Here is a 72,089-nt window from a genome sequence, read left to right on the forward strand (position 1 = left end):
AATAATGTGTTATCATTTCCTGCACTATTTTATTGTTAGTATATTCAACATTCATATTATATCTTAGGCCAAAAATAGTTAAAGAGAAGGATAAACTTCTAGTATTTTTTTTTTTTTTTGCTGTTGACTTTCCAACTGCATATGCAGGTTGATGCTGTTGTTGTTAGGATAACTCAGTATGACATTGAGAATTATTACTTGCATACTGATTACTCTAGATTCAGACATAGGGTTAACTGATAGTTGTTGGAAACTTGAGCACAATAGGGGATAGTGATAGGTATGGAAAGCTGATCACAATTTTTAACTAAGTCTTAGTCAATATAAAGAGAAAATGTATATATTAATATAATTCTGGGCTTCTTTTCTTAACAAGGAAAAAAAAGACTAACTGGCACTCCTCTGGTGTTGGTCTCTATTTACAGTGATTTCTCTGATAGGGCTCATTTCCCTCTCACTTCATGCTATTCTACTCCACAAGTATATTTAACTCCATATTCCATAAGTTGAATATCATAGTATACTTTGTAGTATAAGTAGTATAACTATATCTTAAAAGCACTTCAATATTTACTGAAGTTCTCATTTTGTTTTGTCTAATAGAATGTTCTGACTTTTCATTGTTGAAATTTTTTCTCTTTACAATGGATTTGATGTTTGGTGTAAGCAAGGAATTAAGAATTAATGGAGTAGGAGGTGGCTACAATCATTATGCTAAAAGGTTCTGTTCTATTTTTTTTAGTTCTTTTGTATTTATGCTCCATATATATTCTAATCTTCAATTGAGGATTAATGTGATTTCTGTTTCCATTATATGGAGTCATAGGATACAATAGGTTTGAAATCAACATAAAATGAAAATATAAACTCCAAAGCCTTTTCTCAGCTGGCCTCCTCTTCTGTGCTTTCTCTTTCTGAGCATGTATTTCAGTTCACAAGCATATCCGAATATGAGTCATGCCTGCTGGCCAAGCGAATCGAAGTTATCTTCCGGTCAATTGTTCACCCAGTCAAGTGCAAAAAATACAATAGAATCACGCAACGCACGTTGCTGGTGTGCCAAAGCACTCAAGGGATTCGTGCTTGAATGTTGAAATTAGGGGACTCTATCCAATCCATGCGGCAAATCTGTTTGTGGTGGAAATCTATTGAGTAGATTTGGGATGTTTAGAAACACATATACATTACTCATGTATAATTATTACTGAACCTTCGATGACAGTTCCAATGGTTGCATGAATATATTGATTGAAATTGGAAAGAAAGAGAACAATTTTGTATCTATCAAGAGTGAAGTAAAGATTGAGCTTTTGCTGCTTCCACAGGACTTATAAAGTATTGTTCACAATGATTTTTTGTCATAAAATGTTGCAAGTTCTTAAAGGTTATATGTACAATTCTTCGTGACCATTGTATTTGAGAAGTTTCAAGAGTTTCATGGAAATAAATATTATTTACAATAACTATAGTACTATTATTTGTGAATAATTTTAAGTAAGAACATGAGGCAATAGGATATATATTAAAAATATTTTTTCAATAAAATGAGTGTCAACTTCTCTTCCAACTGAGAAGATTGCGTTTCAGCACAACTGCTTTTCTTGCCATAAAAAAAAGGAGATTGCTTTCGAGCACATTATCATTATAAATCTACAGACAGTGTGATGCTTTTTCTTAAATTTATTTGTTTTATGTTTTCACACGTAATAACTTATTTTTAGTTTTTTGTTATTATAAAATATAATGTCTTCCATTAAATTTACAAAAGAAGAAGAAGTGAATTTAGTGATATTTCACCGCGTGGAATTAACTAGTTAAATAAATAAATAAAAGTATATTTACATAATTCAACTATATAATTTTGTGGAAATGGAGTTTTAACCGTCACCTAAAAAATAAATTAATGCGGTCAGCGCGTGCGCTGGTCCATTGTGGACTTGACGAAGGCAAAGAGGAAAGACGATGAAAAAGAAGACGAAATATGCTTGAGTAATGAATACGTTAGATTTAAATTAACAAATGGAAACATTAAATTATTAAAGTCCTTCCAATCGTAAAAGAAGTTGAGGGGATCCATGTAATCTGGGCATCCCCATTTCCCAGTCAAAAAAGGAACGACTGGAGAAAAAAAAACAGTCAAAATCAAATTTATTCATCGATTGGGAAGAGGCAATTTGTGACTGTGATCCCAAAAATGATGGGTTGGTTGAAGCAGTTACGCACTGCTTTTGGGGCTTCCTTTCTCTGGCTTGTTTGCCTTATTTACTTCACCCAGGTTCTCTCTTTCTCCACTCCCCCCTCCCCAACTTTTTTCTTTTTATTTATTTATCCTAGTGATGGTTTCCTCCATTATATAGAAATTCTCTTTTCATTTCTAGACAACAGTTAGCAATTTTCAGCATTTGGGGCTCAGAGGGTCTTTTTTATGTTTTAACGGGCGGAGTTTCTGGGTTTTACGATGAAATTTGGCTTGTCTACTTTTAAATTGTTCTATGTCAAAGTTCTATTTTTTTTTTTGAGTTGCGTGTTCTGAGATGAGTTTAAATGGAGAAACATAATCCGTGAGGATTCATCTAGTCGACCTAACTAGCTCAGGGCTCTTGTCTAGGTGTAAGAGCGCACCTTGTGATGTGTGGGTTAGGTGCGCACATCACAAGTTTGTCCATTATACGTCGAGTTTCGAACTGTGTGCCATTGGCCCTTTGAGATTTATCGGTTATTAGGAAAAAATACAGTCAACTGAACTTTTTCGGGACTGAGGCTTATGTTGTTGTCGCATGTATTGGGAATTTCTTATTGCATCAGGCTCCATGCGTGAGTGGTGAAATGAAACGAGCTAAATGGAGCTTAATAGCTATCGAGTTTTATATAGCAGAGTCAACTAGTTTGGGGTTGTTGTGTAGTTGTTAATGTATTAGGTTCCATGCTTATCTTAACATCTAGTCTAGTTCTTTTTGCAGCTTGAAAATGCCCGTTAAAAGAACTTTGGTTAGCAAGGCTTCAAGGTTATTAAGCTACTTTTTCTCTGTATAAGCTCCTTTAACAACTTTTCCTACCTTTGCCATCAAAAGTAATCATCAGGCGCCAATTAAACTTATGTTTACTTTTCACATAAAACGTATCTGCACCGATTTGATCTCTTTCAAACAAAAATACCCTTACTCATTTAGTGTATATATTCTTCCGGATAATTTAGTCGTGGCCTCTTACATGGTGCTAAACTAATTTATTAGAAGACTTGTATATTCTGGTGGTTACAGGCTAAAAAAGAGGCTTGATCTCATCTTGGGTATAACTGTGTTGTATCTTTTCTGTGGTTAAGGTAAATACAGTTGTATAGTGCTCTTGAATCATAAGATCACAATCAAATTGATCCAAGCAGTGCATGCAGAGCCAGAAGGAGGCCTTTGGGCCTAGAGCAACTCGAAAGTACTTTACTCCAGTCCCTTATTGAAAGATCTGACTTAAGAGTAGATTTAGTAAAAGATTTAGAGGATTGAAATGGGGAAATTCCAGTTTAGTTGTAACTGAAAACTAGCAATTATGCTGTCTGTTTAGCAAATGTCAAAGCTTTATGCTTTTTCTTTCCATAGATATGTAGTCAAGTGGTGGAGTGGGAGAGGAGCAGGAACTCCCAAAAGCACATTGACTGCAAGAAATTAAAAGATTGAATTTAACCCGAGGCAATTGAACGCAAAGAGAAACTCCTCATCAGAAGTTTGGTAAAATACGTTACAGGACCAGATGTGGGACAAGCTGTTGCAAGATGCGAAGATCATACCTAGAAAACTATATTAAAATCTTGGACTCAATATGCTGCTACCCACAAGGGATGTAATTTCACCTTGTTGCCTTCTTTTTATTTGCTTGAATGAAGTCTTGCACGCCTTGGGCAAAATTATGCATAATGAACAACAAGATTGTTCTCTTTTCTTGCAATTAAAATTTTTGCTGTAATATAAGTTATCTTGACTGTTTACCGCAATGAAATATCTAAGGGATCGTTTGGTTTATTAGCAAAATAATCTCTACATAAGATCACCCATCAAGTAATACTATGTTTAGTTGGCTTTATAAGAAAAAATTAAATACAGTCAAACCTCTCTATAACAACATCGTTTGTTCTGAAATTTTTCGGCTTTTATAGTGAATGGCTGTTATACACCTATAACAACATTTGGCATTTAAATATATTTTGGCTGTTATAGTAAAAAATTATCCAAAAACTAATTGTTTTTCCTTTTTAATACTATATATAAAATATTTAAATTCAAAATCTCAAAAGATATAAATATTTCACGAATTAAATGCTAAAGAAATCTAATACATTATTAAAAAATTCTTAACTAAACGCACAAATATTTAAACTCTAAGGCACACAATTAAAAAATACGAATATATTATGTTTACATATTATTGGTAATACGAATATATTACGTTTACACATGTGGAGGTCGAGTATTAGAGTTGTAGGTTAGGGGGTAGTTGAGTCTTGACTTATGTCATGACTTTGTGAGACTAGTTTGGTATGGATACTATTTCGCTTTTGCTTTGTATCTTTCTTCTTGATTTCATGTTGTTCCATTTTTCATATTATTTCTGTGGTGTTACTGATATTGTCTCCTTTTGTCTTCTTGAGCCGAGGGTCTTTCGGAAACAACCTCTTTACTCCTTCGGGATAGGGGTAAGGTCTGCATACACACTACCCTCCCCAGACCCCACTAGTGGTTTCACTGGGTCGTTGTTGTTGTTGTATATTATTGGTAATTGTCCAATATAAAATATATCATGTGTACATCTTCAAATAAAAAAAGAATGAGATGCATATAAAGTATAAATAGATCTCTTAAGTATCTTTTGGCATTTTTCTAATGCAAGATATATCATTTGTAGATATAGTTATAAAAATATTTGATGTGCATATGTTCATGGAACATACTGCTATCCTTACGATAATATATATAGCTATTATAAGTTGCACATTAAATTTATAAAATATTTGCTTAAATATTTAGAATTATTATTAGTAATAATCTCAGAAAATCTGCATGGCTGTTATAGAGGAATAATTTTACAAAAAGTTGTTGCTGTTATAGGCAGAATGCTGTTATAGAGAAGTAAAATATATCATAACAAATCGGTTCTGAGAAAAATTAGGCTTTTATAGTGAATAGCTGTTACATAGGGATGCTGTTATAGAGAGGTGAGAGGTCTGACTGTATTTGATAAGTAATGCAGTTTTGGTTGGCCACATAAGTAATGCATTACTTGGTTGGTAGTATTAAGCTTAATACTTTATGCAGGAATTATGTTTTTCTTTATGCGGGATAAAATGTGGAAATAAGATTATGTATATTAGCAATACGTGGATAAAAGTATTTAAAGATAGAAATGCTTTTAAAGTAGGTAATCCCTACATAACATTCTTTGTATTATTATTCACTGCAAGATTATACCTACATTATCGTTCACTGCATAAACACTCCTTGCGTTAAAATTCCTGCATAACTAGTACTTGAACAAACTACCCTTAAGGTTTTCTCTCGCTTGTCTTCTATGATGCCTCTCTTATTGTAGTAGAGTATTTTGGGAGCCTTTTTATGTTAAAAGAGAGAGCATACAGTGTTGCTCTGCTGTTCCTTGAATTAATTGCAGAGGTGCAGGAAACTGAACTTAAAACAACAAAAGAAAAACCAAAAAAGTAAACAGTGAGTGGTCATGTAATCTCTTGGTTCCCTGTACACTTTTGTTGTCCATTTGAGCATATCTTAAGTGCATTTTGTAGGTTTTTATGGGATGCCTATCATGTTTATATTCCTTTTTGAAATCCCTTGGGTATAATTAACACTATTCTCTATTTTTGGGAGCAGGGTTTCAGATCTTTTGTTTGGACAGCAGTTTCATATCAGTTGAAAGACAACTTGAAGTTATCTCCATCAGCCTCCCAATTTATCACTTCGATAGCATTCTTTCCATGGAGCATAAAACCTTTATATGGGTATTTATCTATCATGCACACTCAACCTCTTGTTGTTGATGTTACTGATATTTTGCCTCTTTTCGTCTTCTTGAGCCGAGGGTCTTTCGGAAACAGCCTCTGTACCCCTCGGTATAGGGGTAAGGTCTGCGTACACACTACCCTCCCCAGACCCCACTAGTGGGTTTTCACTGGGTTGTTGTTGTTGTTGTTGCACACTCAACCTCTTGTGAGCTTCTGTAATGCATACTTGTGAATAGAAAATGGTGTCCTAGCTGTATGTTTAATCTTGTTCAGTAGTGTCTAAATAAATATAACAATTCTCAAGCATAAAATGAAACAAATTAAGCTAAACAAACCTTCAGAGCAAATTTGGATGGTTCAATCTGATTTGGTAGATCGTCGTGCTTGAATTGAGTTAATATTAGATGTTTAACGTTAGTTTTTGAGCTTTAGAAACATAGAATTTTACCTATAGGTCCATGAGCCAGGAATTAATATATATATACTAATTCATGATTATCTTCTTTTTTTTTCCTTTTAATATCTTTGCAGTTCCTTATTGCCTTCCCTACCCCATTCCTTTTAGTCCTCTGCTCCCCCTTTCTTCATGTATCTGACCTCAATTTTTACATCATATTCAAATCAAAGAGTTGGATACCTGATTTAGGCAGTAAGTGCTTCTCCCTAGTACATATAGTACCTGTTGGCATAGTTCGAAGACACTTTCTCTCATTCCATCACATTGGCCCTTGGGGTTAAATAGAAGACTTGTGGACTTCTTGGTGCACTCATGAGATTCCTTTAAGCATAGAAGATTCGGTATATTTTTCGTAGAGAGCCATATTTTCTTGTGAGGTTTTTCTATTTTTTCATATACTTCTTGTATATGGGTATTTATGCTTTTTATTAATGAAATCTTATTACCTTTTCAAAAAAAAAAAAAAATCACCTCTGTGCTTTTGTAAGCGGACCAGGGGCACTTAATTAGCCTCTTCTACTGCCTAGCAGGTCCAACTTACTTGTAAATGTTAAGTAGAACTAGGCTTGAGCTGAATATCAGATTCTATTGAATTTAATGATCCTATAGATTTGGTCAATTAATCTAAAACATTCAAGTGCCAGGTGTACAAATCAAAAGAAAAAGTTTGTTAAGATGTTTAGTTTTCTTCTATCTGATTGCAGCTCGAATTTGCAGTACCAGAAACAAAAGGAACTGTAATCAATGTGAAATGAATATTAAGAACAATGTTCTCTTTTAGGTGGCATTTTGATATGTTCTAGAATTAACATATAAAGACAAAAGCTGTGACAAATTTTTTGACAGTTTCTTGGAGTTTTAATAAACATCATCGGATCAATTTCTAACATGTGGTAGCATCTTATTGTGGAAACCTAAAAATATGGCTAAGCCAGATAGATTTTTCTTAAATCATGGAAATTGTCATTAAACAATAGATTTATTATACGATGGTCCATAACTGAGGCGTAGTTGTTGTTGTATGGTCAATAACTGCTGGTGTGCAGTTCATGACTTAGACTCTGCTAAGCTCGTTTTTGTTGTTTTCCCATGAAACCATGTCAGGAAAATTGTTCATTTCTTGCTCTTCTGCACCATCAAGACCTTATTCAATATGCTGTTTGCAGGATATTATCTGATTGTTTCCCAATCAGAGGAAGGAAAAGAGTCCCCTACCTTACACTTGCAACTTTGCTCTCGCTGTTGCCATGGCTAATTTTAGGGTTAAGTGCTTTCCTGAGAAATACGAGGATAGAACTCATGATTCTTTTGACAGTGCAGAACCTGGGCTCTGCAATGGCTGATGTCGTAATTGACGCAATGATCGCTGAGGCGGTAAGATTTGAGCGGTATGTTCTTCTACATGGGACTTTTTCTATCATTCTAATTAGAAGGGCTGTTTGAATTGGAGTAATTTTAAGTAGCTGCAAAAACAGGTAATTTTTAAATATATCTGGACCAAAACTAAGCCTTTGACCATACAACAAAAGTAAATGTCAAATTAGTCGGATCAAATAGCAGGTTGTACCATGGATATGACTTGTCTATTCAGTTCATGGTTAAATATAGCTGCAAAAAGGGCTTTGCTATCATTTTTTACGACAGATGCCTGGGTTTATGTGAAGTTTGATTTGTTAATTGTCACCTAATTGTTAAAGTCCTATTTTACATGCAAATTCAACAGGTTTAGACGCTGTCATGTGCAGCTTGCACCGAAAATATTTAGATTAATTTCGTTGAGAGTGAAAGGCATGATTTTGTTTTAATTTAGCATTACTTGTCAACAGGGCATCATTTGCTGGAGATCTTCAGTCAATATCTTGGCTGGCTATGGCATTCGGAGGAATCTGTGGGAGTTTGCTGGGAGGATATGCATTAGTCAATTTACAGATAGATCGGATATTCCTCCTTTTCTCTGTCTTACCTGCTTTACAGCTCTTTTCATGTGGTTTGGTTGAGGAGGGTTCTGTACAAGGTAAAGCACTCCCTGATGGTTTTGTATCTAATGGTTCTGAAATGACGATTGGAAGTATTGAAGAAGAAGATAAGTTCTCTAGTGAAAAATCGAAAAGTAGTTCTTTGAGGAGAAAGAAGAGCCAGAAAAATTCAAAAAGGGCACCAACTCCAATAAATAAACTTCAGGCTCCTGACAAAAACGGATCATCATTATCTCAATGGTATCAATCTCTGAAAATGGCCACCTACACATTATTTAGGGCTTTCCACCAGCCAGCCATTTTAAGGTAACTTGTGCGAGAGTTTAATATTTCTTTTTCTCTTGATGCTTTATAATGAATAGTCACGAATCAATTTTTTTCCCTTTTGGAGCTTCTGCTAGAACACTACGTGCTTCAGTGTATATATATGATACGATGGGGCCTAGGTCTTGAAAATCTTTCTCTACCTTCTTTTCAATCTTTCTTGGTGATGCCATTTCTTTCTATCTCTATACCATATTGGAAGAGGTAATAGACTTGTGAAGGGATTGCTTTCATTAGCATAAAATGGACTCGCATCGCCTTAAGTTGGAACAATGAAACTGCAATTCCAAAAACACTTTCATCACTTACAGTATTGGCCTTGTATTACAATTTCTTAAGAAAGATCCAAGTGGCAGCATAACTTCCAACAGATTAAGTCACTGGCCAAGGTTTTTTTTTTTTTTTTTTTTTTGGTGCTTCCATTCATTGAATTTCATGCTTCCATGTTTCAATATGTCAGTTGGGACATCATGGGAGGTTGTGAATTCTTCAGTAGCCTCCCATCTTCTTGTCTCTCTCTTTTTTTTATTTGTTTTTATTTTTATATAATACCATTTCTCTTTTGCCTTCTCTTAATTTACTGATGTTGCGGTGGTTATCCTCTTGCTAATTGTTCCTTGGAATCCAGACCAATGGCTTGGTTCTTTTTGGCTCATGTGACAGTTCCAAATCTCTCGACGGTTATGTTCTACTATCAGACGGAGTTCTTAAAATTAGATGCATCTTTCCTTGGAACAGCACGTGTTCTTGGATGGTTGGGCCTCATGATCGGGACCTTGACTTACAATCGCTATTTAAAAAAGATGAGGTTGCGATATATTCTCATGTAAGTAGCTCTTTGACTCGTACATGTTATGTTAAGGAATATTGACTTAAATTATGAAATCACTTTATTTTCCTACTTATAATTTATGCAGGTTTACTCAAGTAGGTGTGGCCCTTTTGACTGTTCTAGATATGGTTCTGGTTTCTCGAGCTAATGTTTTATTAGGTATATCGGACAAGGTTACAGTGCTTTTTGGGTCTGCTCTTTCTGATGGCATCAATCAATTCAAGTATGTCCAACATTTTTCTTATATATGCTCTTGTAAAAAGTAGTTATAGAACATTTGAAGCAGCTAACATCTGTTAGGTATAAAACATGAGTACAGTCAAACCCCTCTATAACGGCCTAGTTTGTTCTGATATTTTTTGGCTGCTATAGTGAAGTGCTGTTATAGAAGACATATATTATAATATAGGGAAAAAGGCCGGATTTATCCCTCTACTTTGGTAAATAGTTTACATTTATCCCCCGTTATACTTTCCGTCCAAATCCACCCTTACCGTTAACAAAGTAACTAAAATTGTCCCTAACCCTAATGGACATCCACTGTGGCACCCAATGCCTCAAAAAAAATTGCCACATAGATATACAAGTCAGTATTTTTTAAATTTAATCCCTAAATCCAATTGACCCGTCCCTGATTCTGTTGACCCAATTACCAGTAACCCTCACAATCATAAGCCCCCCTCCCCCCGGGGTCCCCTCTTTCTTTTCTTCTTCTTCCTAACCCACCACCCCATTTCTTCTCTCTATCTTTTCTCTTCAATGTAGGAGCGCTTTAAGTAATTTCTGTTTTGGTTTCATAACACTAGGCAGGTATTCTCAGAGCAACATCTAAGTCATATCTCATAACATAGCATCCTTGTATGTGTCACCCACCCTAAACTGTACAGATAAGTTTTACACTTGAAATAATCGCTGAAACATGACTAAGTTGATTATACCATGTCAAGCTCTATGCTCGATTCAAGCCAAAACCACAATTATAGAAAATTCAAACAAGTAATTTTTGGACAATTTTCGATTTATTAACTGAAATGAAAGTATTACAACTAAAACTGAAGGAAATAAAATGAAAAACAATACTAATAGTTGAATACCATTGTTGATGAGCTCGAGTCTGCAACAGAAGAAGAATAGATTTAGGTGAGAAGAGAATTTGGATTGAGGGAGAAGAAATCAGAAGAGAGAGGAATTTAGTTACCAGAAGTTCGTTAGTTTTGCTCCCTTATCAGTCGTTATTTTTGATGCCTTTTGGATTGATCTGAGCCATTGATCTATACTAGCTGAACAGATCTAAACCCTCCAAATTTTTCGTGTTTTGCAAAGAGGCCCTTCCGCCTTTTCTAATTGAATTCTGCCCAAATTTAAAATTTAACGCTCCACAGACCATGACATACCCTTCCCCTTGAAATGATCCTTGTCCTCAAGGATCAAAATGAGGGAATTTGGCGTTCAAATCTGCATAATCTTCCCAAGTGGCATCCTCCGGAGCTAAGTTCGACCACTGCACTAAGACTTTAACAGCAACAACATTTCCCTTCTTAACCATTTATCTTTGTAATATGGCAATTGGAGCAACCAAAAACTGCCCATCCTCTTCGGTCTGGGGCAGTATAGTTTGAGTAGTGATCTTGGATCCCACCTTCTTCTTCAATAGAGAAACATGAAATACAGGGTGTACTTTGGAGGTAGGAGGTAGTTCTAGTTTGTAAGCAACTTGCCCCACCTTGGCAATGATTTTGTATGGCCCATAGAATTTGGAGCTGAGTTTGAGGTTTCTTCTAAGAGCTAAGGATGATTGTCTATAAGGCTGGAGCTTTAGAAAGACCATGTCGCCCACCTGGAATTCTCTTTCAGTTCTTCTTTGATCTGCATATAACTTCATTCTCTCTTGAGCTTTAATCAAATTATCTTGCAACAGTTGTTGAACCTGTTGCCTCCTCATAACAGCATCACCAACAGCTTGGACAGTAGTATCTAGCGGTGGCCCAACTGATAACTGTGGTGGAGTAAAGCCATACAAGGCCTCAAAGGGAGTGCACCCTAAGCTGGTGTGAAAATTTTTGTTGTACCACCACTTAGCTAGGGGTAACCATTGCTTCCATTGTACTGGCTTATGAGAAGTCATACACTTAAGATATTTCTCAATGCATTTATTCACCCTCTCACTTTGGCCATCACTCTGGGGGTGGTAGGCAGTAGTGAAATGAAGTTGGGTGCCAACACCCTAAATAGTGCCTGCCAGAAGTTGCTTAAGAATACTTTATCTCTATCAGAGACTATAGAATCAGGTAACCCATGCAAGGTATGCACATGCTTGAAGAACTTGTTAGCCACATTTACTGCAGTGTAAGGGTGAGCAAGAGTCATAAAGTGAGCAAATTTTGACCTCCTATCCACTACCACAAAGATCACTTCCTTGCCTTTAGACCTTGGTAGTCCTTCAATGAAATCCATGGTTATATGTTTCCAAACCTGGTCTGGAATGGGTAGAGGTTGCAGTAGGCCCGGGTAAGGAACATTTTCCCCTTTGTTTCTTTGACATACATCACAAGTAGATACATGGTCAATCACCATCTGTTTCATACCAGGCCAATAAAACAATTGTGAAAGCCTTTTTAGAGTATCAAGTTGGCCTGAATGCCCCCCAATTGGTGAGTCATGAAAGGTTGTCAGTAGTTATTGCCTGAGTGGATCATGATCCCCTATGTAAATCTTGCCCTTCTTTCTCAATACTCCAGCTATGTAATGATATATACGAGGTCCTTGAGTATCCACGATTACCTCAGAGATTAAGGCAACTTCATGTGTATCTCCTTCATAGCTATTACTGACTTCTTGCATCCAAGTAGGAGTTGTTACACTAATGGCCATGAACTCAGCTGCACTAGACAAGGTTTCACCTTCCTGACCCTCAAACTGCTCGGAGAGTGCATCAACAACTCTATTTTCTACCCCTTATTATACTGAACTTCATAATCAAGCCCCAGTAGTTTAGTTAACCCTTTCTGTTGAATGTCAGTGGTTACTCTTTGTTCCAGCAGGAATTTGAGGATGTGATGATCAGTTTTCACTATAAAATGCTTATATTGCAAGTAATGCCTCCATTTCTCTACTGCATTCAAGAGAGCCATGTATTCTTTCTCATAAATAGACCTTCCTCTATGTCTAGGGGCAAGTACTTTACTCAGATAAGCAATGGGTTTTCCCTTTTGTAATAACACAGCACCTATACCATTTTGGCTAGCATCAGTTTCCACTATAAAGTATTAAGAATAATCAGGTAAGGCCAAGACTGGTGTGTTGACCATGGCTTGTTTCAGAGCTTCAAAAGCAACTGTAGCTTCCTCATTCCACTTGAAGGCTTCCTTCTTAAGCAAATCAGTCAGGGGTTTAGCAATAACTCCATAATTGAGTCTGAAAAATCCTCTCAACCCTCTCAAGGTACTATAGCTTTGACCTTCTCAGGGTCAGTAGAGACCCCTTCCCTTGAGATCACATGCCCCAAGTACTCCACCTTTGATTGCCCAAAAGAGCACTTAGATTTCTTTGCATACAAGGTCTGAGTTCTCAAGATTCTGAACACTGCCTCTAAATTTGTCTAGTGTTCAGGTAAAGATTTACTATAGATGAGGATGTCATCAAAGAATACCAACACAAATTTTCTAAGTATAGGCTGAAAAACTTGGTTCTTCAATGCTTGAAATGTAGCTGGAGCATTTGTTAGCCCAAAGAGCATCACCTTGAACTCATAGTGTCCCAAATGAGTCCTAAAAGCAGTTTTGTAAATGTCTTCACTCTTCATCCTGATTTGGTGGTACCCAGACCTAGGTCAATTTTTGAGAAAATAACTAACCCAAATAACTCATCTAGCAAGTCATCCACTATTGGAATTGGATACTTATCTTTGATGGTTATCTCATTAAGCCTTCTGTAATCCACACAAAACCTCCAAGTCTCATCTTTCTTCTTTACTAGTAAAGCTGGTGAAGAAAAAGGTGACTGACTATCTCTAATGATCCCATTAAGCATCATTTCCCTCACTTGCTTCTCTAGCTCTTCTTTTTGAAAGAAATTATACCTGTAGGGCCTCAGGCTGACAGGGCCAGCTCCTGGTTTGAGTGGAATTCCATGATCTAAGGCCCTTGTTGGAGGTAGGGATTTAGGCTCAGCAAACACATCTTGATAGGTGATCAATACTGACCGGATGGAGGAATCAACTGGCTCCTCTTCTTTTGCTGCTACTGCTTGCACCAAGAACAAATGTGCCATGAAAGTTTGTCCTTTCTTTATTAGTTTTCCCATAGTGCTTCCACTAGTCCACCCTAATTGCCCCTGTTGGTTGATGCCTTGCAACACCACCTTATTGCCCTTTTTACCAATGGTTACACAGTTCTTCTCATGGTCAAATTTGGTTGGATTGAACTTCTTCATCCAGTCATTGCCAAGGACTATGTCACAACCTCCTAACTGTAGTATTCTCAGATTTTCTTTAAACAATTTCCCACCCATCTTCCAGCTAAATTTGGGACAAACAAAGTTGGTATACATGTAGTTGCCATCAGCCACTGTCACCCTTAAGGTATTAGAAATTACTGGTGTGTAGCCAGTCTCCTTGACAGTGATCTCATTAATGAAGCTGTGAGTGCTCCCTGAATCCACCAATATAGTTAGCTCCTTCCTTCTAAACACTCCCCTTACTAGTATGGTATTGGCTCCCATGTTAGTACCAGACAAGGCATTAAAGCAAACAACCTCTTGTATTTCTGGTCCAATGTCTACTTCAATCTCTATCTCAGGTGGGGGTTCTTCCTGTATAGTAGCAACTTCCTCCACTTCTCCAGTCAAGCATTGCAGTTGTTTGAATTGGCACCTGTGATCAGGACCAAACTTTTCTCTACATCTGAAACATAGTTGGTTGGCTTTTCTGTACTCATACACCTCTGGAGTTAGCCTCAAGGGACTAGGTTTGAAAAGAGTAGCCGCAGTTGGTCTTTGCACCACTGTTGGAACTGAAGCCTTAGCAGCAGTGGTCACTCTTGCCACTGGTTGGTTCTTCTTCAAAGCAGCCTCAATAGCCCTCTCCTGCATCCTAGCCTGTTCAATGGCACAGCTCAGGGTTTTAGGTTTAAACAACTTCACTGAATACTTGATCTCATCCTTTAAGCCTCCTACAAAACTAGAAAGGAAATGTGCCTCATTTAGTGCAGGGTTCCTCACTATCATCTGAGCCTTAAGGTCATCAAACTTCACTAGATAATCTTCCACATTGCTTGTCTGTTGCAGTCGGTTAAATTCTTCCACTACATCCTCCATTAACACCTCCCCAAACCTATTGCATACCTCCTCCTTCAACTCATCCCATGTAATCACTCCCCTGCTTAGTATCAGGGAATTATACTATAACTCAGCATTACCATTCATATACAAAGCAGCCCTTTCTACTTTAAGATCCTCAGCTACCTTATACAAATTGAAGAATCTATCACATTTTCGAAATCCATACCTTAGGGTTAGTACTATCGAAGCTTGGTAACTCCCATTTGGGATTAGGAACCTGTCCTTGTTATGGTCTAGCTGCTCTATTCTCCGCTGGTAAGGGTAGTAGTCCAATTCCAACTCCTAGGATTTGCTCAGGTGGCCTAGGTTGCCTACGATCCATGATATTCAACCACTCCAACAGTTGTTCCAAGGTACCTTGAATACCTGCTTGGGTATCCCTCAAATCTTGCTGCCCATCTTTCAGCTCAGCTAACAGCTTGTCATGGTGGGTTAATTTCTCATCCATCACTTTCATGCGAGTTCCTTCAACCATTAATACTTCTAATTAGGCGTGAAATCGACTAGGCTCTGATACTAATTGTCAAGCTCTAAGCTCGATTCAAGCTGTGCACGAAATAGAAAGAATAACTTGTGTTCTCATTCCAAGAGGTGAGCAATATAAGTACATGTACATCAGATGCTAGCTAAGGAAAGAGATAAAAGAAATTGGCAAAATACATAAGTTGCTACCTAACTTTTGGCCCAAATCCCCCTTACACACTTTCTGTGGACGATAATAACATTACACACGCAACCTTTCTAAAGTGTATCTAGTACATGCCTCTTTTGACCAAGTAAGTTTCGCGCAAAAGGAGCGCGTGAAGAGGTGAAAAACGAGAATCTGCATGATTATTTGAACGTTGTAGATTTAAATTAATTGATCCAATGGTCTAAATAATTTTTTTCCTTTTTATCCTTTTCTACCTTTTATTATTTCACACAAAATACAAAAAGAAAAGACAAAAAAACATAAACACTAATACCTTCGTCTAATCGTCCCCAACCCCTATTCCGGCAAACTGACAAATTGGACGACTTAGAGCAAGATTTTGATTTCTATTCACCGTGGTCTTTTACATCTTGACCTGTGTTTTTCTCTAATGCCATGGATTTTACAGTAAAACCCTATTCTTTTACGTCTTTTGCTTGTCGGAAATGGAGTTTTGCTTACTCCGGCCGGTGAAAAGTTTGGATATTTAGCCAGAATATTTTTGATGAGTATTTTCTTGTGGGTTTTATCTTCCATGGCTGCTGAGGTTTAGAGGAGAAATAATTGCACTTTTTTACCAAATCAGAAGCAAGATTAACAGAATCAATAACCAAAGAATTCCAACTAGTAGCTTCTTTTAGGCCAAAATACCATTGACATTAGGAGACCCATCCCTAATAGTAGCATGACATTTAGGGGTTGTAGTTGAAGAAGAAACAACGGTAAAGATGATGAGAGGTTTTGGGGGGGCGGGGGGAAGATAAGAGATGGATGGGTCGGGTGGGGCAGTAAATAAGGGTTAAGGTAAAAACAAAAGGGTCGGGTTTAATAATTTCAAATGGGCTAAAGTCAAACGCGTGCATTATACGGATATACTTTTTACTTGTCCTGGTCAAAAGAGGTGTGTACTAGATACACTTTAGAAATGTTGCATGTGTAATGTTATTATCATCCACAGAAAGTGCGTAAGGGGGATTTGGACCAAAGGTTAGGGGGCAACTTATGTATTTTGCCAAAGAAATTCCTACAAATCTGCTATTTATGTACACTACTAATAAAGAGTCTATATTCATTCTATAACACTCCCCCTCAAGCTGGAGCATATATGTTGATCATACCCAGCTTGTTATAAAGGTAACCAATTCGAGTACCATTTAATGCTTTAGTGAACAAATAAGCTAGTTGCTCTCCTGTCTTCACGTAGCCAGTGGAAATCAAGTTCTCTTGAATTTTCTCACGAATAAAATGACAGTCAATTTCAGTATGCTTGGTTCTTTCATGATACACTGGATTTGAGGCAATATGGAGCGCAGCTTGATTGTCACACCAGAGCTTTGATGGAGTAGGATGCTTCAACCCTATTTCAGTTAAAAGATGGTGTATCCACATTATCTCATATGTTGATTGTGCCATAGCTCTATACTCTGATTCTGCACTGGACTGAGATACAACATTTTGTTTCTTACTTCTCCATGATATCAAGTTTCCACCAACTAATACACAGTAACCAGTAGTAGATCTTTTGTCAATCTTGGATCCAGCCCAATCTGCATCTGCAAATCAATCAATGCGGGAATGCTCGTGGTTGCTATATAATATGCCAAGTCCAGGAGCTCCTTTTAAGTAACATAGAATCTGCTCCGAAGCCTCCCAATGTTTGATTATAGGCGCGGACATGAATTGGCTAACCATACTTACTGCAAAAGCAATATCTGGACGAGTCACAGTGAGATAGTTTAATCTCCCAACTAACCCTCCTGTATCTATCTGAATCATTAAATGGCTCGCCATCATCTTTCATAAGATGCAAATTAGGAACCACTGGAGTACTGCAAGGCTTGGCAGCCAACTTACCAGTTTCTGCCATTAAGTCAAGACTTTCGCTGAGATAGAAAAATCCCCTTCTTGCTTCTAGTTACTTCTACTCCCAAGAAATATTTCAGTTGTCCCAAGTCTTTTGTATGAAACTTAGTATGCAAGAAAGACTTGAGAGAAGAGATTCCTGCATAGTCACTTCCTGTAATCACAATGTCATCAACATATACAACAAGGAAAATAGATCTAGCTGTTGATTGCTTGTAGAAGACTGAATGATCACATTTGCTCTTTTTTAGCCCAAATTCTTGAACTACCTCACTAAGTTTACCAAACCAAGCCCGGAGACTCTACTTCAAGCCATATAAGGACTTCTTTAAATGACAGACCTTTCCATACTCCCCTTGAGCAACAAAACCAGGTGGTTGCTCCATATACACCTCTTCATGAAGATCACCATGAAGAGATGCATTCTTAATATCCAATTGATGCAAAGGCCAATTCTCAGAAGCTGCTAGAGAAATGAACAAGCGGACAGAAGTAAGTTTGGCAACCGGAGAGAATGTGTCAGAATAATCCACTCCATAAGTCTGAGCATACCCTTTGGCCACAAGTCTGGCCTTAAGTCTTGCTACAGAGCCATCTGGATTAACTTTGACCGTGAAGACCCATTTGCATCCCGCTGCTTTCTTTCCACTAGGTAAATTCACTAAATCTCAAGTATGGTTTTCCTCTAAGGCATGTATTTCCTCAAGCATTGCTTCAGACCATCCAGGACGATTCAAAGCCTTTTTCACCGTTTTGGGTATAGAAATGGAGTCTAGAGACGCAATCAAAAATCTAGACGTCGGAGATGAGTGGTCGTAGGAAACAAAATTAGCAATAGAATATGTGGATTTGCAAGTACGTGTACCTTTGCGTAAAGCAATGGGAAGGTCAAGGTCTTCTGGAGGATCAGGGGGAAGAGGAACAGATGACGAAGGAACTGGTGCAGGAGACGTATCATTTGTCTCTCGCATGCGCGAGTAAACTTGAACAATTGGTGGTCTTGCTAACACAGTTGGAGCAGGTATTGAAGGCACAATAGTCGATTAGTGCTCGATAGAAGAGCTAGGAGATAGAAGGAACATCATCTGATTGTTCTGTCAAAGTACGGGTAACCTGATATACTAGCCACTCATCTTCCTCCCCCTGACTTGTAGAGACGGGAGGTGCATAGAAGAATGGTATAGTCTCTGAAAATACCACATCAATTGACACCAGATATTTGCCAAGTTCAGTAGAATAACATCGATACCCCTTCTGAAGGCGAGAATAACCAAGAAAAACACACTTCAATGCCATGGGATCCAACTTGGTAACAGATGGTCGAACATCTCGAACATAACATGTGCTTCCAAACACCTTAGGTTACACAGGAAATAATGACTTATTTGGAAAAAGAATACTGTAAAATTACCTCCAATCACAGTAGATGGCATGCGATTAATCAAAAAGCAAGTCGTGGAGACCGCTTCAGCCCAGAACTGTTTAGGAACTTTCATTTGGAACAGAAGTGCCCGAGCTGTCTCAAGTATATGCCTATTCTTCCTTTTAGCAACTTCATTTTGAGAGGGTGTATCAACACATGAAGACTGATGTAGTACACCATGTTGTCTCATGTAGGACTGAAATAACTCTGACATGTATTCTTTAGCATTATCACTCCTTAGAATACGCACCGAAGCATTGAATTGAGTTTTGACTTCAGCACAAAAGGCAGAAAAATGAGTAAACACTTCAGAGCGACTCTACATAAAGTAAATCCAAGTCTTTCGGGAAAAATCATCTACAAAAGTGACAAAATACTTATGTCCAGTTTTAGAAACAACAGGACATGGTCCCCAAACATCATAATGAACTAACTCAAAAGCTGACTCAGCTCGCTTGTTAACCCTTGTATCTAACGAGATTCGATGATGTTTTGCAAATCGACATGACTCACAATCCAATGAAGAAATATTCTGAAATTGAGGACAGAGCTTCTTCTACAAAGGTAAAGAGGGATGCCCCAATCGACAATGTGCTTCAAAAGGAGGCACGACACTAGAGCATGCAATAGACTGTGACTCTCATTCATCAAGGATATAAAGATCACCAGATAAATACCCTTTACCAATAATTTGCTTTGTCGTAAGATCAAGAAACAAACAATGATTGGGAAAGAACGCTACACAACAATTAAGGTCTCTAGTGATTTTACTAACAGAAATCAAATTAAAGGCCAAGTTTGTAGACTTAATACAGATGACAGGGTAATAGAGGAAGTCGGTTTAACAATCCCAGATCCAACATTGCTACATGTTGTTCCATCAGCTACAGTAACTGAAGAGGGTGCTTTGTGTGATCGAAAGCTAGAAAAAATATTTGGATTACCTGTCATGTGATTTGTGGCACCTGAGTCAATCACCCATTTATTTGAAGAGGTGATAAGACATGTCTTATCTGGTCCGGCAAAAGCAGTAACTGAAGAAGATTCCTTAATTGATTTATGATATTGAAGGAACTTAAGAAACTCATCCGAAACTAGGATTATTGGACTAGAAGTTGTATCACTATTTCCTCCTTGCTTATTGTTTATAGTCATCCTATTTCCAACTAATAAAACTCACTGTATCAAAATAAGTGATGGAGAATCCAATTGAAAGACCCAAACAGAATATATTCTAAAGCAGAAATCAGACAATACTTGAAAAAGACAGTAGCCAGCGCAATCAAAAACATGAGAATAGCCAAAATCAAGGTTGCACTCAAAAAGACAGTTATTGAAATCTAACCAAGCTTCAGATAACCTCCAAGAGACAATATCAAATCACAAAATCGTGAGCAACAATCCAATTCACTGTTGCACCTGTAGAAGACCTTTGCCAATTCCCAGAATCAAAATAACAATCAGCAACTAATAAAAAAATTTCAAACCTGACTAAAAAGAATGTTCACATATTCAGGTTTCAAGGCTCTTCTTCTCCAAAATGTGATCCACTACCACATGACCACCACAATTCAACCAAAACTTCGAGGCAAAGTCGTAACGGGAAGCTAGACCAAGATTGGTCCACGAACGCGCCTCCACACGTAGCTTAAACAGAAGTATCTCCGGTAGTTTCGTCGGCGCGTGAGACGCACGTGCTTCTCCTCCGACCACCAGATTTTGTGGTTTTGTAGATCGGGGGAGTTTCTGATCCAAGTTCGACAAAGCAGGATACCTTGCTCTGATACCATGTGCACGAAATAGAAAGAATAACTTGTGTTCTCATTCCAAGAGGTGAGCAATATAAATACATGTACATCAGATGCTAACTAAGGAAAGAAATAAAAGAGATTCCTACAAATCTGCTATTTATGTACACTGCTAAGAAAGAGTCTACATTCATTCTATAATAAGTGTCTAGATTCATTCTATAACACAAGCCAAAACCACCACAATTGTAGAATATTCAAACAACAAGTAATTTTTGGGACAATTGTCGATTTATTGACTGAAATGAAAGTATTACAACTAAAACTGAAGGAAATGAAATGAAAAACAATACTAATAGTTGAACGCCATTGTTGATGAGCTCGAGTCTGCAACAGAAGAAGAATATATTTAGGTGAGAAGAGAATTTGGATTGAGGGAGAAGAAATTAGAAGAGAGAGGAATTTAGTTATCAGAAGTTCGTTAGTTCTGCTCCCTTCTCGGTCATTATTTTTTATGCCTTTTGGATTAATCTGAGCCATTGATCTATACTAGCTGAACAAATCTAAACCCTCCAACTTTTCCGTGTTTTGTAAAGAGGCTCTTCCGCCTTTTCTAATTGAATTCTGCCCAAATTTAGAATATAACGCTCCACAGACCATGACATACCACCTTCTCTTTGAATAGGATAAAGAAAGTATTAGTTGATTAAATTGATAATTGCTGCTGTTTGAAGCCTAAAAAATTAAAATCCATTGGTTTGAGAGGTGAAATGTGAAGGAGAAGATTGACAGTCATTAAAGAAGCTTGAGGCTTGAGTCCAAAAATTTGGATCTGCAAGTTTGCATTGTTTTCATTTGGATGTTATCGGAGTTTGATGGGGATCTCTTGGGGAGTTCATAACTTCAATTTTGGGTGATTCGCTGAAGGATTTGGGCAGTTTGGGCAAGAATTTCAGCAGCCAGTTGCGGGAAAAAGACAACTGGGCTCTATTGATCTTGTGTTTGAAATCTTGAATTGATTGTTGGGCTGGAAAAGTTGAAGAATACCTTGCTGGTGCGAACTAGCAAATAATATGCAGAAAATTTACAGATACAGTGCAAAATTGGGATGGGTTGATTGGTTTAGGGATTAAATTTAAAAAATGCTAACTTGGATATCTATGTGGCAGTTTTTTTTGAGGGATTGGGTGCCACAGTGGATGTCTGTTAGGGTTAGGGGCAATTTTAGTTATTTTGTTAACGGTTAGGATGGATTAGGACGGAAAGTATAACGGGGATAAACGTAAAATGTTTACCAAGGTAAAGGGATAAATCCGGTCTTTTTCCCTACAATATAATATAAAAATCAGTTCTGAGAAAAACTTGTTTTTTATAGTGAATGGTTGTTATATGGCGATATTATTATAGAGAAGTCGGACTATATTTGTTGTTCCATATTTGTCACAAAGCATTTGAAGTATTTTCTTCTTGTTGCAGGTTCATGCCCTTTCTCATCTTATCAGGACAACTTTGTCCTCCGGGCATTGAAGGGACTTTGTTTGCATTATTCATGTCGATAAACAACTTAGGAACGACAGTGGGATCTTTTGTAGGAGCAGGGCTGGCTTCAGTTCTAAACATCTCTTCAGGGTCTTTCGACAATCTCTTCTTAGGCATTGGAATTCAGGTCCTCTGCACTTTCATCCCAGTGGTCTTCCTCTTTTTGATACCAAAGGAAGCTACAGGTTTGTCAGCATAATTCATAAAGCATACATGGCAGATAACAGATTAGACAACAAAGGAATTTTTTCTTATTTATGATAGATGGATACTCGTGTTAGTCTGAGATGAGTTTAAATGGAGCGACATGGTTATTGAAGATACATATAGCTGACCATAACTTGCTTAGGATTAAGACACAGTTGTTGTATGAACACTCATAGCCTGGTAGCTTTTTGCTACTCTCTTCTGCTTATTGACATCTGTGTAATATCAAACATCAATTGTAGGATTAGGGATGAAACTACAGGTTGATTTGGGCATCCAGAAGTTTTATATCAGAGCATTATTTTGACAGTTGGATTTAACCCTCAAACTTTCAGGTGAGGGATAACATATCCCCTTTAACTTCACATAAAGATGGGAACTACCATGCCACACTTTCTAGTTGAAAAGAGAATGTTTTGCTGTCAGATTGAGCAAAAGGACCAAAAAGTACACAATTAACGAAATAAAATCTTATAAGTTTAGCTACATAAGAAAAATAGTTCCAACGAAAAAAATATGCCTTGTAAGGATAATTAGTGCCATTTTGAATTTGTTGTTTAAAGAAAATAAAAGGAAAAAGGCATCTAAGATAAATTAAAGAAAAACCTACATAAATTAATGTTAAAAAATAATTAACATATGTAACTAGATGCATCGTCCTTTATATTCACACTCATTTTTTTAGGGATAGTGGGAACATTACTTTTTATTTTCTTAAATAGTAGTATTTTTCAGTGGGTACCAACGATTGTTTCCTTTGCATGACATTCTTGTCATTCCCTTATAGTAAAAAAATTCATTTCTCTGTTTTGAGGATTCTCTTGTCTTTTTGTTCAATTACTGCCAATTTTCTATCAAAGTGTATTTGGTCACAGAGGCGGATCCAGAATTTGATGTTTATGGGTTCCTGCAACAATATCAAGTAAATATTCAATGGTAACTGGTTCACATTCAAACATTTATAGGTTTTTAGTGAATTTTTCGAACACATTTATACTTTTTGGGCAAAAGCTACTAGGTTCACGTGAACTCATAGGTCGCAAGGTGGATCTGCCCCTACTTGGCCAATCTTTATGTGTCTTAAGACACGCACAACAGATTATTAATCTATACTTAACACATAATAGCAAGTAATCAAATTATCCTTAAACTAAATATAGAATATTCTATATTATCATATGGGGAATTAGAGTATGGTATACTCCACCTCAAGTTGGAACGTACAAACTGCATATAAATATGAACTCGGTCCCTAAATTGCTTTTGCTGAATAAGTTTGTCAATTGATCATTGTGCTAACAAAACTGGTAAATAAACTCCGATTGCATTGTCATATTTATAGGGGGTTTTGACACAGTTATCCACAAAAATAAATTATTTATCCTTGTCTATCCATTTGTTTTTCTACCAATAAACTAATTACATTTCTTACCCATGGTAGTTTTTGTGGGGAATTTTTTCTTTATTCTCCAATTCTTTTTTATTTCTATGCTTCTTTTCTTTTTTCTTTTTTTCTTTCTTTTCTCCTTTTCTTTTTTCTCATTTTTTCTTCCTATTTTTTTGTTTTTTTTCTTTATTCATTTATTTTTGCCCAAATCGTATTATTGTTATTTTTACCATAACTTATTTCACACTCAAATTTGACTCCTTTATTTTTATTTTTTTTCTTTATTTCTTGTTCCTTTTCTAATTCCACGTGATTGCCATGCAAACCTTGATCTCCTTTGCTACAAATATCAGTACATACTCTACCATTAGCAGTAACACCAACCAGTGATGGAGCAAGAAAACATAATCTACGGCCACCAAATCTCCATATATACTAGTTAGAATAGAAATGATAATAAAATATTGGAAAATACAATAAAAATATAAGTAGCAAAAAGACTTCTAGTACCATATGATACCAATATGGTATACATGTATACCAACAGAGTATATGATTGCTCTAGAATATTGATACAACTATCTGTGACTATACTACTGTACCAAAACATTAAAGGATACAATAAAAGTATGAGAAAATTACATGCTCGCATTGGAAGCTAAATATTCGCAAAGCAACTTGCTCATTCCATATACTAACAGGGTATATAGTTGTATGGGTCGTTCCAACAATTGCCCATAATTATAAAAACTATTACATAATACATATAATCTATATCCATCAGCACAAAAAAATTCCAACACTGCAAATCACGTTCATATAAATAATTTCTGAATAGAATTCACTTAAAAAGCCAAAACAACCAAAAAAATGTTCAAACTACCATGTGATACCAATATGGCATATAACTATACCAACATGGTATACAATTTTACTGATTAATTTCTGGCAACTATATGACTATACTACTATTACATAACACACATGCATAAAGAGAAAAAAAAAAGTGTACCACATATTAATATAATAAAGTATTTCAAGATATTGTACTATATTACTATTATTAAAAGAAAATCAAATATTGTACTAATAAATGCAGCTAATACAACAAAAAAAAATGATTCAACTAGCATATGATACCAATATAGTATATAGCTATACTAATAGGGTATATAGTTGGAATGAATTGTATACCAAAATGGTATATTTGTATGAGTATACAATACAAATTCGTCTTCTTCTCTTGTTCAACTATATTTCAACCCAAACTTCTAAATCTACTACAAAATCTCCACCAAATTGACTAAAACTTTAGCTACAACCTCCAATTAACTTTCCAAACAAACCCATATAGTATTGGATCAAAATAATTAAAAACTCAAACAAACCAAGTTATGAGTTTCAAGCTTCAAGGTACTTCAATGGTGGATTTGAATTTTTGTACAATAAATCTCGAAAAACCAGTTTGGGTAAAGAGAAAGAAGAAGGTATTAGTGAGAAACAAGTGTGAATTGTCATTGATGATGAACCCCAACATACTACAATAAGAGAAGATTTGGTCACATATGTGTGCTTTTTACAGAGATGATACGAGATTTGGATTTTTGATTACTGAAATTGGGATTGCTGTTTTTGCTTCAAATGAAAAAAGAGCAGAGTGGAGTAAGAGTTGGAGAAGCAGTTGAGCTGGGGGACAAGCTGCACGTGATTCCAATTATTACTCCCTCATATTATTGGGAAATAATCGGGTAAATAGTTTGGGCAGCATGGGTAGGAGTAGTAAATAATTTGGGCCTGAGCATTAAAGGGTAAATAGTTTGAAATTAATAAATATAAAGTGAGATTCTCTATTTATAAGTGACAATCAATCTCAATGTATTTGATTCTCCCGTGAATAATAGATGCACGTAGAGTGTTTGCCGAAATAAAATTCATCTGCTTTACTTGTCCGAAATTTTACTCCTCAAGCAACTCTTTCAGCAACATAAACGTAAATATTATTATACTTAGCTTTTGGTCGTGATTTAATGCTAGTTGAAGCACTAACACCAAACATGAGCAAGTATGTTATATATATATATATAGTTAAAATCGGGCTTGTCTAATTTTATATGACTAATCGAAACCGGGGTGGCAGACCAAGGCTAGGCCTTGCGTTGTATCAAACTATGACATGGAGACGGATTGCTAGGCTCATGAATCAATAACCGATCAAGATCGAGATCAGCTGTAGTCGGAACCGAAGCGGGATAGAGATCGAGCGAGATCGAAGGAATCCTGCTAAAACGAATAACAGAAAGCCGAGATATCCGTGATCCGCTAAGGATCGTGGTGGATATCTCGACACGTATCAAGTCAAGACCGGTTACTTAGCCAGTCATGGGATTTTCTTCCGTATTTAGAATTGTACCATAAGTAGAATTTCTCTACTATATAAAGGGGGTTCTAATCATTTTGTAATCATCATATTCACGCATAACAATGCAATATAATATATTTTCTCTCTTAATCTCTGTTGTTCAGTTCATACTTTTCAATTATTCATTCGGTTTGAGGGCGATCTAGCTCGAGGGCCAAGCTGCGCTTTATATTGGTTTGCTTTATTTTACAGTTAATTTCTAATATTAATTTCATATTTCTTAGTTTGTGCCAAGCGAAATCACATATCCTTACAACCACTTACAAATTTAATTATTATCCAATTTAAGGATAACAGTTTGGTGCCCCACCGTGGGGCAAAGGATAATAGTGATCGCCTCGTACAAATTTTCGTAACACATACTATTCTACACTTGTTCTTTGAAGTGTTTTTGATTACAGGATTAAGAAATGTCAAACTCTCAGTCAGCACCTCAACAAATTGACAATGATCTCAGCCACCACGGCGAGAATGAGAATATTTCGCTAGGAAACGTTGTACCCCCTGCCGTCCTCGATGGAGTTCCGGCTATAAACCCAATCGATGTCAGTTCACATGTAGCCATCAATGGAAATGTGGACGTCGATCCCTAAAGCAGCATTCGTGGGGGTATCCGATCAGCAACTCAGAATGCATATGGTGGTGAAGATGGTGGGATCAGCCTACGGGTAATCTTCGAAATGTTATAGGTCCAGCAAGCAGCAATAGCCCAGCTTCAAAACCAGAACCACGCTCCGAGCAAGGTCGAGCTCGAACATCCCAAGAAGTCATACACAGGGTTGAATCGGCCTCGAGGAAACCGAATGAGAAGGAGTCGGGGACCAATTCTGCTATCATAAAGATGCTTGAAGAATTGACAAAACGAATCGAGACGGGGAAAAAAGATCGAGGAAAACGATAAGAAGGTGGAAACTTATAACTCCAGGATCGACCAAATCCTGGGGGCACCACCGATATTGAGACTAGATTTCAAAAAGTTTGTACAAAAACATTTCCCACCGAGTGCGGCTCCGAAGCCAGTCCCCAAAAAGTTCCGTATGCCCGAGATTCCGAAGTATAATGGGACGACAGATCCAAACGAACACGTCACCTCATACACGTGCTCCATTAAGGAAAATGACGAGATTGGATCCATATTGTTGAAGAAATTCGGGGAGACTCTATCGAAGGGTGCTATGATATGGTATCATAATTTACCACCTAATTCTATTGACTCGTTTGTTATGCTTGAAGATTCTTTTGTAAAGTCACACGCTGGAGATATTAAGGTCGCTACACAAAAGTCGGAACTTTTCAAGGTAAGGCAGAAAGAAAACGAGATGCTCAGGGAATTCATATCTCAATTCCAAATTGAACGAATGGATTTGTCACCAGTCATCAACGATTGGGCTGTTCAAGCTTTTACTCAAGGTCTCAACGTTCGGAGTTCCAGCTTCACAATAGTTGAAGCAAAATTTGATCAAATATCCAGTTGTCACTTGGGTCGATGTGCATAATCGGTATCAATCGAAGATTAGGGTCGGGGATGATCAACTGGGGGCTCCTTCTGGGTCAGTTTATCCTAACACGCTCATGGATAGAGTTAAAAGGGATATCGCCGGAGATCCAAGGTCGAATAGGGATTGATACCAACCATATAATGGAGACCGTAGAGGCACCGGATCTGGGCGAAACTCTGCACGGAATGAGAGGAGAAACGATCGAGGACAAGGTTCACAGGGAATCATGAGCAAGAGTGGTTTCGACAGGTATGTCAGGCCCAAAGAAGCACCTCGATTGTCAGAATATAACTTCAACGTAGATGCATCTTCCATCGTATCGGCCATCAGACATATCAAATATACCAGATGGCCTCGACCTCTATAGACCGATCCGGCCCAGAGAAATCCAAACCAAATGTGCAAGTATCATGGTACCCATGACCATAAAACAAAAGATTTAGACAACTAAGGGAGGAAGTAGCCCGATTGTTCAACGAGGGACACCTTCGGGAATTCTTAAATGATCGGGCCAAGAATCACTTTAAAAACAAAGATTCAAAACGAGCAAGAAGAGCCACAACACGTGATTCACATGATCGTTAGAGGGGTTGATATTCCTCAAGGACCAGTATTTAAACGCACCAAGGTGTTGATCATAAGGGAGAAGCGAACTCAGGACTACTTACCTGAAGGGGCCATGTCTTTCAATGACGAGGATGCAGAAGGGATCGAACAACCACAACGACGCACTGGTAATATCTGTCCTTATGAGTAAAATTCAAGTTAAACGTGTTTTTATTGATCCAGGTAGCTCGGCCAACATTATTCAATCGAGGGTCGCAAAACAGCTCGTGCTACAAGATCAAATTGTGCCCGTAGCCCGAGTACTTAATGGCTTCAACGTGGCAAGCGAAACCACCAAAAGTGAAATTATTTTGCCAATGAGTGTGGCCGGGACCATCCAAGAAACAAAGTTCCATGTGATCGAGGGTGACATGAGGTACAACGCCCTACTTGGAAGGCCTTGGATCCATAACATGAGGGCAGTACCCTCGACCCTTCACCAAGTTCCAAAGTTCCCGACATTGGAGGGAGTCAAAACGGTGTACGGGGAGCAACCCGCCGCCAAGGAGATGTTTGCAATCGATGAAGTGGTACCGATATTGGTACTTTCATCAGCAAAGGGATCAGATTCGAAGGGAAAATAGGAGGTCAAATAGCAACAACAGACACCAGCCTCGACCCAAACGGAGAAGCAGGGGACCGATGAGGACAACGACTATTGGATCCCTCGATCCTTCATAATTCCTGATGACTCTGACGCTACCAAGTCAACGGTCTAGGAGCTGGAACAAATCACATGACCAAACATCAACCCGAACGAAAGGTATACCGGGCACGGGGCTAACCCCCGAGCTTAGGAAAAAACTTATTCATTTTCTTAAAGCTAACCTAGATTTCTTTGCTTGGTCCCACCTCGATTTGACAGGGATCCCACCGGAAATTACCACTCACAAACTGAGCCTGGACCCTAAATTTTGCGCGGTGAAGCAAAAAAAAAGGCCCCAATCCTAGATTAAACATGCCTTCATCAAGGACGAGGTAACAAAACTTCTCAAAATAGGATCCATTTGGGAAGTAAAGTATCCCGAATGTTTAGCAAACATAGTGGTAGTCCCTAAGAAGGGAAACAAAACTTAGAATGTGTGTGGATTATAAAGCATGGCCCAAGAAATCTTTTCATTTGCCTAACATCGATCATATGATCGATGCCCTCTTAGTTTTCTGGATGCCTACTCCGGGTACAACCAAATACAGATGAACCCGGAGGACCAGGAAAAGACCTCGTTTATCACTAAGTATGGTACCTACTGTTATAATGTAATGCCATTCAGACTAAAAAATGCTGGTGCAACCTATCAACGCCTAGTAAATTGAATGTTCGAACAACAAATAGGAAAATCTATGGAAGTTTATATTGATGACATGCTAGTTAAGTCCATGTGAGCAGAGAACCATTTGAAGCATTTGCACGAGACTTTCGAAATACTGAGGAAGTACAATATGGAGCTCAACCCAGAAAAGTGCGCTTTTGGGGTTAGCTCGGGAAAGTTTCTTTGCTTCATGGTGTCCAATCGGGGGATCGAGATCAACCCCGATAAAATCAAAGCTATCGAGGATATCAAGGTCGTGGATAATGTAAAGGTCGTGCAGAAGCTAATGGGGCACATAGCCACCCTAGGGCGATTCATTTCGAGATCCTCAGATAGGAGTCACCGATTCTTCTCACTACTTAAGAAAAATAGCAATTTATCATGGACCCCGCAATGCCAACAGGCCTTGGAGGAACTAAAGCGATACTTATCGAGCCCGTCGCTGCTTCATACCCCAAAAGTGGACGAACAACTTTACTTTTACTTGGTGTGAGCACGTGATTTTTGTTTTCGCAACATTCACTCCAAAAGAAACAAAAATAATAGCAATTGGTCTTGCTGTACAATTTTTGGATTTTTACGTGGCATGTTGTTAATTATTTATGATTTTTGCCCATTTTATTTTTATTAAAACAAAATACAAAAAAAATGTGTGTCATGTGTAGTTTGAACCGTAATCCGGTTATTAAATGGAAAATCATAAAATATGCATTTTTGTCCTGATTGTTGCCTTGCTTGATTTTACCTACTTTTAATATTTTAATATGCGTGTAATAATTATATTAAGTGTTAATTAATGGTGTTTAATTTTTATTTAATTAGGTTTTGTGTTTAAGAAAAAAATTAGAAATAAAAGGAAAGGGTGCAATTTGTTTTAAATAAATTTGGGCTGGTTCTCCATTTCAAAATCTGAGGCCCAAACGAGCAGCCCAAGCCACCAGTCCAAACAACCAATCTCCAGGCCACAAAAACGACGTAGTTTGACACAAAAACTACGTCGTTTCAATGCCAATCCATCTCGACCATCAAACCAAACTGATCCAACGGTCCAGATCTCTCACCCATAACCCCATTACCCGACCCGTTACCCGAACCAACCCTGACCCTTACTAAGCCAAACGACACCGTTTCATTTAAGCCTTCAGATCCAAGCCGTTGATCTCGATTGATCCAACGGCTGAGATCAAGCCATCCACCCCATATATAAGCTTTCCACTCATACCCCACCCCCTATCCAAATACCTCTCCTTCGTCCTCATCCTTTCTAACAGACCCAAACCCCGGAACCCTAGCCGCCCCCTTTCCCCTCACCATTAATCCCGGCGGCATGGACGCCAGTGACCCCCACTTTAACACCATATATGCACCTCACCACCTTGAACCCAAATCCACCAACCGCTTAGCTCGAATCCCCTCCCACCTTCTCGAATCTTCATTTGAAGATTCGAGTCGGACTTCGACTTACACCGATCTACCCCAGCTTCACACCAGACAGTCCCCGGACCTCCCTCGTAACCAAACCATGCTTGGTTTGGTCCGAATCTAACCAAGGAAACCCAAAACCCAAATCTGCCCTCTAAGAACCCTAGGAATCCTCATGCCCGGTCTGTGTCCGTTTGAGCCGAGTGATTAGGGTCTAATGGACCTTAATCGAAGTGTTCTCAGTTGAGAACACTTCGATTAAAGTCCGTTCAACCCCAAGAAAGATCTATTCAAATCCAAGCTAAGGTTTTCTGATTTTTCAAAGTTTTAAGGTAATTTTTGTTTTCTTTATCAGTTCGTTTTGTCTGTTGTATTTGAATGTCTATTTAGGTGTCCAAATGTTTTGTTTAATTTATGTTTTGAATGTTTATCAACTATTGTTGTCCACTTTGCCCGAACCTCTGTATTTGGTCAAGTTTTTCTTTCATTTACTTATAATGTGTGTATGTGTAAGCTGTACAATCAACCGAATTTGAAGTAGGTCGATTAATTAATTCCCAAGGTCATATTTGTTTTGACAGTACAATCTGAACCCCTGCTCAATACTGTTTGATTCCAATCCTTGGTTGTTGATTGTATATGTTGTAATTAGTATAGTCGAGTCGACATACGTCATCGATTAGTTCCAGCTGTTGAATGGTAACAATTTGTTTCATACTGTTTGTTTTCTGCTAAAGCTTTGTTTGAATGCAACTAGGAACTAAGTATAGTTGTTGGTGTTTGTTCAAATTGAATCCGAAACATTATACGGTTTAGTTTATAGTTACAGTTCAGACTTTGGTTTAAAAATTGATGGCATGTGCATTCTTGGGCATCATGTGCACTGTGCTTCTTTAATATTTAGGGCAAATAGGACAGCATGTGCTGTCAGAACACACCCCTGCTGCACATATCCTGCTTTAGTTTAGAAATAATAAACCTCACTTAAAAGGTAGATCTGCCAGGGGAATATCATGAGAGTTTGTTTATATTAAAATAGTGAGTGGAAACTGGAAAGAGAGGAGGCCACATGGGAAGGTTTCTGAATGGTTTTACAGGCTGTTCAAAATGGCCTGAGGTTAGGTTATAAAAGGGGAGCAGAACTTCCATCGAGGGAGGGGATTTTAAAAGAGAAGAGAGATATAGAGAGAGACCACAGAATAGGCATATACAAACTGATTTTAGAGAGCATAGATGCAGAAAAGGGGGAACAAGAAATAAAAACAGTCAGAACAATCAGAAACTTTTTCTTCCTATTGTTGTTTAGGCTTCATTTGTTTTCAACTTGTTCAAACAATTCTGATTCTTTGAAGTTCCAATTGAGTCTACTGGTTGAGTGTTTTCATTGGTTTATTGCTGGTTCTGGTCTGCCTGGAGTTTTGATTCTACTCCATTGTGGGCTGTTGTCATTTGGCTACCTTTTCTATCGGCTATAGTTGCATTCTTGCACTCAAGCCTGTTCTGCTGTGTTGTTTTGTTTGCTGCTGCTACTTTGTCTGCTGCTGTTATTTTGTTCCTGCTGCTGCTGATTTTCCCTGTCTTCCTCCTATTCTCTTTTGCATTTTCAGCGTTCCAGGTACACATTTCGAATCTCACATTGGTGTAGCTGATTGTAACAATGAAAGGCATGAATTGAAAGATCTGAAGAATTTTTAATCGTCTGTTGCCTTACGTACAGCTTTGCAAATCTTGTTAAAGTTGTATAAATTCTTTAATTTGCAGTCCCATAGAAAACACATTAGTAAGTTTGTACTTAATCAAAAATATTCTTGTCTAACATTGCGATATGGTTTGATGGCAGTACATATGATGTAGTCGTATAATTTATGGAATGTGCTATCATTTGTAGAATTGTTAATTCAAACTCTTCCTCCAGTTATGTTTTGAGCATGTAGGGTGAATGGTTTCTTGAAAGATCTTGCTGAGTACAACACAGTTTTAAGTTTAGGAGCTTCAGTTTCGGTGGGCAGTTTTAGGATGAGTTCTGAATATTATTAGTAGCACCATCTAATGAGTGACTTTATTAATCTTGCTTAAACAAATTCAAAGTTTAACTCGAGGAGTATTCGGGGCTAAGTATAGTGTTTCATCAATCTCGTATATAATTCTTCTATCAAATTAAAAGCATGTTCCATGAGGTATAACGCTTCTTCACTTCGTAAATGATTAAGCAGATAATTAATAAGAATCCGGATTTGGCCAAAGCACACAATTGAATTAGCACGTATCTTTTTCTTCTATTTTTAGAGACTAACATAATAGAAATGTAGTCATTTTAGGATATTCCTTCTGAAATAATGAGGCGAGCCTCGCCAAATAAAAATGCAAATTGTGGGGCCCTCAATAATTAACCATAATAAATACTTAGAATTCGTGACGGGCTGTTTAGCGAATTTCACTGCCTTCCCCAAAAGATGATAACGCGTTAGACTCTTTAGGCGCGACTTAATTAAATTACATTCTTAAATTCGGGTGCGCATTTATGTGACCCAAATTCAAATCTCAACGGAGTCGAAATGCGTTAACAACTACGGGTGCATTGATTGTGACGTGGTTCAAGATGCATTTTCACGATGTTGCAATTCTATAAAAAAAATTATTTATAATAATAAAAGCGATTTAAACCTAATAAAAGCACGTAAGTCGTAACATGTATTTAAATCAGATATTTAGCCATTGTAACAATTTAAGCGACCGTGCTAGAACCACGGGATTCGAGGGTGACTAACACCTTCCCTCGGGTCAACAGAATTCCTTACTTAGAATTTCTGGTTCGCAGACTTCATTTGGAAAAGTCAAAAATTTCCTCGATTTGGGATTCAAGATAAACCGGTGACTTGGGACACCAAAAGCCAAACCTTTCCCAAGTGGCGACTCTGAATTAAAATAAATAATCCCATTTCGAATATTGTCACTTAAATTGGAAAAACTCCCTCGCGCATTTAACCCTTCGGGGCGGGGCGCGCAAAAAGGAGGTGTGACACTTGGCAGTCTCGGAGATAGCGGTAAGTGGAGTCCTGGTCTGAAAAGAACAAGGTACGCAATTCCCTGTCTATTATGTTAGTCGGACCTTAGGTGAGGCCGAAACTAGATATCCGCACTTAGAAAAAATAGCGCTTGCTTTAATAAGCGCCTCTAGGAAACTAAAACCATATTTCCAATGTCATCCAATATATGTTGTGACAACTTATCCTCTTCGAAATATTTTGCACAAACCCGAGCTTTCAGGTCAATTGGCTAAATGGGCCGTGGAAATTAGTGGGTTTGATATTGAGTATCGACCCTGAACCGCCATCAAGTCTCAAATCTTGGCAGACTTCGTGGCTGACTTCGCGCCGCCCCTCGTACCCGAGATTGAAAAAGAACTGCTGATAAAATCGAGTACATCTTTGGGAGTCTGGAAACTCTTTACGAACGGTGCTTCGAACGTGAAAGGGTCCAGGCTAGGCATCACGCTAAAATTACCCACGGGTAATATAGTTAGACAGTCTATCAGAACTACAAAATTGACTAACAATGAGGCTGAGTATGAGGCCATGATTGCAAGTCTCGAACTAGCTAAAAGTCTAGGAGAGGAGGTCTTAGAGGCCAAGTGTGATTCCTTCCTCGTGGTAAACCAAGTTAACAGGACTATTGAATTCCGAGAAGACTGAATGCAGAGGTACTTGGACAAACTACAGGTGACCCTACATCGATTTAAGGAATGGACCTTGCAACATGTACCTTGAGAACAGAACAATGAGGTCGACGCTCTTGCCAATCTAGGTTCATCGGTCGAAAACGACGAACTCAACTCGGGGACCGTCGCACAACTCATAATATCGGTGATTGAAGAAGGCCACGCCGAAATAAACTCCACGAGTTTGACATGGGATTGGAGAAACAAATACATAGAGTACTTAAAGAACGAGAAGCTTCCATCAGACCCAAAAGAGTCGAGAGCTCTGCGCACAAAGGCAGCACGGTTCACTTTGTCCGAAGATAGAATACTGTTTAGAAGGATGTTCGATAGACCGTTGGCAATATATTTGGGACCGAGAGATACCAACTACGTCCTACGGGAAGTTCACGAAGGCACTTATGGAAATCATTACGGAGCTGAATCGTTGGTCCACAAAGTAATCAGAGCAGGGTACTACTGGACCGATATGGAGAAGGGCACAAATGAGTTCTTTCGAAGATGCGACAAATGCCAAAGGTATGCGCCAATGATTCACCAGCCCCGAGAGCAGCTCCATTTGGTCTTATCCCCATGGCCGTTCAAGAAAAGGGGAATGCACATCGTTAGCCCTCTTCCATCGGCCCTAGGTGAAGCTCAATTTATTTTATTTATGACTGATTATTTCTCTAAGTGGGTTGAAGCACAGGCTTTCGAGAAAGTCAGAGAAAAGAAGTCATAGACTTCATTTGGGACTACATCATATATCGATTCGGGATGCCCTCCAAGATTGTATGTGATAATGGAAAGCAATTCATCGGCAACAAAGTGACAAAATTTCTCGAGGATCATAAGATCAAAAGAATCCTATCGACGCCTTATCATCCCAGCAGGAACGGACAAGCCGAATCGACCAACAAAACCATCATTCAGAACCTTAAGAAGAGATTGACCGATGCCAAAGGGAAGTGGAGAGAGATACTACCCGAGGTTCTACGGGCATACCGCACAACATTGAAATCCAGTCCCAGAGCAACACCGTTCTCGTTAGTTTATGGCGCTGAAGATCTAATCTTGGTCGAAGTCGGAGAGCCTAGTATCAGATTTTGATCTGCAACAGAGGAGTCAAATAACGAGGCCATGAATACGAGCCTAGAATTGTTGGACGAAAGACGCTAAGCCGCCCTCTCCCGATTGGCCGTCCAAAAATAGCGGATCGAAAGGTACTATAATCGAAGAACCAATCTTCGACATTTTAACATCGGGGACTTGGTGCTAAGAAAAGTCACCCTCAACACCTAAAATCCGAATGAAGGGAAACTGGGTCCGAACTGGGAAGGACCGTACCAGGTTCTCGAAATAATCGGAAAAGGATCCTACAAGCTCGGCATGATGAATGACTAACAACTACCAAGCAATTGGAATGTATAGAACCTAAAATGATACTATTGTTAAGGTACGACTCCTTCCATTTGCATTTGTTATTTTAAACTAATTCTTGCAAGTGTTAGATCGGAAACAACGACGATCTAACAACGATGGACTCCTCGACACGAAGTCTTTAGGTCTGAAATCACGCGTTGCACTCTTTTTCCCTTAGACCGTTTGTCCCAAATGAGTTTTCCGGCGAGGTTTTTAATGAGGCAACAATTGATCGTGCCAACTTAGAACAATTCAATAGTATCCTAGGCTTCTTTACAATCAACCTCGAATACTTGGGGGGGGGCATTACCCTCGAATATCAACTTTGTTATGAGGAAATTACTTTATGGCATTAGGGTCTCGATAGGGAAATTTGTAAGGGCTAAATAGTCAAACGAACTGTTCCCACGTAGTTCGCTCGAGCCCTGGCACAGAACATGTACGCACGTATAATCAATTATAAAGAGAAGTATTTTTCCTTGCCAATATCTCATGCCTTAGAAAAGTTTTTCTACTTTACAATTTCATACTCTCGATCTATTATGTGAACGGGCCTAAGGGCCGGTCATAACTAGAGTTCGGATAATTACCCCCATGCTCGGGGACTACCGTCCAAAAATAAACGAGATCGAATTATTAAAACTTCGAGATCATAAAACCTTTTAGGCAACTCTTGCTTTTTATAGGCCACGACCACCACACTCGGGGACTGAGACTTCGGGCAAGCTCGAAGTAAAACAGGAAAATAAGCCCGTGGGGAAAATCCCGAACTGAAGAGGCTACGGCCAAATTAACACGGTTCAAAGACGTCTGAATTCCGTAGCAAAACAGGCCTTCAAATTCTTTTATAAACCGGTTAAAAGGGCTACCCCCGGCAAAATCATAAAAGGCTTCGTTAATATCAAGCCTCAAAAACTCTAATGAGTACAAAATTGTTCAAACTCTCGAATAGTTCCTTGTTTCATACTAAGGCATTACAACCTTTGTGAACACGAATGATAAATAAAGGGAAAATTTTGAAAGCCGAAAAGGGTAGAAAACCTTATATATATGGTTAAATGATCGTTTTACAAAGGCCAGATCGGCCAAATACAAAATTTACAAAGGCCTAAGGGCTACTTTCACTTCGAGTTTGAAGAAATCATTCTCACTCGACTAAGAAAGCCTAAAGGGCTACCTTATTTCAAGTTCGAGCAGCTCCTCACTCGACCATTAAACCTAAGGGCTACATAAACTTAAGTTCGAATAATCATTTGGGGTCCATCGATTAGAAACGGTCGAGGACAGTACTCATTATCGGTCCTTGCTAGCTCGATCTTGGACCTTCGAATGCAACATCATTTTATAACAACATTATAAATTTATACTAAGGCACTCTGACCTTTGAATAGATCAAAAGGACAACAGACTCAGAAGACATGGAAGGGAAAAGGTTTTATATATATTCATAAAAAACATTTTACAAGGGCAACACGACTCGATGGAAATTCTTTACAAAGGCCAAAGCGACCTCAAGAAAAATTCAAAAAACTATCTAGAAGCCTAAGTGGCCTGGCCATCTCCGGGAGAGGCATCTCCGTCCTCGGGGTCTTCTCCACTTATGGATTCGCTCAAGCTTCCAGACTCGTCGTCATCGTTGGCATAAGCTAATATCCAAGCTTCACCTTCAAGCTCTTTAGCACTCTCGATCTCGATTGTGAGATCAAGGCCCCGAGCATGGATTTCCTCGAGGGTCTCCCTTCGAGATTGACATTTGGCTTGTTCGACGACCTTCTCTGCTCGAACTTGAGCGGCCTCGAAAACCTCCTTTTCTTGAATTTGAGTGGCTTCAGCATCGGCCCGGTAAATATCCACCAGCGTCAGCATCGACCTTGGCTACCCTGAATTTAGAATTGGGCGCTTCGAGCTCCGCAACCAAATTATCTTGAGAAGAAACTACTGAACCCAACTGGGATTGGAGCTCCTCGACTTTCTTGGCCAGCGCCAAGATTTCCTCTTTCATACCTCGGATCTGGTTTTAAGCCAAGGCCAGTTGGGCCCGAGCAGTCTCCTTCTCTGAGGCCAGGTGGTCCATTTTCTCCCTCCAGCTTTTGACCTCGGTTTTTAGTACATTAGCCTCTTCACAGAGTTGCCTGATCATGCTGAGCTTTTGTTAGACCTGCGGGTTTGAACCTTTAGATACCACGCCCGAATCATCATCACTAACTTCAAATATTCTTCTTACCTGCTCGACCAGTTTGGTGTGGTCTTTCTCAGCCATTTTTAGCTCAGCGTGGAGGACTTTAGCTTCACCTTCTCTTTGTTCGCTGAGAATCTTGAAGGCATATTTTTCCTTAGTAAGCCCTCGGACCTCGGCCTCATACTAGCTTAGCTCCCCTCGGAATCTGAGGAAAGCCTCATGATGAAGCACTGAAGCCTACAAACATAGGAAAGGAAGTTATATAAAGGAAAAGAAGTCTATTTACGAAAATTGACATTAGCAGGGAAATTTGGGATTACCGGGTTTAGAGCTTGTTGGACCTCATTGAAAAGACAAGGTGTTTCCACCTCATCCATCTTGGCTTGGTCTTTTTCGATGACCAAGCATCGGAGGTGGCTAGCCATCCTTACGGGGGCAGAGAAAATGAGCATCCTCCGGGACCGAGATGACGATTGATTGTTTATATACGGGATCGATACTGGGGGCCGGGAACTGGTCAGTTAGTTTAAAACTCTAGGAGGCTTCATTCGATCCCTTCCTCGGTACTTCCAAGTCACCCAGACCGGTGACGTCTTCCACTCTAACAAAGTAACCACGGAAAGGGTCTTCGGCCCCATGGACCCCTTCCCCGTGGCAAGTCTCCATCGTCTGAGCATCCTTGATCATCGAATCAGAGAATAAAGGCAATGAAGGTGAATCTCCAAGTTCTATTGCCCCATGTAAATCTTTTGAGGCGCCGCCTTCATCTTGGGAGGCCTCGAATGTAAAACTACATCAGTATCCGCCTCCTCCTTATAGCCTTCTCACCTCGAGGGGAAGCGATTTAGGCTCTTTCTAGCTCAGGGACTTAGGCTGAGGCTTCCCCTCGGGCTCACCAAGTCGACGCGGAGCAGTCTCAACTCCCGCTGGCTCGAAGATTTTTTGAGCATCAGCGCCGGCCCGTGACCGGGCCACCAACCCGGTTTCTTCTTCATACTCTTCGAGCTCATCTAGTATCCAACAGACTGAGTCTATTATTAGAGGGATGATATTTACCTTACGGGTTCGCCTCTTTTTGGGCTTCTCCTCATCCAACTTCGCGGAACTCGGAGCCCATATCCTCTTCCGCTCTTTCTTCTGCTTCAGAACAGATGGTTGGGGAAGGTTTTCTTCATTGCCAGATGGGGCCCTCATCGGCACGTCCTTCCTAAGACCTACAAAAATAAGACGAGTAAGATCGAGAAAAATTTCGAACAATGGTCAAAATTGTCGAGTCATAAAGGAAAACAAAAATTTACCATAGTTTTGGGCCCCTCATCGACCCTTCGCCAAATCACGCCATGCATGCTCAACATGTGTCAACTTCGATACTAGCTCCTGACCCAGTTCTCGAGTTGGGGAATCATACCCGGCATCCAGGAAACAACTGCACTAAGTAAAACACCGATAAAAAAGGATGAAAAAGTGAAGAAAATAAGCAGAAATTAAAGAACAAAGTTGCACTTACGTCTCATATTCCATTTCTCCGGAAATGGCATACTCTTGGACGGGATCAAGTTTGAGGTCTTCACTCGAACAAATCGTCCCATCCAACCCCGGTCCTTGTCCTCATATATGCTCGAGAAAGGTGCCTTGGAGGCCTGACGTTGAAGCTTTATTAGTCCCCCTCGATAGAATCGAGGGCTATATAGGCGTACAAGGTGATCGAGGGTAAAGGGAAGCCCATCGACTTGGCTCACAAAGAACCGGAGTAATATCACTATCCTCCAAAAATAGGGGTGAATCTGACCGAGGGTCACTTCGTACTTCTTGCAGAAGTCTATAATGACCGGGTCCAAAAGACCTAATGTGAAAGGGTAAGTGTAAATACTTAGAAACCCTTCCACATGGGTAGTGATTGACTCCTCAGGCGAGGGCACCACCACGTGCTTGTCAACCCAGTTGCAGTCCTCTTTAACTTGGTTGAGGAGATCGCTGGTGATCGTGCATATGTACCTCGACATTAGCTCACATTGACCCGCAACCGAGTTGGGTCTTTTCAACCTTAAAGTCTAAGTCAAGGACACACCCTCCGGGAATGAACTCTTTAGGGCGTGGCTCCGCCGCTGCTGGTTGCTTGCCGGCCGGTCGGGAGCAGATTTCTTTTGCGGAACAGTTTTTGAAGTCTTAGCCTTTTCTGCTTTTGCGAGTGAAGAAGAATATAAAAAGAGAAGAAAAGCTTGGTATTTTGTGATATAAGAGGCGAAGAAACACCAAAGGTCTGGAGGTTCAGAGCTTTTGGGGAGGCAAAGTATTTTGGAGGTTAGAGAAAATAAGATTTAAAAGTAAAGTTTGGGCAAAAGAAGGAAGATATATTTATAGGTTGAAAACGACGGTTCAGAACCGGTAGTGGCTGACAACAACTGACAAGCATTTAATGCCTCGATACCTAAACCGATGGGACATTTTAATACCCACTTATCGCTGATGCCACGGTCGGGCTCGTCGCTTACGTCATTACCCATCGAGATAGGATTGGAAAAGATCAATTCGTTTAGTGTCATTACTCTCCAAAAAATAAGGGGACTTTCTGTATACGGTCAAAATCGGGCTTGCCTAATTTTGTATGGCTAATTGAAACCGGGATGGCAGACCAAGGCTCTGCCTCGCGTTGTATCAGACTATGGCACGGAGATGAATTGCTAGGCTCATGAATCAATGACCGATCAAGATCGAGACTAGCCGTGATAGGGACCGAAGCGGGATAGAGATCGAGAGAGATCGAAGGAAGCCTGCTAAAATGAATAACAGAAAGTCGAGATATCTGTGATCGTGTAAGGATTGTGGTTGAAATCTCGGCACGTATCAAGTCAAGACCGATTACTTAGCCAGTCATGAGATTTCTTTTCGTATTTAGAATTGTACCATAAGTCGAATTCCTCTACTATATAAAGGGAATTCTAATCATTTTGTAATCATCATATTCATGCATAACAAGGCAATATATTATATTTTCTCTCTTAAGCTCTGTTGTTCACTTCATACTTTTCAATTATACGTTCATTCGGTTCGAGGGCAATCTAGCTCGAGGGCCAAGCTGTGCTTTATATTGGTTTGCTTTATTTTGCAGTTAATTTCTAACATTAATTCCCATATTTCTCAGTTTGTGCTAAGCAAAATCACATATCCTTAAAACCACTTACAAATTTAATTGTTATCCAATTTTAAGGGTAATATATATAGCTACGAATTTGTTGATACAAAGTTGTATATATAGAGATATAGATATGGTCTATCATGAAAACGAAAACGAAGACAAGAATGAGCGTCGACTCAGTGAGCTTGCACAACATAGAAACGTGAGAAAAGTACATAACGAAAAGACGATGTTAGATAATGAATGTAGATATAATCTGAATGTAGACATAATCTTATGTAATATACATAACTAGCATAATTATAGGGATTCACAACAGATTTATAGGATTTCCTTTTTAATTCTTTCCATAGTTAGGGCTCTATGTACTTGTATATATACTTGTTACTTCTTGAATACAGCACAAGAAATATTTCTCTATTGTCTCTGTACTTTACATGGTATCAGAGCAGGTCTACTGCTCATCGGAGTTGAGTCGAATCCGCTGCCGGAAATTCCTTGGTTGGAAGCTAATCTGAGGTCTTTTTGATATTTCTAGTTGACTTGTGGTGGTTCTCTGATCATAGAACCACATTTTGGTAAAGAACAACCTTAGAGCAGATCTTATTCTCATTTTGTTTGGTCAGGTTTGAGTTTGGTTTATTGGTTATTCGATTTCTTTAATTCTGCGGTATTTTTCTTGGAGGCTACCTGTGTGAGAAGCTTGCATCTTTATTTTTGACTCATTGTGGTGATCGATTAGTGACTTGATATTGTCTGTTGGATCTTTCCTTATTAGAAACGTTTTTGCTCTCTGATTTTGCTTGAGTTGGGGACAAATTCGTTTGGTTCTCTAATTTGGTTGAGTGGATTATTAAAGTTGAATCTTGTTCAATAGATTGTTGATTTGGTATCTACCAGGATCTGTTTGGGTATCTTTTAGCTTCGGGGACCTCTGTTAGTTTAATCAGTTTGTTATTGAAAGGAAAAAATGATGGTAAAGAATAATAATGCAACAACTTCTAGTCCAACAATCTTTGTTTCGGATGAGTTTCTAAAATTCCTTCAATATCATAAATCAGTTAAGGAATCTTCTTCAACTACTGCCTTTGCTGGGTTAGGTAAAACATGTCTCATCACCTCTTCCAATAAATAGGTGATCGATTTAGGTGCCACAAATCATATGACAGGTAATCCAAATATTTTTTCTAGCTTTCGCTCACATAAAGCACCCTCCCCGGTTACTGTAGCTGATGGATCAACTTGTAGCAGTGTTGGTTATGGGACTGTTAAAACAACTTTCTCTATTACCCTGTCATCTGTATTAAGTCTACCAAACTTGGCCTTTAACTTGATTTGTGTTAGTAAAATTACCAAAGACTTTAATTGTTGTGTTGCATTCTTTCCCAATCATTGGTTGTTTCTAGATCTTAAGACGATACATGTTATTGGTAAAGGATACATATATCTGGTGATCTCTACATCCTTGATGAATGAGAGCCACGGTCTATTGCATGCTCTAGTATCGTGTCTCCTTTTGAAGCACATTGTCGACTTGGACATCCCTATTTGCCTTTGTTAAAGAAGCTCTTTCCTCAGTTTTAGAATATTTCATTATTGGATTGTGAGTCATGTCGATTTGCAAAACATTATCGCATCTCGTTAAGTCTAAGGGTTAATAAGCGAGTTGAGTCAGCTTTTGAGTTAGTCAATTCTGATGTTTGGGGATCATGTCCAGTTGTTTCTAAAATTGGGCATAAGTATTTTGTCACTTGTGTAAATGATTTTTCTCGAATGACTTGGATTTACTCTATGAAGAGCCGCTCTGAAGTGTTTACTCATTTTTCTGCCTTTTGTGCGGAAGTCAAAACTCAATTCAATACTTTAGTACGTACTCTAAGGAGTGATAATGCTAAAGAATACATGTCAGAGTTATTTCAGTCCTACATGAGACAATATGGTATATTACATCAGTCATCATGTGTTAATACACCCTCTCAAAATGGAGTTGCTGAGAGGAACAATAGGCATCTACTTGAGATAGCCCGAGCACTTCTATTCCAAATGAAGGTTCCTAAATAGTTCTGGGCTAATGCGGTTTCTATGGCTTGTTTTCTGATTTATCACATGCCATCTAGTGTACTCGATGGTAATGTACCTTATAGTGTTCTTTTTCCGAACAAGTCATAATTTCCGGTGGAACCTAAGGTGTTTGGAAGCACATGTTATGTTCGAGATGTTCGACCATCTCTTACCAAGTTGGATCCCAAGGCTGTGAAGTGTATTGTCCTGGGTTATTCTCACCTTCAGAAGGGGTATCGATGTTATTCTACTGAGCTTGACAAATATTTAGTGTCAACTGATGTGGTATTTTCAGAGACTACACCATTCTTCTGTGCACCTCCCATTTCTACATGCCGGGGAAGGAAGATGAATGGCTAGTATATCAGGTTACCCGTACTTTGACATAACAATCAGATGATACTCTTCGATCTCCCAGTTCTTCTATTGAGCATCAATAGACTATTATGCCTACAGTACATGCTCCAACTATGTTAGCAAGACCTTTAATTGTTGAAGTTTATTCGAGGAGGCGAGAGACAAATGATACATGTCCCGCACCAGTTCTTGCATCATCATTTGATCCTCCTTTGCCTGATCCTCCAAATAACCTTGACCTTCCTATTGCTCTTTGCAAAGGTACACATACTTGCAAATCGACATATTCTATTGCTAACTTTGTTTCCTATGACCACTTATCCTCTACATCTAGATCTATGATTGCTTCTCTAGACTCCATCTCCGTACCCAAAACAGTGAAGGAGACTTTGAATCATCCTGGATGGTCTGATACAATGCTTGAGGAAATACATGCTTTAGAGGATAACCACACATGGGATTTGGTAGATTTACCAAAGGGAAAGAAAACCAGTGGGATTCAAGGGGGTCTTTACAGTTAAAGTTAATCTAGATGGTTCTGTGGCAAGACTTAAGGCCAAACTTGTGGCTAAAGGGTATGCTCAGACTTATGGGGTAGATTATTCTGACATTTTTTCCCAGGTTGCCAAACTCACTTCTGTCCGCTTATTTATTTCTCTAGTTGCGTCTGAGAATTGGCCTTTACATCAGTTGGATATCAAGAATGTGTTCCTTTATGGTGATCTTCAGGAGGAAGTGCATATGGAGCAACCACCCATTTTTGTTGCTCAAGGGGAGTATGGGAAAGTCTGTCATTTGAACAAGTCCTTGTATGGCTTGAAGCAGAGTCCACGAGCTTGGTTTGGCAAGTTCAGCGAGGTAATTTAGGAGTTTGGGTTGAAAATGAGTAAGTGCGATCACTCAGCCTTCTATCGGAAATCAGTAGCTGGCACTATTCTCCTTGTTGTATATGTTGATAATATTGTTATCACAGGAAGTGACTATGCAGGGATTTCTTCCCTCAAGTCTTTTCTGCATACTAGGTTTCATACAAAGGACTTGGGCCAGTTGAAATACTTTTTGGGAGTAGAAGTAAATAGAAGCAAGAAGGGAATTCTTTTGTCTTAGAGAAAGTACATTCTTGACTTGCTTGCAAAAACTGGAAAGTTGGCAACTAAACCTTGCAGTACTCCAAGGTTCCTAATGTGCATCTTATGAAAGATGATGGTGATCTTTTTGATGATCTAGAGAGATACAAGAGGTTAGTTAGGAAATTAAACTACCTCACTATGGCTTGTCCAGATATTGCTTTTGCGGTAAGTGTTGTTAGCCAGTTCATGTCTGCACCAACGGTCAAACATTGGGCAACTTTGGAACAGATTTTGTGTTACTTGAAAGGAGCTCCTGGACTTGGCATATTATATAGCAATCACAATCATACTCGTATTGAGTGTTTTGCAGATGTTGACTGGGCTGGATCGAAAATTGATAGAAGATCTACTACAGGTTATTGTGTCTTTGTTGGAGGAAACCTGGTATCATGGAGGAGTAAGAAGCAAAGTGTTGTATCTCGATCCAGTGCAGAATCTGAGTATAGAGCTATGTAACAGTCTACATGTGAGATTATGTGGATACATCATCTGTTGACTGAAATTGGGTTAGAGCATCCAATACTAGCAAAACTCTAGTGTGACAATCAAGTTGCCCTCCATATTGCGTCAAATTCGGTGTATCATGAAAGAACTAAGCATATTGAGGTTGACTGTCATTTTATTCCTGAGAATATTCAGGAGAACTTGATCTCCACTGGCTACGTGAAGACAAGAGAGCAACTGGCTGATTTGTTCACAAAGGCGTTGAATGAAATTCGAGTTGATTACCTTTATAACAAGTTAGGCATAATCAATATCTGTGCTCCAGTCTGAGGGGGAGTGTTAGATAATGAATGTAGATATAATCTGAATGTAGACATGATCTTATGTAATATACATAGCTAGCATAATTATACGGATTCACATCAGATATATAGGATTTCCTTTTTGATTTTTTCCATAGCTAGGGCTATATATACTTGTTACTTCTTGAATACAGCACAAGAGAGATTTCTCTATTGTCTCCGTACTTTACGGACGAGAAGAATAGTAAGGATACTAGACATAAAGCTATAGAAAGCACTACTAGACGAAAAGGTAAAGGATGACAATGTAATTTACAAATTTTATTTACATTTCTCATATATTTCCTTTGTTTTCAATTCTATTGCTTTGAGTCTTCGATTATCTTCAAAGACCATTACTCATGTCAGTGGATTTTGGTTCTTTAGGCCCTTAATTTGCTGAAGTTAATCTTGTTGCTTCTACGTTTCAAGGATATAACGTAACCACAATTGTAATATGCTAAGACGCAACTGCAGAAAGTTGTGTCTATCAAGTTTGGCTCATCCCAAAACTATCTCCATCATCTATATTATGTTTAACATTTTTGTCCTATTACGATTTACGAGCTCCAACGAAAGTGATGTCATCTTGGCATGTTGTGAGTTGTGACAATTTCATTTTTCAAATAGTAAGAAATGCATTTAGTTCCACTGCAATTAAGAATCACATTTTTTTTAAAAAAAAAAAATCTGAATCTTCAGATTTTTTCTAATACTGGAGGGGCAGGATTTATCTTTGTTTAGAAAAGAAAACTACTCACTTTGGTTGTCTTTGGTATGAAGGAAAATATTTTTCTCAATTCCTAAGTTGGTCAAATTTCCAAAATACTTTTTGTGAAAAACAAGTTTCATAAGTAACCTTTCAGTCTTTCACATCTCTACTTCCAACATCCCAGCCCAACCCCTACATCCCTCACCCCACCCCATCCACCCCCACTCCTCATCCCATAATACTTTCTCCGTCTTAAATTATTTGTCATATTTCTTTTGTATATGCCTCTTAAGAAAAATTAATTAAAATGAGATTTTGACTATTTTACTCTTATTTATGTCTTAATATTTAATCTTTCTTTATTAGTATTTGAACAAAGTTATCTATAATTGAAGTGTTTGTAGTCTTCAAGGATAATTATTACTAAGGGTAAAAAAGAAAAAAAAGAATCAATTTTGTCTTGAACTTCTAAAATGACAAATAATTTGAGAAAACTATTTTTAATAATTATGACTGATTAATATGAGACGGAGAGAGTATTTGTCTAGATGACTAGATTATATATAAATGCTCTTAAAGACAATATTTTTTGATTTATCAAACATCAAAAAATAAATTGAAAAGCAAATTATTTTCGTGGAAAATATACGAAACACAACCTTTGTTTTGGCCTTTTCGGGAGTATTTTGCTAAGAAGAAAACGGCAATGAATATAAGAACATCAGAAAATTCAGTTCATAAAGGACAGAGCAGTATGACGTGGAGGTAACCTAGGAATTGCAAATTAAAAATTCAACTACTCAAATTTATGAGAATTTTATCGAACTCCAAAGACTATTTTATCCTTTAATTAGCCAAAAGAGGACAAAAGGGGCAAAGTTGATCACTTCCCGGAACTAAAAATGACTCTTTGGAATTAACAAAAGAAAATCAATAACTGTTATAAATAGGATTTTATTTATGGTGAATGTCTATATTTACAGAGATTTTAGGGCTTGTTATTTGGTGACTAAGTCACTTTTTCCCTATAAATAGAGGGTTCTATTCCATTGTAATTCATCCCATATCAATAAGAATTCTCTCTCTACTTTGCTCTGTAATACTCTTCTTCTTTTATTATTTTATAACATAACCATATAGAACTAATTAGGGGTATAATGAAATTGGCCATTTGCAAATCAATATCCTTTCAAACTTTATACGTAAAAATAGCACGGTCTAGCCAGTTTTCGAGCTGGTTATTCAAAAATAGCCAGCGTTTACCAAGTCAATAAAAAATAGCCACTATTTTGCTGCAACAGAAACCGGTCCAACATAATATACTGGAGTTCGGTGCACCTATGTATAAACTTCCAGCATATTATGCTGGACCGATATACTTTGCTGGCTCCAGTATAATATACTGGAACTCCAGTATATTATGCTGGAGTATATCCGGATTTTGAATAGTATTTTCGTTCAGATTTATCTTTACATGAAAAGTGGCTAAATTTCTATTACTTTTAAAACTGGGCTATTTTTGAACGACCATTTGTAAATCTGGCTATTTTTGAATTTCTCCCACTTTATACCCATGGGTCTAATTTTAATAAACTGATCAATTTCTAAATACAAAACCGCAAAAATGGCTATTTGTGTAAATCAATCTACTTCCTTCGAGCACAACCCAAAGTCAACGGTCATCTACTGTCCTAATACGATCACTTGGATGTGGATATTGAGATATTCCAAATTCATATAAAATTGATTAAAAGGAAATTCAGCTAATCCAATTAAAGATCGGAATTGCTCTCCTCCTTAATCGGAGATTATAAGCATAGATTATAGTAATGACAATTGACAGAGACATTTCTTGCAACAAAGCCGGCCAGCACATTTTGATGTGCATCACACAACTGACATTAATTGTGTGAGACCTCTTTTTATCTCACACATTTGTGGACTCATATCTTACACATTTAGATCTATAAAATTTTGAAATCACAAAGTTGTAAGACAAAAAAAAAGTATCACACAATTATCGTCAGTTGTGAAGCACAAAATAAAAAATTTCGCTACAATGCAATGTTTTGGGATTTCAGGAATTAAAAAACTTTTTCTGTTTTGGATACTTGCTAAGATGAACATAGTAAACAAGTACAAATTTTTTAGAAAATTCAGTTCACAACAACAAGTGTGTCTGAGGATGTCAGCAATAGCTATGACGTGGACGTAACTTAGGAATTGGATAAACTAAAATTAGAAACCAACTTCCTAATTTATGAAAATACAGCTGAAAAAGGAAAAAAGGGGCAAAAGTTGATAACTTCACGGAACCAAAAACTGACTCTTTCTTGAAAAAATCAATAACCATATGGAACTAACTAATCAAATAGACCGTCTGCAAAATTTATTTTCTGTTGATTCTCAAGTTATATTAAATGATGATAACTTCATTCTGTGGCAACCCATTTCCTTATTAACCATCTTGACCCCACAATTACAATACCCCCCTACCTAGCTTCCACACAACACAGCCATGGCGGTTTTCTTCAAGACCCAATTTTTATTCACTATCTTGATTTTTTCCTGTTTCTTTCCATATCAAATACATGGGTCAAAGTCACTATTTCATTTAAAAGATGTTCTGCCATTGTTACCTGGAAAAGTTTCATGGCCCATTGTCAACTCCCTCTACAGTGCTGTTGACCTGTTGCCCTCTTTTATGGGGGCTGCTTCAATATCTAATAATAATACCCTTGAATGGAAAGGTGCTTGCTTTTACAAGAATACTGCTTGGTTGGAGCTTCACAACAAGACTGGAAGTCAGTTTGGCGGTGGCACCGTCCATATCAAGGTTCTTTTTTTCCCCTCAAAAATCTGTTTTTTGCAACTTGAAATGGGCAATTATTGTTTTATTTGATATTTCAGCGTAACAATTATTTACTTCCTCCATCCTAAATTGATGCTTGACTGGGCATGGGGTTTAAAACTGGAAAAAAAAAGGTTTTTTGAAACTTATGGTCTAAAATAAATTAATTGTGTGGCTGTAAAACAATCTCATTAGGTAAGATGAAAGTTTAAAGTCAAATTATATTTAAATATAAAAACGCATCATTCTTTTTGGGACAAACAAAAAGGGAAATACCATCACATAAATAGGGACGAAGGGAGTAGAAGTTTTGGTTTAGGAGGTTTTTGCCATGAATATTCTCTAGTGTTTCTGGGTAGTTTGGAGTTGGACTTCTACTTTGGTATTTAGTTTAGCCTGTTCAGAGATTTTTGTTTCATTATTGTGATAATCTGCAGATTTAGTTATCTATGAAGAACCCTTGCAGTTTCTTTTTGAATCTCTTTTGCTGCTAGATATCTGTTGCTTTAGTTGTGAAAAAGAGGGAAAACTAGGTGGGAGTTAAGCTTCATTCTTTGCTATATGGACCTGTAAAAATTGACTTTTATATAAATAACACTATTATTTGAATCTCTGCTGTTGACCTGTCATGTATAAAATGGCAGTCTTTGCATTAATTTATGTTATCTTGTCTTCTTGGTTAGCATTTTCGTTTATGGTAGTAAATATCTTGAGCTTAGAGAAGATGCAAATATCAATGTTTCTAGCTGAATTTATTTAAAGATTTTGTATCGGTCAGTAAATATTGAATTGGACTAACAAAAATATTTCGGGACGTAAAATGATCTTAGCCAAAAGACTGAGAGAGGTCTAAAACATTTTGGTGTGTTACATGTATACACCAGACCCCACTCGTGGGATTACACTGGGTGGTTGTTGTACATATATACACTAGTGTTAGCAATTTAGATGGATCTTGAACCACTAAAGGAACTGATGCTGAGGAAGCCCAGACTAATTTTTGGGTTGGATCAAGCTCGGTTGATGGATGTATGTTGAATTGTGTGTGAGTGATACATCCGAGCAAAGTCCGCAAAACTTTGAATCTGAAGTCAAATAATATTCTTAAAAAGGTAGCGTAAACAAATTGAAAGTAAAGGAAATATATATTTAAACATAGGAACAAAGAGATCACAGTGAACATAGGTGCTCGCCTTGTGTTGTTTTTTCCTGTTTTTGTTGTTTCTCTGTCTGTCCTCCCATCCTCTATAATCTTGCTATTGTTGAGGATAAAAAGGCCTTTTAGTTGGTCATGGTTGTAGAAGATGGCTTCAACTTGGTCACTTAGGGAAGTCTCCTGCACAGCTGAGTATCCAGCAGTTGCAACTTTTTGAGGTATTGGATGTTTAGGTAGTTATTTCTCCCCACTGAATTATGATTGATGTTGAAATAAGTAATTGTGACATGGGGTTGGTGATGTGTCATTGTCAATTGTTGCATAACAGGAATTTAGAGCGGTGGTTGTTAATGCTACTCGTGCCTTTGTGTCTTAAACTAGGCTGATTAGGATGGAAATGGTTTGCCCGACATTGACAGAGTGGTCGAAGGCTGGTTTGAGCTGCGTTTAAGCCTTCAAGCTTGGTACAAATAGGCTGAGTACTTCGCCTCGCTCAGGCAACACTTTAGCCACTAAGCCGCTAAGATGTACGTTATAAAACACTAAAATATAACTATTTTTGGCTAATTATAATTTTTTCAATTCTTTGTCCAAATAATTGTTGTTTGTATCTATAGTTATTACATATTATATATTTTTAAATGTTCCATTTGTTGCGCCTTTTTTCATCAAAGCTTGCATATTTGCTCTTAAAGTTCTAACATACTTCATTGCTTCTTCTTTTTTCTTTCACTTTTCGCGTTTGACATTGCTTCAACCTCCCGTCTTTCTTGTTAGATCAGTTTTTTTTAATGATCAATTTCCCTCTCTTTGTTGGGATGCCTTGGTCCATATAACAATAAATGTCCTGGTCCCCCTTGATATAAAACTAGTTGAGGCTAAGGAAGTAATTGCTTGAAATTTAAGTTGTCTCCTTCTGATGCTAAACAACTCTTTTACTACAGTCGTTAATAACTTTGGGACATGTTGTGGGTCTGTTGTGGCACTCTCTTCGGTTGCATGATCTCTGAAATCTATTAAAAGCTGCACTTGATCGGTTTCCAAAATATTAGTTAAAAAATTTTTGGTCATCTGTACTTCAATAGTTGCGGTTCTCCATAGAGTACTACTCTTGAGCTTCTTATTTCTTAGGTTCCCTCCTCTATATATGTTGAGTTGTTGACTAAGTATACATTGTGATTTTATATCGCTCTTTCTTTTTTAGTCTGTTCCAAAAAGGATAACACCTTTCCCACTTTTTCCTTAATGGCGTGCAATCGTAGCCATATGAATGTCATGACATGTTTAAGCCACAAGTTCTAATGGTACTTTTTATTTGTGCCAAATATCTTATATTATATTTCTTAAACTCCGTACACAGTCTAATACTAGTATGAAACAAAAGGAAGGGAGTAATTGACTAATTTAAAGATTAAATAATGTATTGACTAAATAATAAATATTCATGGTCCTACAGGATTGTTGTATTTTTTTCATTAATTAAATAATCTCTCCTGTTATTACACAGGTCAGCAATGCACACAGTTACACTTGTATGGACCTTTACATCTTTGCGACCCCATATCGTGTGACATGGGATTACTACGTTTTATCACGTGAACATACTCTTGAAATCAAGGAGTGGGAGTCTCAAGCTGAGCTAGAATATGTGAGTTGTGGTCATTCGTAAATTAAACTACATGGGCATTAATGTAAGCATCAAGTTGTTATAGACTCTAAAATGCAAATTGGAACAGGTGAAACGTAAAGGTGTCTCAATTTTCCTTATGCAAGCAGGAATGTTAGGAACCCTTTCAGCATTATGGGACGTTTTCCCTTTGTTCACAAACACTGGATGGGGTGAAAACTCAAATATTGGATTTCTGAAGAAACATATGGGTGCTTCATTTGACCAACGTCCTCAACCATGGGTCAGCAACCTTACTACTGAATACATACATTCCGGGGATTTTCTTGCAATATCAAAAATTAGAGGTCGCTGGGGTGGTTTTGAGACGTTAGAGAAATGGGTAACTGGGGCTTATGCTGGCCATTCTGCTGTTTGCTTGAGGGATGCTGAAGGAAAGCTGTGGGTTGGAGAATCTGGAAACGAGAATGATAAGGTACTTTTAAACAGTTTTTTTTTCTTTTTTTTTTTTTCCGCTTTCACATGATGGTACTTTTTTCATTGGGAGCAAAGACTGATTTTAGAATAATCTGGTTCCTGGGCTTTTATGTTACATGCACCAAAAACCACTTCAACAACAAAGGTATTGGTCGGATACTGGAAAGAGACGAAAGTATCCGTTTTTATATATTTCTAAAATAAATCTACTTATGTCTATCTGATTGTTGTCAGCATGTGGGGTTGTTTATGATTTATCATGGCAGCTCTGAGGGAAGTTACAGTCTCTTGTTTAAGATAATATCTTTGACTTTTCTATATGCCGCAGTAAGGTGAATGATTATGCCTTCCTTTTACAGAAGCACATAATTGCATCTTTAATTTCATATGTTAACTGTGCCATGCATTCAGATTATGGGGTTCATTAAGTTGAAGATGGAAAAATGCTCTTCATTTTTTGTGTTTTGGGCTTTTCCCACATGAGATGCAATGATATTAGTGCATTTCCATCAAACATTACTGAGTTGGCATAATCGGGTTTGAGAGAGTCATTCTATTTAAAGAATAGTTGGGAGAACAAAATTTTATTTATGTCACAGAGGTAAAGGAAAAAAGAGGATATCTTTAAGAGTTTAAACCTTTCTCTTTTCTCTGTAACTTCTTACTCGCTAGTTTTTCTTTTATAACAAATTTTGAGTTTTAATATTACTACATAGCTAGAATTCAACTTTCTTTGCTACTATTTTTCTCCTTTCTTTTACTTGTTGGAATATCTTTAAGGTTTAGTTAGCAGTCAATCCTATAGCTCGTTAGCCGCTAAGAATAAATATCTTGGAGATATGGCTTGTTAGATTTTAGAAGATCAATTGATTCTATAGCTTGTGAAAATAAGCACCTTGATGCAGGTGCAATAGACATTACTCGATACTCCAAATCAAGTTGAATAACTTCAGGCGGAGGTAATATGGGGTGCTTTCAGGTTGTGGTCTGTCTAGTGATGCATGTACAGAGTATACAATTTTAACTTTTAAGCATATGTAAGACTGTGATAGTGCTGAGCTCAACTACCATGTTGTATTGCTATCATATCAAAATGATGTGACCCCATTACAAAGTTTACACCATCTTCCATCAGATGTAGTAGTCATAACTCGGTGTTCGAAATTGTATGATTGGGGTAGTGTCAGGTAGTGGTTGAACCAAACTCCCCTAGAAGGTTGGAGGTGGGTAGAGACAGAGCTAGGATTTGAAGCTTATGAGTTTAGGATTCTAGTTCTTTTAAGTTACTCAGTTTTAAATTAATAATTTGTATATATTCGATGAATCTTTAAGAGAAATACAGGTTTCGAATCAAAGTTACTGAGTTCGGCCGAACCTATAATCAACACATTGGCTCCGCCGTGGAGCTGGGGTTGAACCAAATAAGAAAACTCTTAAGCATGGATATTAACATGATTATATTAAATTATCGGGCCAACTTGTTTGTGTATCTATTTTCAGGGAGAAGATGTAATTGCTATTTTACCGTGGGAGGAATGGTGGGAGTTTGAGCTGACAAAAGATGATTCCAATCCACATATTGCATTGCTCCCTTTGCATCCTGATCTCCGTGCCAAGTTTAATGAGACTGCTGCTTGGGAATATGCACGAAGCATGGTCGGCAAACCTTATGGTTTCCACAACTTAATATTTAGCTGGATAGACACACTTGACGGAAATTACCCCTCTCCCTTGGATGCGCATCTGGTATGCACCGTCTATTCATATTTGGGCCAATTTTATTCTTGCTTTATTACTCTGAAGTATTTCCTTCCATAACCACTTAATAATCCTTTTACTTTGTAATTCTTTGCATTTTCCACTTCAATCAAATTCTGCTTTGGCTTAAGCATTGAGCTATGTTCTTTCAGATAAAGATTGTTTTTGACTGGTGCATTTAAGATTCGAGACGTGTGAACTGAAATAAGTGATTAGCATTTATTCTAGGTTTTTAGTTAAGAGTTTAGAGTAAGAATAAGAAGAAAAACAGTCATGTGGTAAATAAATCACCATGACTCTATGAAACTCATGCTTACTTAGTCTTGAAGTGAAAATGATTATCGAGTTTCTATGATGTATTAGCCTAAAGCAAATCATATGAATTTTCCTGAAGTCTGGGAAATCCTAAGCACCAAGTCCTCAAGGATAAAATGCTTAGTTGTTCGATGCCTCAAAGTATGAACATTGTAAAAGCATCCTAGGGAGGTATGGAAGTTCATCAAAGAAATTGCTTTTTTCAAGCAGACTGTTGAACAACAACAACAACAACCAGACTGTTGAACTATTATACCCAAAAAATTGGTTTTCAAATTTCTTATTGGGTCTCAAAATAGCTGGTCAGGTTTTGATGTGTTGAACAGTATGTCGACTTCTACAACGTATGTCATTAATTCAAGTTGAATTTTAGTATGACTTATCTGTGAATTCTCTCTCATGGAGCTGCATTTGATTGCTGAAACCTTTTATTTCAGTTCAAGTTTTTAATATAAATCCACATATAGTATGCATGTTTACTTGAGCAGAGAATGATAGGTTTATCATCTTGTGATAGCTTAAATTCCATCAGAAGGTTCATGTCATATCAATTTTTAGAAAATTGATGTCAAAAGTTGATTTTATGGAAACATCATCGTACTCTGAATAGCTAAAAGAAACCATTGCCATCAGTGTGGGTTAAATATATAAAATTATGTAGACTGATGTGTTTTTGTGCAAGAACATCAAAATATCATATAATGATGCCAGCACAATTACTTTTGAGATGTATGAAAGATGATTGAACACAAGAAGAATGACGAGGATAGAGTTGGAGGCATGGAAAGAGAGGAAAATGTTGTTGCGGGGAATGCAGAAAAATGACTAACTTCGAATATAAAGTTGAAATGTTGGTGCTTATCGTTTGTAATTCAAATAGTGCTACTGGATTGCTTTATGCCTCTTCAATTTGGTGCATTTGTGAAATTTCACCAGCTTTAATTGTTTGTTGATATGTTGCTCGGTACAGGTTGCTTCTGTCATGACTGTTTGGAATCAATTACAGCCTGCATATGCTGCTAACATGTGGAATGAAGCCTTAAACAAGCGACTTGGAACTCAGGTCATATCTGTCTTATCAAATTAGTGAACCGCCTCTAATTATTGAGACAAAGAGTGGACAAAATACACTAAGAGAAGCTGTTCACCTATATAGTATATGCTTCCTGAGTAGCTGGTTTACTAAGTCGAGCAACTTAATATGAAATGAACAAATCTCATTAGCATAACTATAGTCTAGCATGGAATTGCAAAATTGTTTGGTTAAAATCATAGTGTCAAAATTCTCAAGCAAAAAGCCAAGTGAGTGTAGGCTTGTGGCGTACATCTGATAAGATTCACAATTAAATGTTGAATGAGGAACTGATTTTGTCTGTGTGCAGGGCCTTGGTCTTCCAGATATTCTCGTCGAAGTTGAAAAGCGTGGGTCATCCTTTGCCAAATTGTTGACTATCCCAGAACAGGATGACTGGGTTTATACTGATGGGAAATCAACATCTTGTGTTGCTTTTATTCTTGAAATGTATAAGGAAGCAGGACTATTTGGTCCACTTGCAGGTTCGATTCAGGTTACAGAATTCACGGTGAGTTCGTTAGATGGATTTTGAAGTTCCATTTTCAGGGGCAGGGTGATTTTCCTTTCAGTTGGTTGCCTTAGCACTGCGGTGCATTAATTGCTTGAATCTGAAAGAAAGTATATTTTTCTTTTAAATCCTTGGGCATAGCACTAGTGAAGTATCTTTTGCTTATCCTGTCCTACTATTCACATAAGCCTACCAAGTACTCCATATAGTTTGGTTAGTCCTTACCCTTTTAGTTACTTCCCCTGTGTCTAACTGTTCTACTTTTGTGCTTGGGTTATACCACAAATTTTTTTTACATGGTTTACTTTTAAAATAATAATTTCCCCCATACCTTTACTACTGCAATATTTTACTACCAACTAGCTAGGAAGGGGACCACATTTATGCTGTCAAAACATTGTCAATTTTCTATCTTGAACCTACTTCTACACGTGCACGCGCACATATTCGCGCATGCGTGTAAGAACTCTTGCATTATTTAGTGAAAGAAAGTGCTTCAACCTATTCAATAGAATTTGTGAAGAGGTGAACTAGGAAATTTGGAGTAGGCTGGAGTAGTAATTTTTATCTATTTTGAAGATGTATCTTTGGCTGTGTTCTAATCCCTGTCGACCCTTTTGGTGCATCTCACTCAAAGGCATGTAGTCTTATATTGAATTCCATTGAGGTATTAATAAACTGTTAGGGGTCTGCCAAATCCCCCGCCACCAAAGGCAGATTTAATTAAAAACAATTCCATGGTTTCAGGAGGTAGTGTGTCTTAAGTTGTCACTTGTTCTTAAGTGCAGATAAAGGATGCTTACTCGCTCAAGTTTTTTGAAAACGATCCAAATCGGTTGCCTAAGTGGTGCAATGCGGATGACACAGTGAAGCTTCCTTTCTGCCAAATTCGAGGGAAGTACCGGATGGAACTGCCTGGATACAATACAATGGATATATACCCCCATATGAATGAAAAGTGCCCATCTATGCCTCCAAAATATTACAGGCCGCTAAGTTGTTGACAACGATTTCGATGGGCAACTAACTTGCGGTGGTTTAAGGTATATGTACAAGAGATGTTCTTCCAATGCTTGTCGAATGCTTTCCAGGCCAGCAGGTTGGCTTTGACAAGATATGGCTTGCATTTCTGAGTTAGTGTTATACTGAAAGAGCATGGGAAAAGAATACCGACTAACTTGTATGCCAAAGCAGATTTAGAATTAAGTGTAAATATTACTAGTAGTTTAGATGATTCGTTCTGATTGCAAAACTTCATAGATCCTGAAACAATCTTTTACTGTTGGTCGACATATGTACTGCACTATCCATTTTACTGTTGTAATTTGTAGAAGCTTTTTGCTGAAGCAGTAAGTTAAATTTGCCACAAAAACTCTTCTTTCCTTTGCTATCCCAGCAAGTTATATGGTATACAGTCCTATTATCTTCATCTTGATAGGAGCGGCTACTCTGAGAAAACTGCTGTGTTGTTGACTGTCACCGTTGCTACCTTGAACAAGTTGTAACTATTGGATTTGCATATTTGATGACGATGCTAATGTAGTTTGCTATAGCAAGAATCACGTGTGTACTTGGTGTTTAACCTCAGCAATATCTTGCATAATCTTTCTTAATAAACCCAAGTCGACACCGATATGTCCTTTATGAAATGGCCAAATACAATCTTAAATATAGGTGGAAAATCAACTTGCTCATTCAAAATTCCTACCACAAGAAACTTTACCCTATTTATTGAGGAGTTTTTGTGGTTCCCGTTCCGAATACTAGATTGAACAGTTGCACCCCGGAGATGTATGGTGGGAGAACCCCATGATCCTCCCGTATGGAAAAGAAGGAAGAAAGAAGGCGAACACATTAAAAAGCGGCTCATGGGACCCCCACCCCCACCCCCCCCCCACCCAAAAAAAAAAAGGGAGGGAGAGTACAGGACAAGAACCAGTAAAAAAATTGTCTCGGGCAGGACTCTATCAGTAAAATTGGTGCATGCATCTACATAGTGAGGAGACAACACGAGTTGGTATTAAGGATTTCATTAAATATTTAAGTATATTTAGAGGGAACACAGTTCTAAAACGTGCTTCTAGGTTCCATGGTAAGTTTCTACCGTTAGAAAGAATGACATAAAATTGAAAGGTCATCTTCCTCTCCGATCCTACACTTTTTTTTTTGTCAAATAAAATGTGGGCTGGGAGTGCCTGTCCTCAAACACGAAAGAAGTTAGCATTTTAGACAATCTGTTCATCATACCACCTAAAGAAAATCTAATTTTTTTTGTCTAAACAAATTAACAAAATAACTACAGCAGGACTTAAACATGCTAGCCAAGCCGCTTTCTCAACTGCCAACACTTACCAATTTTTGGCCTTTTTTACGCCCCAAATGTGTCATTCCACGGAGATGAGGTACAACTTTAGAAGCAGTTGAACTACATCACATCTCTATGTGCTATAAAGGTCGATCTGGCTAGGGGATCTGTGACATCAAAGATCAGATTCAGGGTCGTCTCCCTTACTGAACACCTGATTTCTCTTTGTTACCATCAGTTCTTGGACTTGTCGTTCTAACAAACTCTTTGCCAAGGCCAATGGCTGATCCCCCAGCATGAAGCTCCTGGTTCTCCATCATATTTTCCTGCACGGCCTTCAATCAGGAAATTCTTTCAGGATTTACGTACAATATTCCAGAATTTAAAACAAACAGTGCAAGTTATTCTATTTTACCTGTAAAAGCTCTGTCATCCTGCCAATCCCATAACTCATCAATGGTTTTGGAACAGATGTGGAGTGGGTAGGAAGAGGGGAATTTACCACGTCACTTGGTTCCATCAAGGGAAGCTCATTCATGTCACCAATGTCTCGTTCAGGGACAACACTCAAGTTTCCTGCTGCTGACAGCTTATGAGAGGCCTCATAATCTTTAGTGTTCATATCTGGTGATAAAGAAGAACCTTGAATCCCCTTGGTCACTTCAACAGGTTTACCTATGTTGTTTGATACAATTGGCTTAACCTCTTTCTGTTGCATCAATGTTGCTCCCTCACCAAAGGAACCATCCCCATTATGCCTAGTTACCATCGCTTCTTGGACGCTGACTTGAGTTACCTTACTAGTGGTTTGTGATCCATCAGGTGGAAGCGTAGCCAAAGGCGCAACATTCTGCACACCTCTCTCCTTCAGAGCTCCCATATAAGCAGCTTGGGATGAAGTTGGAGGAGCCTGCATAGTAGGTGGCAATCCAATGGTCGGATTGACTGGTTGAAGGACAACAGGAACAACTGCGCCGCGGGCTCCCACTGAAGTGGCAGAAGGAGCTGTTGTTGGAGGTAATACAGTCAGCTGGGCGCTCTTTAAAGACCGACCATGGCCATGTACCTGAACTTGGTTTCTAATGGGTAGATGAATTTCATTCCTGTTAATCATCTGAACATGTGGTGCTACGTCATTTTCTGCTGTGACCGGATCAAAATGCCCTGGCCTAAAGACAACACCCCTGAAATTTGTATTGGAGTCGCCAATCCGAACACTGAGCAAATAACCAGCATCAAATGCAGCTTCAACGACACCTGTAATGGGCCGACCTATCATCCCATCATTTGCAACATTAACTGTATCTACTTGCCGGGGTAGGATCGCTTTTACTTGTTCAAACCCTGGTGGAAATTGAACAGTTTTTACACGCTTTAGGTTGTGATCCTTGCGCGGGCGACCCCGCCCTCGCTTCACAGGAAGAGTTACTGCGGTATAGGAGCTGTTCCCTTGAATAGCTTCACTCATTTTCAGAAAATGCTGCTCAGTATCTGAATTCTTCCTGCTAGTCTTGTGCAGTACCTGGAAAAGATCAGCTTCTTATTTTGACTCGGAATAATTATAAAGATTAAAGATGCGACATCCGACTGACTTGGCACGACTAAAATGACCTAAAGTATCCCTTCTTTTCAAAACGGAACTACTCGGGGAAAAAAGGTGAACAATTAATTTGGGAAGGAGGACGCGATACGCAAGGAACTGCATGATTCCAAGCTTTAGTTGAGCAAAATCAGGTCAGTAAGTGTTCCAAAAATGGTAAGTTAAAAACTATGGTTAGCTGGCACATAGAGGATATTGGAGTTAAGCTTTTTTACATGTAAACATGTGTAGAAGAGTCCCCAAAATAGAGCGATTGGAAAAAGAAACATGTTTAGAAGATAAAAAAGAGAGAATAAATTATACTGGCACCAACATCTTGAAATAAGCCTAATATCACAATTCTCTATAGCATATGAATAGAAGATTAGGTGTTACAAGGAGAGACAACAATTTATAGCTTTATCGTCAATATAATCCTAGCTTACCCAGGCTAAGTAGGACTCAGTTGATTTGGGTAAAAGGAATTGTGGGGACTGGGGAGTTGTGGGTGAAACAAGACACCTACTATCAGAGTGTCACTGAACATCCAACAGATTTATCTAATCATTCAAATTTGTGGAATAGTTATATCCTTTGTTCACAAGAAAAGAATATGTGCAACACCTCAAACACCACTCCATTTACTGAGATATACCGCAAATCTCATTCCCATACATATACCAAAATGACACTTCCACCACATAAAGTAGACAAGTCAGTTCTCCCTCACACACTGCCTCTTTCTGTCTTCCACTCCCACCACCTCCCTTTTTTCCCTTCCACAGTTTGTTTTTTATAGTGGGTTATTGCTTGAACAGAAAAGAACAAAGTTGTCTGGCAGGAAACTATCTCCATCAGTTTTCTTATAGTGCCATAAGGCAGAGTAGTACAAATAACGACTGCAAAAAGAGGAAAAACAATTTTAAAAAATAGAAAATTCTACTGCAAGGAAGCATATCTGAATCCTTATCCACCTGGAGCAACAAATGAATGCAGCAAGACCCAGCTCAGAGCTGACAACATTTTGAGATGTGTAATTCAAGACACCCCAAAAAATGATTCAAGACACCTCATAATGCTGCGTAGTGAAACAAACCTTTCCTAATCAGGAAATTTAGGTACGTGTGAGACTAGCTTGCTAGGGGGAATAACATAACAATAATGAGCAATAGACATGAAGCAATGTGATAAGCGACCAATTAAGAAAAGAATTGGATAGGTCAAGTGTAAAAAGAAAATCACTTCTGCACAAGCTCAAATGGCTTTTCCTTATACAAGTTGACATGCATGGTTTTATTGTGTAGCTTGATCCTCAGGAAGCTTTAGCCTGTAGGAACTATTTGGATATTCAAATGGCAACCGATTGTATGGAGTGCACCACAAGGTGTTCTTTCCCTTAATATGTTTAAATCAGATTTACCACTATCATCAATAGGGATATATAACCTTTGTATACGAATATGGAATTTGAATTATGATTATTGTACGCAAATTAATATTGGAAAATACTTCTTAATCTAAATCCACGATGAACAGCAAACTACACGATTCACATATCCCATAAGGCCTAAGCCGTGGAAATAAATTATCAAATAATGCAAAAGGAAAATGGTACCCCCGAGGTTCTTGAACCAACAAGCAAGAAAAATAGAAGATGACAGCCAGACCATCTTTCAATGATGGTGCCCGTATTTTTTAGGAAGAATAAAAAAGAAGTGTCCTTCCAATGCAAAAGGATGAGCCAAATATGCATGCAGTCCTAAACCATCAAGTAAGAGGTCTAACAACACACTAAAATAATAATCTCTTCCAAAGCAGAAGAGACGAATAATAAGTTTGTTGATGAAAAGCTTACTATGACATGATTTTCGCAGAAAATACAGACACCAGTTTTGCCAATTCTTAACTTTTTATATGCTTTTCTGATGCAGCAACAATAACAACAACAAACCCAGTGTAATCCCACAAGTGGAGTCGGGGGAAGGAAGTATGTACGCAGACCTTACCCCTACCTTTGAAAAGGCAGAGAGGTTGTTTCCGATATATGCTTTTCTGATGAATTATAGCAAGGTACACCTACTGATTCACAAGTGGAGCTGAATACCTAGAATTAAACTATTATAAGCATTTTACAAGTGTAGTGAAAGCAAACTTACTTGAGAGCTTTCACTTACATTATTATATGAACTCATCCAAAAACTCCTCATCTGAATTTTATAAGACAAGGAACGGTAAGCATACGGCAAACCTGGACTTACTAGGTAAGACCAATAAAAGCTCTTCTTCATTCATAACATTGGATTTATAAAATGTACAATGTTGAGTCTCCAATAGCTTTATTTTTTTAATTGTTAAATCTGCATTAGTTCCCAAAAGGTTTTTGCTTTGTTTTTTTTTAAGTATGAATAGAAGTTAAAATCTTTTTTAATAACCATGAAATCCCCTGTAAATTAACCTGCCCAACCCCAGTTAGCCCACATGTTCAAAACCTGAGGGAGTATACTAAGCTCCCACTCACTTGGGGTTTGCTCCCTTTCAAGGTCTCAAGTTCGAAACCCACTGGGTGCAAACAATTTCTGAGGGTCATCGGACTGGGTAAAACCTGAATTAACCGTGGTGCACTTGCGGGAAACTCCTTGCCGAGGGCCCGTGCACCCTCGGGATTAGTCGGGGCTCTTAGAGACTCGGACACCCGGTGCAAATCAAAAAAAAAAAAAAAATACTAAGCTCCCACACAAATACTCTAAGCTCGTTGTCAGTAGCAGGGTAACATGCACCCTATCCCCACACCCCATATTATCTCCTTACCACTGAACCAAAGTCCTGGGATCAAATCCTAAAACCAAGAATTTCTCTATAAACCAGGAAAAACACACTTAATCTGAGTTTTCATGACAGTGAAGAGTGAAAATAGCACTTCCCTAACATCTTTCAGTGATTCTGTTGAGCTTGAAAGAAAGGCCTGTTCTTTCAGAATCAGCATAACTACTTATGAAATGCTGAAAAAGATCTGTTCTTTTAGCTACGTTGTACCAGAAAATAAGTTGCTAAACACATGATTCTAATTCACTGGTGTATGTACATCATGCTACAATCACTTCCGTTAGCTTTTATGCTGAATGTCAAAACAAGCAAAATACAATAAAATAGAGAAAGTTCAATAGTTAACACAATTTAAAATAAAATCTAAAGGTTTCAACCGAAAAAAAAGAAGCGAAACTAAAGCACATAATGACTTAAGCATACTACTAAATAGTATGAACATGGAAGTTCAATAGACCCAGATTTTTTTTAAAAAGAAAAGAAAAGACCATACCTCGATTTGTACCACTGCTAGAGAGGGAGGATTCAAGAAATGGAGATAAACAAGTTGTACTTCGTACTGAATATTTAAACCCTAGACTTTGTTAATTAGCAAAAGAATAAGAGAAGATAATTAGGAGAATTAATTTACTGTTCTGCAGAATTAGAGCGCGGGGAGAGGAAGGATTGCTTTTAACAGGGCATTAACAAATATTTTTACCTTTGGATTTTGGAATGTGTGAGCAAAGAGAGAGGAAAAGAAAAACAAGAAAGAAAAAAGAAAGACGCTCGTAAATGCTTTTTTTGTTTGTTTTGTTTTGTTTTGTTCGAGGGATAACTATTACAATATTAAGTTGAACCAGGGTAGTACAGTACAGGGAGCATTTGAAAGCATAGAAACTAACCTAAGGGGCGACCCAGTGATGGGTCGTTACAAAGGAGGGTCTAATGGAATTACTACTACTACTATTGCTAATATTCATAGTGCGTGATATATAAAAAGATTGGCTAAGAGGATTGTGTGAACAGACTGCACGCTGAAGAACTAATGGTGTAACCCATCTAACAAAAAGTGAGCCTGAGCGATCATCCTCCAAAGCCGGTTGTACAAAAAGTGGGGGTTGTGCCGATAGTGTTATCTATATGGAAGCCATACTTCGCTAGCAAATCAGCTACTTGGTTTTGCTCCATGTATGTGTAACGTATAGGATCATCCAGTTGCGCGAGCAAAAATCTGCAATCATGTATAAGGTTAGCATAAAGAGGGTGCGAGGTCTATAATATATTAATTACTATTTAAACATCCAGGTTCACTTCGATAGGCTTGTAGCCATTGTTATAAGCCAATTGCAATCCGTGGTAAAGCGCACGTAGTTCAGTTTCAACATTCCCATGCGAGATGTGATGTCCTAAAAAGCCGATAAGCCAGTTACTCATTGAGTCACGTATGACACCACCAATCCCACCTTGTCTTGTATCTAAATGGGCTGATCCATCAGTGTTAAGTGTGTTAGGAGTATTGCGAGGTGAGTGCCATTGAAGTTGTATGGGTATAAGGTTATGCGAGGACCGTGGTAGAATAGCAATATGGAAAAATTCGGCTGCCAAGTTGAGGATATGAGAGGCAGAAAGCGGTTTTAACGGTGAGCGAAAAAGGATGGCATTTCGAGCTAACCAAATATGCCAGAGACAGAACGGTATGAGTATGGAATTTGGGATGTTCAGGCTATTTGGAACATCAGTGTGTAAGATAAGTTGTTTTAGCCATTAAAGAGCGGTGTCGTCAAGCCCCTGGAGCCCAGTAAGGTTCGGGAGCATGCCTAGGTTAGTCCAAATTAGTGTGTTTGCTGGACAATCTAGTAGGAGATGTCTAATTGTTTATGGACTCATGCGACATCAGGCACAAACATATCTGTTTAGTATGCCTATATGATGATAATATGTAGCAGTGGGAAGGCGATGATGGCCGCAGAGCCAGAGGAAATGTTTAATTTTGGGGAGTAACTGAAGTTTCCAGATCCATGTGAAAGAGTGTCAAGAGGGGGACGAGAGTAAATGGTGGTAGAGTGATTTGGTGGTAAAAGTCCCATTCTTCGTAAGGGCCCAAGCATAGGAGTCGGGGGAGAGTGTATGGGAAGGGATATGTATACTAAGAATATTATGTAGCAGTGGAGGCGGTAGTTCAAAGGGGAGGGAGGTAAAATCCCATTGACCATGGGATAAATAGGTAGAGACCGTATTGGTATGGGCATTACGGGGAGGGGCCCAATTAAGGAATTGCGAATGGGCGTATGGGAGGGTAACCAAGAGTCTATCCAAAGTTAATAAGAGTGACATTATCCAGTATCCGTTGTGTTCCGTGTTGGCATAACTGCCAGCCATTAATAAGAGTAGACCAAATGAAAGAAACACCAGAGTGTCACGACCCAAATCTACCATGTCATGATGGCGCCTACCGTGGTACTAGGCAAGCTGACACACTAACAAAACCAATCAATATTTTTATTCTTAAGATAAAATCAAAGCTATTTGACAATAAACCTTCATAGAGTGATTAAATCAAAACAACAACACGGAAAGAAAGCCCGACATCGGGGTGTCACTAGTCATGAGCATCTACAAAGGGTTGTTCGATAACACTAAGACATATACAGACCGAAGAGCAGGCTGCGATCACCATGCAACTACCTTACTAACTCCAGTAGATCCGCGATGGATGAAAACAACACTCACTAACACGTCCAACAATCCATGGATCTGCATACAAGATGCAGAGAGTAATGTGAGTACGCCAATTCAGTAAGTAGTAAAAGTAAATAAAGACTGAGCAGTAGTGACGATCAATAAAATATATACAGTTCATATCACAAAATCTCAGTAGAATATAACAGGCTTTTAAATCAGTATATGAATCAAATCATCTCGTTTAAAAATCCAGTCTTCGGTAAAAATCATTTGAAGATGTGTAAAAACCATTTAAAACATCTTTTAGCAGCTTTCAAACAAAGTGATGAAACAGTGAGTAAAAATGATGAAAACATAGTCGGCCTCTCGGGCAAAACTCACTCGTATACAGCCCCTCGAGCAACATAAATCATAACAGCCCCTCGGGCAACATAAATCATAAACTACCCATCGGGCAATCATCACTGTCACTCATATACAGTCCCTCGGGCATATCTCTCTATCACTCGTAAACAGCCCCTCGGGCAAAAATATCATATCACTCACTCACGGTACCCGCGCTCACTAGGGGTGTATAGACTTCGGAGGGCCCCCCACAGCCCAAGCACTATAACAAGCCACTTTGTGGCATAATCAATTAGGCCCTCGGCCTCACATAATCATGAATCAGTAACAATATCAAGCCATCTCGTGGCATAAATCAATCAGGCCATCAGCCTTACAAAATCATGAATCAGTAACGACATGTTGCGGTGTGCAGCCCAATCACATACAATACAGGCCCTCGGCCTCACTCAGTCATAAACCTCTCAAGCCACTCTGGCTATTAGTAAAAACACGATGCTCAGCCCAAATAACATTTATATGCATCAAAACGGAGTGATAAAGACTGAGTTATGAAATCAATAAATATAGCATGACTAAGTATAGATTTTCAATCAAAATAGTGAGAGGATAATAAGATAGGCCCCTAAGGGTCCAAACAGCTCTGGAACAAGGCCTAAATATGACATTCAGCCCAATTCATAGAAATTCTTTCTAAAACACATAAATATCATATAATTTCAATCAAATACGCAACTTAATAGTTGTTATGGGACGGACCAAGTCACAATCCCCAATGGTGCACGCCCACATGCCCGTCACCTAGCATGTGCATCACCTCAAAGTAGTAAAACAATGTGAAATCCGGAGTTTCATACCCTCAGGACTAGATTTACAATCATTACTTACTTCAAACTGGTCAAACCCTTACTCCGCGATGCTCTTACCCCTCGACTCGGCCTCCAATGCTCCACATCTATTCACAATCAGTACAACACCATCAATATACGCTAATAGAATGAATTCCATACGAGAAACTATCAATTTAGACCAAAATCCCGAAATCCACTCAAACCCGGTCCCCGGGCCCACGTCTTGGAATCCGACAAAAATCAAACAACTAAAAGCCCATTCACTCACGAGTCTACCCATACCAAATTTAGCAAAATCCGACATCAAATGGCTATTCAAATCCCCAATATCATCTCTCCAGTTCTCTTTCATTTCCCCCCAATTTTACACCCTAATTCCCAATTTAGATGATGAAAATCAAGATACAATCATGGAATTTAACCAAAATTAAGTGAAGAACACTTACCCCAATCACCTCTCTGAAATTACCTTCAAAAATCGCCCAATTTCGTGATCTCTAACTCAAAATATGAAAAATGGGCTCAAACCCTCGATTTTGATATGTAACAGTGCTACCCAGATTTTACTCTTTGCGAATGCAGTAGTGCCATCGCGTTCGCGAAGCACAAACTGCCTCTGACCAGGAAATCCTCCTTCGCGAACGCGAGGACCCACTCGCGAACAGGAAGCCTACGCTGGCTGGCCCTACGCGATTGCAGAACAACCCTCACGAACGCGTAGGCTTATCTACCTGAAGGTCCCAAAGACTGTAGACTCTACGCGAACGCGATGGCCTGGTCACGAACGCGTAGTCTTAAAGTCCTACACCTTCGCGAACGCGAGAACTACTTCGCGAACACAAAGAACAACTCAGCTACCCCTCTCAAAATCCCTTCGCGAACGCGAGAGCTCTCTCGCGAACGTGATGAAAGAATTCTCTGCAACAAAATACCAGAAAATCTACCAACTTCCAAAGTCAAGAATTGATTTGTTAACTACCCGAAACTCACCCGAGGCCTTCGGGACCTCAACCAAACATGTCAACACATCCCATAACAATATTCAAACTTAGTCGAACCTTCAAAGCACTCAAAACAACATCAAAACACCAAATTATCCTCGGAATCAAGCCTAAGAACTTATAAATTCTCAAATTTCACAAACGACGCCGAAACCTATCAAATCACCTCTGAATTACCTGAAATTTTGTACACGCGTCACCACTATAAACCTACTCCAACTTCTGGAGTTCTATTCCGACCCCGATATCAAATTTTCCACGCTGACCAAAATCGCCAAATTTTCAACTTTCGCCAATCGAAGCCAAATTCTACTACGGACCTCCAAATCACATTCCGGATGCGCTCCTAAGTCCAAAATCACCCAATGAAGCTAACCAAATCATGAAAATCCAAATCCGAGATCGTATACTAAAAAGTCAAGACTGGGTCAAGCCTTTCAAATTTAAAGCTTCCAGTTGAGAATCATTCTTCATATCTATTTCGATTAACCTGAAAACCAAAACCGACGATTTACATAAGTCATAATACATCATACGGGGCTAGTCATGCCTGAGAACTGGTGAGCGAAGTGCAAATGGCCAAAACGACCGGTCGAGTTGTTACATCCTCCCCCACTTAAACATACGTTCATCCTCGAACATGTCCAGAGTTGTTCCAAAAGCTATCAAATCGCCATGCATCCTCATTATGCACATACCCGGGGGTGATCCCACATCACCCTATCCCATATAGGTCTGATAACGCAACATGACTGAAATTTCTTAATCCAACCTAGCCCATGAGTCTTAGAACCCAATTTCCATCATCCAGAAGTTTCTATAAGATCAAAATCCCACATCTACACTCTGAATAAGTCCGAACAAGTTGTATCAAACCATATTTGTAACCTAAGATGTAATCACATGATATACCACCTAACTCACACACTCGTAGTAATAATTTCTAATCACAACAGCTGCTCAAAACAACCCAATACTGGTAATAAATCTTTTATCAAACAAATCCCCGTTTCAACAGTCTCGTATACTGCCAATGATGAAAGAAACATACAGAAAGTCATAATCATTCCTCAGATAAACCAGTGATGGAGTTCCCTCTCCTTCGGCAAGGACCGTAGTAAATTTCTAAGCCGAATCCTGATATTATCCTTCCAACATGCTGAAATCGAACCCGATAAATATTCATTCTAGATCCCAATGACCTCATCTCATTCAACACGACTACTCTAGTGACATGACACATCGATACAATTTAAATCCACACCCGTGCGACCCGCGCACCAATAAGCAACAATCCAAATGTACTCAAATCATGGAAAAATAACTCAAATGAGAGAGCTGTACTGCCAGCTCACTAGTACCACTAGAACATAATGCTGAGAACTCATCATACATCATAGAACCAGAACACACGGATCTAACTCGAAGGATCATACCTCCACATAACTTTGCTACAATGCGCAACCCTATCCAAATACTGGTCCATATGAGACACCCCAAGTCACCATGCTCAAAATCATCAACCACGTGCAACTTGATGTCTAGTACCAAAAGTAAATCACCATAATTACGGAGAAGTGAATGACGCAATTCCATGCCAGCTTGAAAGAACATATCCAATGCGCAATCAATCATGCAACACCCAAATACCCGTCTCACTCAAATTCCGCTATAAAGCCCAAATAAATCGCACCATATGTGCATATAACCAACAATCACAACTCCTTGCAACACAGAAGGGTAACTCATCGATAACTCTAGAATACGAATAAGCTTAATGACAATCGAATGACACATCCCTCAACAATAGCAATTCGGAGTCAACAATTCCGACCAGTGCAGAACACGCATCCATACTGGGCCTACCAATGGACCCTAAATCAACCCTGGTCACTCGCAACAGATAGATAACTCTCGGAAAGTTCACAATGACTGAATCATGGCACATACTAACATCTGACTAGCTTTGCTTGCATCTTCACAGTCCACAACCACAAAATAACCTATTTCTGAGAACTCCTAGTCTCGAAATCCATAAAGCGCATGAATCACCATATCCGATCCCAACTCCATCGCTCAAATATATAACACACCTCTAATACTCAATCATTTCACGAGGGATACTCCTATAATTCTTCTGTGCCACCAAGCAAGCTTGAATATCAGCAGTTGATCCAACAAGAGAGCGCCTCAATACCAATGAAGCGCCCTTAACTCAAACACAATGCCCTTTCTGAAATGTATACCCTCATCAAGCCGCACTAATTAGTGATATCATTTACCTAGTCATCTAAAACTGTCTATGCTGCCTAAGAATTTTATGACCTTCCTTACAGAACTAAACTGTGACCTCACACATGCAAATCTCAACCCTACAAAATATACCGCATATACCATGTCATCCTATGATAAATATGAGAACTTCATAGTCTATTTCGAGCCACCAGCAACTACGTACTCAACCAGCCAAGAACTTTTTATTTGATCTTCTAGAAGAAAATTACTATACATCACATGCTCCTCACGCCAGTAGAAAATATATCTCTCTAACCGTAGTGGAAGCCATCAAGGACTCTCCGAATCCCATTTGCACAAAACCCAACCGTCAGGACTGAATCCTTCTAGCTCATCCAAGCTACGCATGTCACCAAAAGTCCAAGAGCATTGCCATGAGACACCTGTAGAAACTCATTACCTCATAAGCACCCAAAGAACTAATCATATCCCTTACCATGCCGATCCGACCTACTACCAAGTTGTCCTATTTATCCAAGTTCCTTCTGAATTACATTCGAATTGACACTTCACCTTGTCATAATACCTATTCCTCAACCCAGACTCACCACACGAGACCCAAGCATAAAACCACACCATCTAAGGCTCATAAGCCATTGAATACTCTCTCAAATATTCCCAAAAACACCACATTAAAAATACTTACCCTGAAGAGACTTCCTACGAGTCTAAATCCATTACCTTTACCTTTCTGATACTGATATGTAGAATCCATAATGATATAGAAATGCCACAAGTCTTGACACCCTCTAATGTAAACCTCAATTTCTAGCCAAATACACATCCTAAAGATCGCCCAATTGTTACATATACATCTTGAATCCATTAGAACCATTATCGGGAGTCATTCACTCTACTCAAACCTCAATTAGACTGATCAAACGGATCGAACGACATGTGTTCCATTAGCACTCCAACACCCCAGGAAGTAACCCCACCTTAATGCAACCAAATAAATTCCTGCTCCATGCACATTACATCCTTCACCAATAACAATTCAAGTCCTTCCATGATTCTTATACACCCATAAAGCATAACACAACCCACGTTCAAAATTTCCTTTACTCGAGTCATCCTCGATCTAAACCCTTGTAAGCCACAACTGATTCGCCAGTATACCTCAAACTGAAACTGATATAATAGTTACCCGCACAATCAACTTATCAATAGCAGACTCCCCCACTTAGCTCAAAGCCATAGGTCAAAACACACAAAAAATCACAATGCCCATACTCTATTACTTCCATAATACCATAGTGAGATTAAACTAAATCCTTCATAATCTCGTGCAATACAAACTATGTAGTACTTCAAATCATCTGAAAATCTCGCATTCACCCTCGTAACGGTCAACCCCACTCTCATAAATGATCCAAACTCAATTTGTAACATATATATTTTACTGGTAAAAGAGGACTCACTACAAAACAGCATAGGGATCACATGCCCTCAGGACATCCCGCAGGAGATAACCCACCTGCTTCGTCTCAAACTAACATCTCTTTATACCCTTCCACCATCATAAACATCACACGATCACTTAATCTTCTTGAGTCTGAACTCATATCACTACATGAAATCTACTTCACTCCCCAACTAGACAACATGAGAAGACCTTTAACACACCCATAACTCGGGGCTATACATCAAATGAAGATGGAAATCGAGCACCAAACAATTATTTCTACCCTCAAGTAGACCCTTCTCGTCACATTCAATTCATATGAACACATCTCGTAGTCACATCATACTCATCACGTAGCCATCCAGTCATCACTTCCACTAATAGGAACACTACCGAACATATAAATCTAAAATCACGTGCTCACACAATCAACACCTCAATGCTCAAGCTACAGGCAAAGCCCGACCTCAAGTCCTCCAGACTGGACCAACATCAACATACAAAAATCATATCTCGCCCCTCATTTGGGGAATC

General features: G+C 38.5%; 3 protein-coding genes across 6 annotated transcripts; 2 read left to right on the top strand and 1 right to left on the bottom strand.

Annotated features, from left to right (window-relative positions):
- Nucleotides 1-1,970: 1,970 nt before the first annotated feature.
- LOC104219981 (probable folate-biopterin transporter 4) lies at nucleotides 1,971-32,842 on the top strand. 4 transcript variants are annotated; one of them, XM_070150036.1, is made up of 8 exons: nucleotides 1,971-2,275; nucleotides 5,871-5,998; nucleotides 7,625-7,846; nucleotides 8,285-8,740; nucleotides 9,387-9,584; nucleotides 9,676-9,813; nucleotides 22,129-22,376; nucleotides 22,641-22,718. In XM_070150036.1, exons 1-8 carry the CDS (start codon nucleotides 2,195-2,197, stop codon nucleotides 22,703-22,705), a joined length of 1,536 nt encoding a protein of 511 aa, XP_070006137.1. In that variant the 5' UTR covers nucleotides 1,971-2,194; the 3' UTR covers nucleotides 22,706-22,718. The 4 variants fall into 4 exon arrangements, with proteins under 4 accessions (XP_070006137.1, XP_009769050.1, XP_070006136.1 ...); XM_070150035.1 differs by lacking the exons at nucleotides 1,971-2,275; nucleotides 22,641-22,718 and adding exons at nucleotides 4,564-4,684; nucleotides 32,649-32,842; XM_070150034.1 differs by lacking the exon at nucleotides 1,971-2,275 and adding an exon at nucleotides 4,564-4,684.
- A 16,034-nt stretch (nucleotides 32,843-48,876) lies between these two features.
- LOC104219979 (uncharacterized) lies at nucleotides 48,877-57,669 on the top strand. The gene is made up of 7 exons (XM_009770747.2): nucleotides 48,877-49,356; nucleotides 52,035-52,175; nucleotides 52,264-52,629; nucleotides 54,132-54,377; nucleotides 55,675-55,767; nucleotides 56,087-56,287; nucleotides 57,076-57,669. Exons 1-7 carry the CDS (start codon nucleotides 49,039-49,041, stop codon nucleotides 57,289-57,291), a joined length of 1,581 nt encoding a protein of 526 aa, XP_009769049.1. The 5' UTR covers nucleotides 48,877-49,038; the 3' UTR covers nucleotides 57,292-57,669.
- A 727-nt stretch (nucleotides 57,670-58,396) lies between these two features.
- On the bottom strand, nucleotides 58,397-63,800 carry LOC104219978 (protein METABOLIC NETWORK MODULATOR 1). Its single transcript, XM_009770746.2, has 3 exons — nucleotides 63,695-63,800; nucleotides 59,008-60,114; nucleotides 58,397-58,927 (listed from the first exon to the last, which is right to left on the bottom strand). The coding sequence occupies exons 2-3, from the start codon at nucleotides 60,058-60,060 to the stop codon at nucleotides 58,796-58,798; spliced, it is 1,185 nt and encodes a 394-aa protein (XP_009769048.1). The 5' UTR covers nucleotides 60,061-60,114; nucleotides 63,695-63,800; the 3' UTR covers nucleotides 58,397-58,795.
- Nucleotides 63,801-72,089: the final 8,289 nt, after the last annotated feature.

This window comes from Nicotiana sylvestris, chromosome 6 (assembly GCF_000393655.2).
Source record: "Nicotiana sylvestris chromosome 6, ASM39365v2, whole genome shotgun sequence".
Lineage (NCBI taxonomy): Eukaryota > Viridiplantae > Streptophyta > Magnoliopsida > Solanales > Solanaceae > Nicotiana > Nicotiana sylvestris.

Excerpts from the sequence above, each read along its gene's own strand:
- LOC104219978 (XM_009770746.2), bottom strand. The coding sequence starts at position 60,060 with ATGAGTGAAGCTATTCAAGGGAACAGCTCCTATACCGCAGTAACTCTT. Across the intron at positions 58,928-59,007 it reads GGATGACAGAGCTTTTACAG|GCCGTGCAGGAAAATATGAT; the intron begins GTAAAATAGAAT and ends TCCTGATTGAAG.
- LOC104219981 (XM_070150034.1), top strand. The coding sequence starts at position 4,574 with ATGTTGTTCCATTTTTCATATTATTTCTGTGGTGTTACTGATATTGTC. Across the intron at positions 5,999-7,624 it reads AGCATAAAACCTTTATATGG|GATATTATCTGATTGTTTCC; the intron begins GTATTTATCTAT and ends TGCTGTTTGCAG. Across the intron at positions 9,814-22,128 it reads GATGGCATCAATCAATTCAA|GTTCATGCCCTTTCTCATCT; the intron begins GTATGTCCAACA and ends TTCTTGTTGCAG.
- LOC104219979 (XM_009770747.2), top strand. The coding sequence starts at position 49,039 with ATGGCGGTTTTCTTCAAGACCCAATTTTTATTCACTATCTTGATTTTT. Across the intron at positions 52,630-54,131 it reads CTGGAAACGAGAATGATAAG|GGAGAAGATGTAATTGCTAT; the intron begins GTACTTTTAAAC and ends ATCTATTTTCAG. Across the intron at positions 54,378-55,674 it reads CTCCCTTGGATGCGCATCTG|GTTGCTTCTGTCATGACTGT; the intron begins GTATGCACCGTC and ends TGCTCGGTACAG.